Source organism: Lucilia sericata, unplaced genomic scaffold (assembly GCF_015586225.1).
Source record: "Lucilia sericata isolate MDLA Ls3-8-SP2 unplaced genomic scaffold, ASM1558622v1 Contig002072F_arrow, whole genome shotgun sequence".
Lineage (NCBI taxonomy): Eukaryota > Metazoa > Arthropoda > Insecta > Diptera > Calliphoridae > Lucilia > Lucilia sericata.
The window spans coordinates 908-72,996 of record NW_023995925.1 but is presented as its reverse complement, the minus strand read 5'-3'; the positions used below and the strand labels follow the sequence as shown (position 1 = coordinate 72,996).

The 72,089-nt window shown below is 32.6% G+C and overlaps 1 protein-coding gene across 1 annotated transcript; it reads right to left on the bottom strand.

Moving 5' to 3' along the window:
• Positions 1-45,829: 45,829 nt before the first annotated feature.
• On the bottom strand, positions 45,830-67,474 carry LOC119613340 (mucin-12; the record flags this gene model as incomplete). Its single annotated transcript, XM_037969358.1, is given in 7 exon segments — positions 45,830-46,974; positions 46,977-47,819; positions 47,822-49,091; positions 49,155-49,317; positions 49,379-49,616; positions 49,675-49,990; positions 67,445-67,474. Coding segments are annotated over 7 exon segments (3,747 nt in total), but the record flags the coding sequence as incomplete, so codon positions are not given.
• Between the last annotated feature and the right edge of the window lie 4,615 nt (positions 67,475-72,089).

Below are 72,089 nucleotides of genomic sequence, written 5' to 3'. Positions count from 1 at the left end.
ACTAGAACGAACTAGAACAGAACTAGAACAGAACTAGAACAGAACTAGAACAGAACTAGAACAGAACTAGAACAGAACTAGAACAGAACTAGAACAGAACTAGAACAGATAGAACAGAACTAGAACAGAACTAGAACAGAACTAGAACAGAACTAGAACAGAACTAGAACAGAACTAGAACAGAACTAGAACAGAACTAGAACAGAACTAGAAAGAACTAAACAGAACTAGAACAGAACTAGAACAGAACTAGAACAGAACTAGAACAGAACTAACAGAACTAGAACAGAACTAGAACAGAACTAGAACAGAACTAGAACAGAACTAGAACAGAACTAGAACAGAACTAGAACAGAACTAGAACAGAACTAAACAGAATAGAACAAACTAGAACAGAACTAGAACAGAACTAGAACAGAACTAGAACAGAACTAGAACAGAACTAGAACAGAACTAGAACAGAACTAGAACAGAACTAGAACAGAACTAGAACAGAACTAGAACAAACTAGAACAGAACTAGAAACTAGAACAGAACTAGAACAGAACTGAACAGAACTAGAACAAACTAGAACAAACTAGAACAGAACTAGAACAGAACTAGAACAGAACTAGAACAGAACTAGAACAGAACTAGAACAGAACTAGAACAGAACTAGAACAGAACTAGAACAACTAGAACAGAACTAGAACAACTAGAACAGAACTAGAACAGAACTAGAACAGAACTAGAACAGAACTAGAACAGAACAGAACTAGAACAGAACTAGAACAGAACTAGAACAGAACTATAACAGAACTAGAACAGAACTAGAACAGAACTAGAACTAGAACAGAACTAGAACAGAACTAGAACAGAACTAGAACAGAACTAGAACAGAACTAGAACAGAACTAGAACAGAACTAGAACAGAACTAGAACAGAACTAGAACAGAACTAGAACAGAACAGAACAGAACTAGAACAGAACTAGAACAGAACTAGAACAGAACTAGAACAGAACTAGACAGAACTAGAACAGAACTAGAACAGAACTAGAACAGAACTAGAACAGAACTAGAACAGAACTAGAACAGAACTAGAACAGAACTAGAACAGAACTAGAACAGAACTAGAACAGAACTAGAACAGAACTAGAACAGAACTAGAACAGAACTAGAACAGAACTAGAACAGAACTAGAACAGAACTAGAACAGAACTAGAACAGAACTAGAACAGAACTAGAACAGAACTAGAACAGAACTAGAACAGAACTAGAACAGAACTAGAACAGAACTAGAACAAACAGAACACTAGAACAGAACTAGAACAGAACTAGAACAGAACTAGAACAGAACTAGAACAGAACTAGAACAGAACTAGAACAGAACTAGACACAGAACTAGAACAGAACTAGAACAGAACTAGACAACTAGACAGAACTTAGAACAGAAACTAGAACAGAACTAGAAACAGAACTAGAACAGAACTAGAACAGAACTAGAACACGAACTAGAACAGAAACTAGAACAGAACTAGACAGAACTAGAAAACAGAAACTAGAACAGAACTAGAACAGAACTAGAACAGACTAGAACAGAACTAGAACAGAACTAGAACAGACTAGAACAGAACATAGTAGAACCGAACTAGAAACAGAACTAGAACAGAACTAGAACAAACTAGAACAGAACTAGAACAGAACTAGAACAGAACTAGGAACAGAACTAGAACAGAACTAGAACGACAGAACAGAACTAGACACACTAGAACAGAACTAGAACAGCACTAGAACAGAACTAGAACAGAACTAGAACAGAACTAGAACAGAACTAGAACAGAACTAGAACAGAACTAGAACAGAACTAGGAACAGAACTAGAACAGAACTAGAACAGAACTAGAACAGAACTAGAACAGAACTAGAACAGAACTAGAACAGAACTAGAACGACTAAACATAACTAGAACAGAACTAGAACAGAACTAGAACAGAACTAGAACAGAACTAGAACAGAACTAGAACAGAACTAGAACAGAACTAGAACAGAAGATTTAAAATATTTTTAAAAAATATAAAATTTTATAATAATAACAAAATTTAATTTATTCCCACAATTAAATTTAGACAAATTATTCCAAACAATATAAACAAATTGTGGTTAATATTGCAAGAACAATACAACAGCTGTCATCATTTATACAACTATAGCATTATTTGCAGCCTTATATTAGGCAATAAAATTTTTAAATATTTATTACCCAAAAATATGCACCAAAACTCGATATGCTTACATACATACTATGTATAAATATATACTCAAAGCATTAATTTTCAACATTTTCAATTAATGTTGTTGCATTTTTATTGCTGTCAATTGAATATTTAATTGTTATTAAATACGCAACAAAATTATGTTTATTTTACAATATTTATGCATCATTTTTCAGTTGTTTGTGTTTTAACCACTTCTCGTAATTTATTACAATTTCCCAAACATAAAGAGCTGCGTTTAAAAACATAATTGTGTAAATGCATAAATTTTTGCAAATATACCAGAGTATATAAGTTTAATTTAAATTTTTTTCCTTTTGTATGTGAAATTGTTTATTTTGACATTTAACAACTGCAGAGGGAAACAATTAAAAAGTTATAATTTATAAAAATACAACAAATACAAGTAATCGACATAAATTAACAAGTATATTTTAGAATGAACTTTTTAAAATGGAAGCCAAGAGAGATTTTCTGGGTTTATAATATAATAAAGTTTATGTTTATGAAGAAATTATTTTGAAATAAAAGTTATTATTATTTGTTTATTGTTAGCACATTTTAAAACCACAATATAAATTTAATAAAGGGAAACTTTGTATATAAAAAATGTGGATTTTTTAAAAACTTTAGATAACATTTTATTGTAAAAATGTTAAAGTTTTGAAAGTCTTAAGAAATACTTGTTTCCGAAAATTTCCTTTTTCTATAGAAAATTTTCCGAAAATTTCCTTTTTCCATAGAAAATTTTCCGAAAATTTCCTTTTTCCATAGAAATTTTTCCAAAATTTCCTTTTTCCATAGAATTTTTCCAAAAATTTCCTTTTTCTATAGAAATTTTTTCCGAAAATTTCCTTTTTCTATAGAAATTTTTCCGAAAATTTCCTTTTTCTATAGAAATTTTTCCGAAAATTTCCTTTTTCTATAGAAATTTTTTCCGAAAATTTCCTTTCTATAAAAAATTTTCCGAAAGTTTCCTTTCTATAGAAAATTTTCCGAAATTTTCCTTTTTTATAGAAAATTTTTCGAAAAATTTTCTTTTCTATAGAAAATTTTCCGAAAATTTCCTTTTTCTATAGAAATTTCCGAAAATTTCCACTTCTTTTCCTTTTCTATAGAAAATTTTCCGAAAATTTAATTTTCGTTAAAAATTTTCCGAAAATCTCCTTTTAGGTAGAAAAAATTTCCGAAAATTTCCTTTTTGTAGAAAAATTTCCGAAAATTTCCTTTTCTGTAGAAAAATTTTCGAAAATTTCCTTTTCTAATAGAAAATTTTCCGAAAATTTCCTTTTCTATACAAAATTTTCCGAAAATTTCTTTTTTCTACAGAGAATTTTCCGAAAATTTCTTTTTTCTATATAAAATTTTCCGAAAATTTCTTTTTTCTAAAGAAAATTTTCCGAAAATTTCCTTTTCTATAGAAAATTTTCCTATAGAAAATTTCCTTTTTTCTATAGAAAATTTTCCTATAGAAAATTTCCTTTTTCTATAGAAAATTTTCCTATAGAAAATTTCCTTTTTCTATAGAAAATTTTCCGAAAAAGATATAGAAAATTTTCAGAAAATTTCCTTTTCTATAGATAATTTTCCAAAAATTTCCATTTTCTATAGAAAATTTTCCGAAAATTTCCTTTTCTGTTGAAAATTTCCCGAAAATTTTCTTTTTTGTAGAAAATTTTCTTTCTTGTAGAAAATTTTCTTTTTTGTAGAAAATTTTCCGAAAATCATTCAGTCTGTCAATCTGTCTACCTATCTGTCTGTATGTATATCTGTCTCTCTATCTCCTTATATGTCTATCTGTCTGTCTGCTTGTTTGTATTTCTGTGTGCCTATATATCTGTAAATCTGTCAGTCTGTCGGTCTGTCAGTCTGTCAGTCTGTCAATCTGTCAATCTGTCAGTCTGTCGGTCTGTCGGTCTGTCGGTCTGTCAGTCTGTCATTCTGTCAGTCTGTCTGTCTAAATGTATGTTATTTTGCAAAATAAGTTTTCTGTCTTAAAATTGTATTAATTATATCAGAAATAAGCTCAATATAAGTAAATTATCTGGTGTAGGGTATCATATGGTCTCATATGTTTAACTATACTTTCTTACTCATTTCTAAAAGTATTTAATTATTTAATTTTTAAAACTAGAAAACACTTTGCATATATAAACATTTTAAAAATAATTCAAAGCCTAAAATTAAAACAATTTATATGTTATCAAAAACCATAGCCTACTTTTAGACAAAAGCATATTTTAATTATTACTAAATTATTCATTAGTTTTAATAGGATTTTTAAATACTTTTTTTTGAAAAAATATTTCAGTAATTTTTTTTAATGATTAAATGGTTTAAAACCTACAGGAATATTGTATATGTAAAGGAATTAAAATGTAAACAGAACAGTATTAGGGGACTATGTGATTTAAAGCAGCTATTAAATATCTCAATAATTTCAACAACAAATTATATTATTTTTTAGGCAGCAGCTTACTGACATTTACTTAAATACATATACATTTAAATAAATTCTTATATAACTGAAATAAATTAATGTATAAAAAAACCTTCACCAGCTTTTTTTTCTCAATTTATAGTCATTGTCAAACGAAATAAACCAAAACTATTTAATTGAAATTAATTAATTTTAACCAATTGCTGATAATTGTGAAAAGTGTCCATTTACAATATTATATAAGCAATTTATTATTATTTTCCAACAATTTCAAACATAAAAAACAACTATAATTACATACAAACCAATTCAACAAACATTAAACAATTATAGCCCACCAATTGAATGCGAACAGAAGTTCAAAGCAAGAAACATTATGGAAAAGAATTAAAGAGTGGAGGGGGGGGAGGGGGAATATTTATACAACAACATTAATAAGTAAATAAATTACAAATAATAATAATGATAAAAATATTGATAATAATAATTTGTGGTTCAACATAATCGTCACAATGTGTGGCTTATTTGTTGCATAAATAATATTTTTATGCCTTATATTGTGGCATTTTATACAAAAAAAAAAACAGCCGGCTGATGAGCCAGAGTTTAAACAAAAATAATTTTATAAAACTTATAAATAAAAAACTATATTCAGCATTTATGGGTATTTCATTGTTTTTGTTTATATTGCTATAGTTATTTTAAAACATTGCCTTGCATTTAAATAATATGTGTGATTTTTTTATTTATTAAGTTTTTATATTTTGCAAAATTCGTGCTTGTCACAAGCTGCACATAAACTGTAAAACATTCTCGTTTGTTTTTTGTTAACTTGCAGTTTTTTTTACAATTTCGAGGCAAAATTTTTTGACAGGCAATTTGAAATGGAATTGATTTATTAACTGGCAAATATTACAATAAGAATTTGTTAATAACGAACAAAGGAGAAAAGAGAAAGTTTTAGGACTCTAGTCATAGTCTAGTCATAGTCTAGTCATAGTCTAGTCATAGTCTAGTCATAGTCTAGTCATAGTCTAGTCATAGTTAGTCATAGTCTAGTCCTAGTCAAGTCTAGTCCTAGTCTAGTCATAGTCTAGTCAAGTCTAGTCATAGTCTAGTCATAGTCTAGTCATAGTCTAGTCATAGTCATAGTCATAGTCTGTCATAGTCTAGTCATAGTCTAGTCATAGTCTAGTCATAGTCTAGTCCATAGTCTAGTCATAGTCTAGTCATAGTCTAGTCATAGTCTAGTCATAGTCTAGTCCTAGTCTAGTCATAGTCAGTCAAGTCTGAGTCATAGTCTAGTCATAGTCTAGTCATAGTCTAGTCATAGTCTAGTCATAGTCTAGTCATAGTCTAGGTCATAGTCTGTATGTCTAGTATGTAAGTCATAGTCTAGTCCTAGTCTAGTCATAGTCTAGTTCATAGTCTAGTCATAGTCTAGTCATAGTCTAGTCATAGTCTATCATTCTAGTCATAGTCTAGTCATAGTCTAGTCATAGTCTAGTCTAGTCTAGTCATAGTCTAGTCATCTCTAGTCATAGTCTAGTCATAGTCTAGTCATAGTCTAGTCATAGTCTAGTCATAGTCTAGTCATAGTCTAGTCATAGTCTAGTCTAGTCTAGTCATAGTCTAGTCATAGTCTAGTCATAGTCTAGTCATAGTCTAGTCATAGTCTAGTCATAGTCTATCATAGTCTAGTCATAGTCTAGTCATAGTCTAGTCATAGTCTAGTCATAGTCTAGTCATAGTCTAGTCATAGTCTAGTCATAGTCTAGTCATGTCTAGTCATAGTCTCATAGTCTAGTCATAGTCTAGTCTAGTCTAGTCATAGTCTAGTCTAGTCTAGTCATAGTCTAGTCATAGTCTAGTCATAGTCTAGTCATAGTCTAGTCTAGTCTAGTCATAGTCTAGTCTATCTAGTCATAGTCTAGTCATAGTCTAGTCATAGTCTAGTCATAGTCTAGTCATAGTCTAGTCATAGTCTAGTCATAGTCTAGTCATAGTCTAGGTCATAGTCTAGTCATAGTCTAGTCATAGTCTAGTCATAGTCTAGTCATAGTCTAGTCATAGTCTAGTCTAGTCAGCATAGTCTAGTCATAGTCTAGTCATAGTCTAGTCATAGTCTAGGTCATAGTCTAGTCATAGTCTAGTCATAGTCTAGTCATAGTCCTAGTCATAGTCTAGTCATAGTCTAGTCATAGTCTAGTCCATAGTCTAGTCCATAGTCTAGTCATAGTCTATCATAGTCTAGTCTAGTCTAGTCATAGTCCTAGTCATAGTCTAGTCCTAGTCTAGTCCTAGTCTAGTCCTAGTCTAGTCCTAGTCTAGTCCTAGTCTAGTCCTAGTCTAAGTCCTAGTCTAGTCCCTAGTCTAGTCTAGTCTAGTCTAGTCTAGTCTAGTCCTAGTCTAGTCCTAGTCTAGTCCTAGTCTAGTCCTAGTCTAGTCCTAGTCTAGTCCTAGTCTAGTCCTAGTCTAGTCTAGTCTAGTCTAGTCTAGTCCTAGTCTAGTTCTAGTCTAGTCCTAGTCTAGTCTAGTCTAGTCTAGTCTAGTCCTAGTCTAGTCCTAGTCTAGTCCTAGTCTAGTCCTAGTCTAGTCCTAGTCTAGTCCTAGTCTAGTCCTAGTCTAGTCCTAGTCTAGTCCTAGTCTAGTCCTAGTCTAGTCCTAGTCTAGTCCTAGTCTAGTCCTAGTCTAGTCCTAGTCTAGTCCTTAGTCTAGTCCTAGTCTAGTCCTAGTCTAGTCCTAGTCTAGTCCTAGTCTAGTCATAGTCTAGTCATAGTCTAGTAATAGTCTACTGAATGAATATATTAAGTTAACTATTATAAGTATTGTTTACACAGTAACAGTTCTTACTCATTTCGAAGTATACTTTTAGACTTTCATAAACACCTAACACAATCTCACAAAAAAACACATAAATCTCAATAATTTTATTACTTTTAATACTTTTATTTAAAACATAAGATATGTAACCAATACAAGAGAAATCTATACCTAAATAAACTATTCATTAAATAAATCTTTTGTTTAAAAAAAAATTAAGTAAATATTTTGCTAAAAGACACAAACTTAAATGAAAGAATTTTCAAATTCTTTGCAAGACTTAATCAAAAAACAATAGAATAAAGATAATGAATTTATATAAAAACTACAACAACAACAAAAGATTTAACAACAAAAACTCAAAATTAACAATAATAAATGTTAAGAAAATAATACAACACATGTACATATGTATGTATATATGTAAACCGTTATATGTAAACCCTACTTTTAGTGTTATGTATAAAGAATGTTAACAAAGCATATGCTAAGGAGTCAATTAAAATTACATCTTAAAATTTAAAGCTTTTATTTGATAAAAATAATATTTTTATTCTTATTTAGATAAAGCCGAGTACTAAATCCCTAAAAATGGATTTCAGTGTTTTCTTTGTTTTTGTAATTAAGAAAACTTTATTTGTCAGAGAATTTGCAAACAAGATAACATGGTATGTACTGTTTTTTTGTTATGTAAAGGGCAGCTAAAGTACTATATATCGGGATAAATATATTCGGTATATAACGACGCCTATAATAACTTTAGACTAGGATATGACTAGACTAGACTATGGCTAGCAGCTATGACTAGACTATGACTAGACTATGACTAGACTATGACTAGACTATGACTAGACTATGACTAGACTATGACTAGACTATGACTAGACGATGACTAGACTATGGACTAGACTTGACTGGACTATGGACTACTATGACTAGACTATGACTAGATATGGGACTAGACTATGACTAGAACTATGACTATGACTATGACCTAGACTACTGACTCTAGGACTATTGACTAGACTCTATGACTAGGACTATGACTCGACTATGACTAGACTATGAATAGCCTATGACTAGACTATGACTAGACTAGATGACTAGACCTATGACTAGACTATGACTAGACTATGACTAGACTATGACTAGACTATGACTAGACTATGACTAGACTATGACTAGACTATGACTAGACTATGACTAGACTATGACTAGACTATGACTAGACTATGACTAGACTATGACTAGACTATGACTAGACTATGACTAGACTATGACTAGACTATGACTAGACTATGACTAGACTATGACTAGACTATGACTAGACTATGACTAGACTATGACTAGACTATGACTAGACTATGACTAGACTATGACTAGACTATGACTAGACTAGACTGACTAGACTAGACTATGACTAGACTATGACTAGACTATGACTAGACTATGACTAGACTATGACTAGACTATGACTAGACTATGACTAGACTATGACTAGACTATGACTAGACTATGACTAGACTATGACTAGACTATGACTAGACTATGACTAGACTATGACTATACTATGACTAGACTATGACTAGACTATGACTAGACTATGACTAGACTATGACTAGACTATGACTAGACTATGACTAGACTATGACTAGACTATGACTAGACTATGACTAGACTATGACTAGACTATGACTAGACTATGACTAGACTATGACTAGACTATGACTAGACTAGACTATACTAGACTAGACTGACTAGACTATGACTAGACTATGACTAGACTATGACTAGACTATGACTAGACTATGACTAGACTATGACTAGACTATGACTAGACTATGACTAGACTATGACTAGACTATGACTAGACTATGACTAGACTATGACTAGACTATGACTAGACTATATGCCTAGACTATGACTAGACTATGACTAGACTATGACTACTATGACTAGACTATGACTAGACTATGACTAGACTATGACTAGACTATGACTAGACTATGACTAGACTATACTAGACTATGACTACTAGACTATGACTAGACTATGACTAGACTATGACTATACTATGACTAGACTATGACTAGACTATGACTAGACTATGACTAGACTATGACTAGACTATGACTAGACTATGACTAGACTATGACTAGACTATGACTAGACTATGACTAGACTATGACTAGACTATGACTAGACTATGACTAGTGACTGACTATGACCTAGACTATGACTAGGACTATGACTAGACCATATCGATGATATAAGAAAATTATATATTCTGATCTATTAGCATAGTTCCTCATCAAGTCTTCTTAACCTAATGTAGTATATCTTAATACTAACATACAATTTATATAGTATTGTTTAAGCTTTGAACATTGCTCTTACTTTGCATAATAATAAAACTAAAAACAAAATACTACATTGACTATTGTTATTTAATGTAATACAAATACTTTTGTTGTTACTATTTTATTGTTGTAGCTACTACACAGTCTTAACGTTGTTAGTTATAAACAAGAAAACTTTCTAACTAGTTACAGCTCCCACTCCTGAGTTAAGGCACAAGTAACTAAAGTAAAACTATAAAAGTCAAGTGGCTATTTTTAGCACTCAAACCATACAAACGTATATATAAACACACATACATACATCACAATATGCCACGCAACATTTTACTTAGGATTTAGTATAAAAATACAACAAAGATTACATAAAATTTACACATGTGTGTGCAAAATACAATGCACTAAGTTACAGGAGGTAAAACTGAAAAGTTATTTATAGAAAAATAATAAAAAATTAGAAATTTTATTTTATAAAAATAATGTTAAAAAAGAGGACATTTCTTATAACAATTACATTAAGGAGACTTTTTTACACTAACCTCGTATCTGTGTAGTTCTGTTTCTCTGCCTCTCTGTTGTTACTTCAGTTTATTCCTACCAGCAGTATTTTTGTTATGTTTACAGCTTCAGTCATCAGTTTTAGTTTTACATGTTTTGAAGAGTAAGTAAAAACTTGTTAGAAAGTTTTCATATTTTATACACATACGATATTTATGCAAAAGAAACCAACAAAATTATAAATAACTTTCTCCTATTCGGCAAATGAGAAGTAGAAAAACAAAGCAACTACAGTATTCATGTGAAAATTATTTTTTTCCTTAAGTTAAAACCTCATAAAACAATGACTGACTGGCTTAGCATTGTTAAATTCTTGTTATTGTTAAATATTTTCTTTTACCAACATTTTGAAACTTTAAACAAGTTATGCTTTTGCCCAAAAGTGGTAATTAAATTTATGTTATAAAAAAATTTACTTACTAACCAAACTTGAAAGTTTGTAAAGTGTACGCAGAAGACAAAGTTATGATCGCAATAGCTGTGGGTCAAAATGGAATATTAAAGGTAGCAGCTTAGGGCTGCGGAGTAGGATGTACCCAAAAAACTACGTTAAAGAAATATTTTGGTTCACTTCATCATTTGCATAGATTTTAGCGTATACTTAATATTTAATAAGTGATAATTATATACATCACTCATACGCAACGTTAAAAAACTTAAGCATAATCTCATACGTAATTTTACATTTTGTGAGAAATTTGTTTCACTCATTTACTAAAAAACTTGAAGGTAGACTATAGGCTAGATTATTGTGTGGATTATAGACTAGACTATGGACGAGACTATCGACTAGACTTTAGACTGTACTCTAGACTAGTGTAAAGACTAGGCAATATACTAGACAATAGACTTGACTATAGATTTGGCTATATATTGTACTATAGACTAGACTATGTACTAAACTATAGACTAGACTATAGACTAGACTATAGACTAGGCTATAGACTAGACTATAGACTAGACTATAGACTAGGCTATAGACTAGACTATAGACTAAACTATAGACTAGACTATAGAATAGATTATATACTAAACTATAGGGTAAGCTATAGATGAGACTATAGACTAGGCTATAGACTAGACTATAGACTAGACTATAGAATAGACTATAGACTAGACTATAGACTAGTCTATAGACTCGACTATAGACTCGACTATAGACTAGACTATAGACTAGACTACAGGCTAGACTATAGACTAGACTATAGACTAGACTATAGACCAGACTATAGACTAGGCTATAGACTAGACTATAGACTAGGCTATAGACTAGACTATAGACTAGACTACAGGCTAGACTATAGACTAGACTACAGACTTGACTAAAAACAAACTAACTAACTAACTAACTAACTAACTAACTAACTAACTAACTAACTAACTAACTAACTAACTAACTAACTAACTAACTAACTAACTAACTAACTACTAACTAACTACTAACTAACTAACTAACTAACTAACTAACTAACTAACTAACTAACTAACTAACTAACTAACTAACTAACTAACTAACTAACTAACTAACTAACTAACTAACTAACTAACTAACTAACTAACTAACTAACTAACTAACACTAACTAACTAACTAACTAACTAACTAACTAACTAACTAACTAACTACTAACTAACTAACTAACTAACTAACTAACTACTAACTAACTAACTAACTAACTAACTAACTAACTAACTAACTACTAACTAACTAACTAACTAACTACTAACTAACTAACTAACTAACTAACTACTACTAACTAACTAACTAACTAACTAACTAACTAACTAACTAACTAACTAACTAACTAACTAACTAACTAACTAACTAACTAACTAACTAACTAACTAACTAACTACCTAACTAACTAACTAACTAACTAACTAACTAACTAACTAACTAACTAACTAACTAACTACTAACTAACTAACTAACTAACTAACTAACTAACTAACTAACTACTAACTAACTAACTAACTAACTAACTAACTAACTAACTAACTAACTAACTAACTAACTAACTAACTAACTAACTAACTAACTAACTAACTAACTAACTAACTAACTAACTAACTAACTAACTAACTAACTAACTAACTAACTAACTAACTAACTAACTAACTAACTAACTACTAACTAACTAACTAACTAACTAACTAACTAACTAACTAACTACTACTAACTAACTAACTAACTAACTAACTAACTACTCACTAACTAACTAACTAACTAACTAAGCTAACGAACTAACTAACTAACTAACTAACTCGAACTAATTCTAACTAACTACTAACTACTAACTAACTAACTAACTAAATAAGCTAACTAACTATCATGTTCATTTAATTATTTGCAATGAATTTGAGCGGTATACTTAATAACTATTTGGCAATGATTTGAGGGGCGTATACTTAATATAAACTAACGCATGATGTTTTATACATCACATCATACGCACCGTTAGCAAACAACTTCAAGGCATCTTACAAGAAGTAATTTTATATTTTGTCAGTATTTTAAAACTAAAACTGAAGACCTAGTATATACACTAGATTATATTAGTCTTCACTATAGACTAAGACTAGGCTGGACTATAGACTAGAATATAGATTATCATAATACTATGCTTCGATTAGACTAAAACTGCTTACCATATTATAAGTAAAATATTATTTTTTTTTAAATTTTTCTTATGCAATCAATTACTAAAAACGAAAACTAACTACCTTTCATTGCAATATAAATTAAATTTTTAATTAAAATTTAAATTCTTTACATTTCTTTCAAACATCAAAAATTTATATTTTTCTCTATTACAATTTCTCTAAAACCAGAAAAAAATATAAATTACTAAAAACTAAATTGTATTTTATATCCAAACCTCTTCTATGACTGACGTTAACATGAATATTAAAAGTCAAATGTAAAGGAAAAGTACTTGTTATGAATACATGAAGGTTTGTTTGTAGAGTTGTTTTTTCCAACTATTTACTTTATATCTGAATATTCATTGATGAATCAATTAACACAAAAAATACATGAAAGTGCCAATATCAGCAATATTTTACTTTGTTGCTCTATAAAGTGCTCTAAAATTAGAAACTGGTAGTAGTAGCTCGCAAACATATACAAATCTTTAACATGAAGTCAATGGTCAATGAAAATCTGTATAAAATGTGAAACATTCTGTGCCAGTAGAAGAAGGAATAGTTTGCACTACTTAGTCTTAGTAAAGACTGACTGAGAGAATAAAAGGAAGAGAAAAGTAAAAAAGGAAATAAAGAAAATTTAAATTTTTAATTGCCAGTCAATTGCATGTTTATTAAGAGTTTAACTATCCTGTATACTCCTCTTGCCAGAAGTTTTCTATAGAGCAAGGACAACAAGAAAACAAATAACAAAAATAAAATAAATCCTGTTGTTACCATTTTGTACTAAAAGATCTGCCTGTTTCAAGTATTCAAATGTCAGCATTTTTTTATATTTGTCATATTATGCTCATTCCACACACACATACAGACAATAAATATATTTTTTATTTATTTGTCGGTCGGCCCGTCCGTCTGTCTGTCTGTTCAATACATTTTATATTATTTTTTATTTCCTTTCCAAACAGAAAAGTGGGAAAAACTCATACATTTTCAATACACAAAAACAAGCTGGAGTTGTGAAATGTGCTCGGCAGGCTTTATTATATGTGAGTCGTTTTCCTATTGTTTAATATTATTCTTTTGTAGTTATTGTTATTTTCATTTCTCTCTTCTCTTTCGGTCTCTTTTTCTATACAAAAAAAGTGTCAACAAATGTATTGACCAACAAATGAAGTATACAAATAAATGTACGATTCCCTATACTACACACATAGCAATGCCTTTGTATTGGTATTTTATTCTTGTTACAGCATAATAACGAGACAGTTTTAACAATTTTCCTTTGGGACATAAAAGACAACAAATAATACTGTCTGTTACACTTCGAAATAAAAGTAATATTTTGCAGCAAACATGACAAGAAGAAATCCAAATGGAAAAGAAAAAAAAAAATAATAATAAAAATATGTTTTGTCAATTTCTCTAGTTTTTGTGTTTTTAATTTGGAAAGTTTGAAGCACTTGCACTTTGGGAACGATTTAATGAATTTCAGAATTTCATTGATTGAAGAATTGATTGTGTATAAATTACAAAAGAAAGGAAAAAGTAGCAGAAAAGCAATATGTATATTGTCAGTTATTTGCAATAAAGTAAAAGTTCTGAAAAGTAAAGGCTCAGAACAAACAAACACAAATATTGACAGGATTTACATAAGAGTAAATAAAAAACACAAACTCTTTAAATCGATTCCTAAAAAGTATTCTAGTCTATAGTCTACTCTATATCTATAGTCTAATCTATAGACTACTATATAACCTGGTCTATAGTGTAGTCTGTAGTCTAGCCTCTAGTCTAGTCTGTAGTCTAGTCTGTAGTATAGTCTGAATTCTAGTCTGTGGCCTAGTCTATAGCCTGTAGTCTAGCCTGCAGTCTAGACTATAGTCTAGCCTGTAGTCTAGTCTATAGGCTAGTCTATAGTCTAGTCTATAGTCTAGTCTATAGTCTAGTCTACAGTCTAGTCTATAGTCTAGTCTATAGTCTAGTCTATTGGCTAGTCTATAGGCTAGTCTGTAGTCTAGTCTATAGTCTAGTCTATAGTCTAGTCTGTAGGCTAGTCTTAGGCTAGTCTGTAGGCTAGTCTATAGGCTAGTCTATAGCCTAGTATATAGGCTAGTCTATAGTCTAGTCTATAATATAGTCTAGTCTATAGTATAGTCTAGTCTATAGTCCACTCTATAGTCTAGTCTATAGTCTAGTCTATAGTCCAGTTTATAGTCTAGTCTATAGTCTAGTCTATAGTCCAGTTTATAGTCTAGTCTATAGTCTAGTCTATAGTCTAGTCTATAGTCTAGTCTATAGTCTAGTCTAGTCTAGTCTATAGTCTAGTCTATAGTCTAGTCTATAGTCTAGTCTATAGTCTAGTCTAGTCTATAGTCTAGTCTATAGTCTAGTCTATAGTCTAGTCTATAGTCTAGTCTATAGTCTAGTCTATAGTCTAGTCTATAGTCTAGTCTAGTCTATAGTCTAGTCTATAGTCTAGTCTATAGTCTAGTCTATAGTCTATAGTCTAGTCTATAGTCTAGTCTATAGTCTAGTCTATAGTCTAGTCTATAGTCTAGTCTATAGTCTAGTCTATAGCCTAGTCTATAGTCTAGTCTATAGTCTAGTCTATAGTCTAGTCTATAGTCTAGTCTATAGTCTAGTCTATAGTCTAGTCTATAGTCTAGTCTATAGTCTAGTCTATAGTCTAGTCTATAGTCTAGTCTATAGTCTAGTCTATAGTCTAGTCTATAGTCTAGTCTATAGTCTAGTCTATAGTCTAGTCTATAGTCTAGTCTATAGTCTAGTCTATAGTCTAGTCTATAGTCTAGTCTATAGTCTAGTCTATAGTCTAGTCTATAGGCTAGTCTATAGTCTAGTCTATAGTCTAGTCTATAGTCTAGTCTACAGTCTAGTCTATAGTCTAGTCTATAGTCTAGTCTATTGGCTAGTCTATAGGCTAGTCTGTAGTCTAGTCTATAGTCTAGTCTATAGTCTAGTCTGTAGGCTAGTCTATAGGCTAGTCTGTAGGCTAGTCTATAGGCTAGTCTATAGCCTAGTATATAGGCTAGTCTATAGTCTAGTCTATAATATAGTCTAGTCTATAGTATAGTCTAGTCTATAGTCCACTCTATAGTCTAGTCTATAGTCTAGTCTATAGTCCAGTTTATAGTCTAGTCTATAGTCTAGTCATAGTCTAGTCTATAGTCTAGTCTATAGTCTAGTCTAGTCTAGTCTATAGTCTAGTCTATAGTCTAGTCTATAGTCTAGTCTATAGTCTAGTCTAGTCTATAGTCTAGTCTATAGTCTAGTCTATAGTCTAGTCTATAGTCTATAGTCTAGTCTATAGTCTAGTCTAGTCTATAGTCTAGTCTATAGTCTAGTCTATAGTCTATAGTCTAGTCTATAGTCTAGTCTATAGTCTAGTCTATAGTCTAGTCTATAGTCTAGTCTATAGTCTAGTCTATAGTCTAGTCTATAGTCTAGTCTATAGTCTAGTCTATAGTCTAGTCTATAGCCTAGTCTATAGTCTAGTCTATAGTCTAGTCTATAGTCTAGTCTATAGTCTAGTCTATAGTCTAGTCTATAGTCTAGTCTATAGTCTAGTCTATAGTCTAGTCTATAGTCTAGTCTATAGTCTAGTCTATAGTCTAGTCTATAGTCTAGTCTATAGTCTAGTCTATGTCTAGTCTATAGTCTAGTCTATAGTCTAGTCTATAGTCTAGTCTATAGTCTAGTCTATAGTCTAGTCTATAGTCTAGTCTATAGTCTAGTCTATAGTCTAGTCTATAGTCTAGTCTATAGTCTAGTCTATAGTCTAGTCTATAGTCTAGTCTATAGTCTAGTCTATAGTCTAGTCTATAGTCTAGTCTATAGTCTAGTCTATAGTCTAGTCTATAGTCTAGTCTATAGTCTAGTCTATAGTCTAGTCTAAGTCTAGTCTATAGTCTAGTCTATAGTCTAGTCTATAGTCTAGTCTATAGTCTAGTCTATAGTCTAGTCTATAGTCTAGTCTATAGTCTAGTCTATAGTCTAGTCTATAGTCTAGTCTATAGTCTAGTCTATAGTCTAGTCTATAGTCTAGTCTATAGTCTAGTCTATAGTCTAGTCTATAGTCTAGTCTATAGTCTAGTCTATAGTCTAGTCTATATCTAGTCTATAGTCTAGTCTATAGTCTAGTCTATAGTCTAGTCTATAGTCTAGTCTATAGTCTAGTATAGTCTAGTCTATAGTCTAGTCTATCTAGTCTATAGTCTAGTCTATAGTCTAGTCTATAGTCTAGTCTATAGTCTAGTCTATAGTCTAGTCTATAGTCTAGTCTATAGTCTAGTCTATAGTCTAGTCTATAGTCTAGTCTATAGTCTAGTCTATAGTCTAGTCTATAGTCTAGTCTATAGTCTAGTCTATAGTCTAGTCTATAGTCTAGTCTATAGTCTAGTCTATAGTCTAGTCTATAGTCTAGTCTATAGTCTAGTCTATAGTCTAGTCTATAGTCTAGTCTATAGTCTAGTCTATAGTCTAGTCTATAGTCTAGTCTATAGTCTAGTCTATAGTCTAGTCTATAGTCTAGTCTATAGTCTAGTCTATAGTCTAGTCTATAGTCTATTCTATAGTCTAGTCTATAGTCTAGCCTATAGTCTAGCCTATAGTCCAGTCTATAGTCTAGTCTATAGTCTAGTCTATAGTCTAGTCTATAGTCTAGTCTATAGTCTAGTCCATAGTCTAGTCCATAGTCTAGTCTATAGTCTAGTCTATAGTCTAGTCTATAGTCTAGTCTATAGTCTAGTCTATAGTCTAGTCTATAGCCTAGTCTATAGTCTAGTCTATAGTCTAGTCTATAGTCTAGTCTATAGTCTAGTCTATAGTCTAGTCTATAGCCCAGTTTATAGCCTAATCTATAGCCTAGTCTATAGTCTAGTCTATATTCTATTCTATAGTCTAGTCTATAGTCTAGTCTATAGTCAAGTCTATAGTCTAGTCTATAGTCTAGTCTATAGCCCAGTCTATAGCCTAGTCTATAGCCCAGTTTATAGCCTAGTCTATAGCCTAGTCTATAGTCTAGTCTATGGTCTAGTCTATAGTCTAGTGTATGGTCTAGTCTATAGTCTAGTCTATGGTCTAGTCTATAGTCTAGTCTATAGTCTAGTCTATAGTCTAGTCTATAGTCTAGTCTATAGTCTAGTCTATAGTCTAGTCTATAGTCTAGTCTATAGTCTAGTCTATAGTCTAGTCTATAGTCTAGTCTATAGTCTAGTCTATAGTCTAGTCTATAGTCTAGTCTATAGTCTAGTCTATAGTCTAGTCTATAGTCTAGTCTATAGTCTAGTCTATAGTCTAATCTATAGTCTAGTCTATAGTCTGGTCTATAGTCTAGTCTATAGTCTAGTCTATAGTCTAGTCTATAGTCTAGTCTATAGTCTAGTCTATAGTCTAGTCTATAGTCTAGTCTATAGTCTAGTCTATAGTCTGGTCTATAGTCTAGTCTATAGTCTAGTCTATAGTCTAGTCTATAGTCTAGTCTATAGTCTAGTCTATAGTCTAGTCTATAGTCTAGTCTATAGTCTAGTATATAGTCTAGTATATAGTCTAGTCTATAGTCTAGTCTATAGTCTAGTCTATAGTCTAGTCTATAGTCTAGTCTATAGTCTAGTCTATAGTCTATAGTCTAGTATAGTCTATAGTCTAGTCTATAGTCTAGTCTATAGTCTAGTCTATAGTCTAGTCTATAGTCTAGTCTATAGTCTTGTCTATAGTCTAGTCTATAGTCTAGTCTATAGTCTAGTCTATAGTCTAGTCTATAGTCTAGTCTATAGTCTAGTCTATAGTCTAGTATAGTCTAGTCTAGTCTATAGTCTAGTCTAGTCTATAGTCTAGTCTAGTCTATAGTCTAGTCTAGTCTATAGTCTAGTCTATAGTCTAGTCTATAGTCTAGTCTATAGTAGTCTATAGTCTAGTCTATAGTCTAGTCTATAGTCTAGTCTATAGTCTAGTCTATAGTCTAGTCTATAGTCTAGTCTATAGTCTAGTCGTCTGTAGTCTAGTCTATAGTCTAGTCTATAGTCTAGTCTATAGTCTAGTCTATAGTCTAGTCTATAGTCTAGTCTATAGTCTAGTCTATAGTCTAGTCTATAGTCTAGTCTATAGTCTAGTCTATAGTCTAGTCTATAGTCTAGTCTATAGTCTAGTCTATAGTCTAGTATAGTCTATAGTCTAGTCTATAGTCTAGTCTAGTCTATAGTCTAGTCTATAGTCTAGTCTATAGTCTAGTCTATAGTCTAGTCTATAGTCTAGTCTATAGTCTAGTCTATAGTCTAGTCTATAGTCTAGTCTACATTCTAGTCTATAGTCTAGTCTATAGTCTAGTCTATAGTCTAGTCTATAGTCTAGTCTATAGTCTAGTCTATAGTCTAGTCTATAGTCTAGTCTATAGTCTAGTCTATAGTCTAGTCTATAGTCTAGTCTATAGTCTAGTCTATAGACACATACAGTAGGTAGTCGTATTTTAGTCACATTCGACTTTTCTTGGTATCACCCAAAATTTATCTAACTGTACTTCTGTGTTTCTCCTTCTCTCTCTTTTCGCCAAAACGATTTATATTCTTTGATTTTGAAACACTCATTGCCTCTTAACGATTGCATACATATACTCCAAAGTAAAACGTTTTTAAAAGTGGTACATAATTTTTGGAAATCGGCACAACCACAAACGAAAAAAACAAACAACACACAAAAACCGGGAATAGGTTTCTAAACAAGCATTTACAAATGCCTTAAATTGCATTCGATTAGAGCCAAAGTAACGTTAGAAATGAATTGGAGGAAAATTTTTCCAAACAAAAGTTATAGCAAAAAAAAAACAATGATCAAACGAAAACTACTAACTAGACTTTATAAAACACTACTTGAATCTGGAAAATAAAAACAAGTAAACCCATACAACTAGAAACATGAAAAAACTGGTCAACAAACTCTAAACACACACCCGCTGAAAGTTGAAAAAAAAAACAGAAAATCCTGCAACTAACCGAAAAAACGGAGGCGGTTGTTGAAACAACATAAATTCTATGGTAAAACAGCTGAAAATGTACATACAATTTGTTAGGAGTTAGATGGATTTTTTTCAGTTCCATTTGTGTAGGCAAATGTTTTTTTTTTTTTTTTTTTTGAAAATTCTATTCATTCAGTAACATTTCACTCTTACTGACCTCAAACTTTCAGACCAGTCAGTTCTGGAGTCATGTTTTATTGGCTTTGTTAACTGTGTATGTGAGCATTTCTTGTTTTAAAGCCATGTATGTATGTTGAGTTTGTAAAAAAGCTAACATATATATGTGTTCAAATGTGTTGTGGAAACAAATATGGCAGTTAAAAATATTGAAATTGTCTGAAGGGATTAAACTGAAAGCTTCAAGCTAAAATGGAGATATTTTAGATTAAATTGAATATATAAATGTTTTGGGAATTATTTGCTGACACTTCGAATTAAACTGAAATCTTTCCCTAGAACTTAAGTTAAGAATTAAATTAAATTAAATTTTCTTGTGATTTTCAACTATGACTAGAGTATCATTAGACTATGAATATACTAGGACAATACTATGACTAGACTATGACTAGACTATGACTAGACTATGACTAGACTATGACTAGACTATGACTAGACTATGACTAGACTATGACTAGACTATGACTAGACTATGACTAGACTATGACTAGACTATGACTAGACTATGACTAGACTATGACTAGACTATGACTAGACTATGACTAGACTATGACTAGACTATGACTAGACTATGACTAGACTATGACTAGACTATGACTAGACTATGACTAGACTATGACTAGACTATGACTAGACTATGACTAGACTATGACTAGACTATGACTAGACTATGACTAGACTATGACTAGACTATGACTAGACTATGACTAGACTATGACTAGACTATGACTAGACTATGACTAGACTATGACTAGACTATGACTAGACTATGAATAGACTATGACTAGACTATGACTAGACTATGACTAGACTATGACTAGACTATGACTAGACTATGACTAGACTATGACTAGACTAGACTAGACTATGACTAGACTAGACTAGACTATGACTAGACTATAACTAGACTATGACTAGACTATGACTAGACTATGACTAGACTATGACTAGACTATGACTAGACTATGACTAGACTATGACTAGACTATGACTAGACTATGACTAGACTATGACTAGACTATGACTAGACTATGACTAGACTATGACTAGACTATGACTAGACTATGACTAGACTATGACTAGACTATGACTAGACTATGACTAGACTATGACTAGACTATGACTAGACTATGACTAGACTATGACTAGACTATGACTAGACTATGACTAGACTATGACTAGACTATGACTAGACTATGACTAGACTATGACTAGACTATGACTAGACTATGACTAGACTATGACTAGACTATGACTAGACTATGACTAGACTATGACTAGACTATGACTAGACTATGACTAGACTATGACTAGACTATGACTAGACTATGACTAGACTATGACTAGACTATGACTAGACTATGACTAGACTATGACTAGACTATGACTAGACTATGACTAGACTATGACTAGACTATGACTAGAGATGACTAGACTATGACTAGACTATAGACTAGACTATAGACTAGACTATAGACTAGACTATAGACTAGACTATAGACTAGACTATAGACTAGACTATAGACTAGACTATAGACTAGACTATAGACTAGACTATAGACTAGACTATAGACTAGACTATAGACTAGACTATAGACTAGACTATAGACTAGACTATAGACTAGACTATAGACTAGACTATAGACTAGACTATAGACTAGACTATAGACTAGACTATAGACTAGACTATAGACTAGACTATAGACTAGACTATAGACTAGACTATAGACTAGACTATAGACTAGACTATAGACTAGACTATAGACTAGACTAGACTAGACTATAGACTAGACTATAGACTAGACTATAGACTAGACTATAGACTAGACTATAGACTTGACTATAGACTAGACTATAGACTAGACTATAGACTAGACTATAGACTAGACTATAGAACTATAGACTAGACTATAGACTAGACTATAGACTAGACTATAGACTAGACTATAGACTAGACTATAGACTAGACTATAGACTAGACTATAGACTAGACTATAGACTATAGACTAGACTATAGACTAGACTATAGACTAGACTATAGACTATATAGACTAGACTATAGACTAGACTATATACTGGACTATATACTAGACTATAGACTAGACTATAGACTAGACTATAGACTAGACTATAGACTAGACTATAGACTAGACTATAGACTAGACTATAGACTAGACTATAGCGTAGACTATAGACTAGACTATGGACCATTATAGACTAGACTATGGACCTTAAAGACTAGACTATAGACTAGATAGACTAGACTATGGACCTGATAGACTAGACTATCGACCTGATATACCAGACTATGGACTTGATAGACTAGACTATGGACTAAACTATGGACTAGACTATAGACAAGATTATCGAATAGGCTATAGACTAGACTATAGACTAGACTATAGACTAGACTATAGACTAGACTATAGACTAGACTATAGACTAGACTATAGACTAGACTATAGACTAAACTACAGACTAGACTATAGACTAGTTTACATACTAGACTATAGACTAAACTATACACTAGACTATAGACTAGTCTATAGAATTCGCTTGATTTTCAAGAAATAAATTTACGAATAAGTACAGTTGCGCTCTCAGTTTCACAAAACGAAAAAAAAATAATAAATAAAAATAATAAAACAAAAACTTCAATTTATATTGAAATTGCCACAATATCCCCAAACGCGTATAAAAATTGTTGTAGACCAACACTTTCAACATTTAGACTAAACACTTATACTCACACTTACAAACATACAAGCTCGGCTATAGTACACACATATGTATATGCTTACTTGCTGATGGCAGTTTGTTAAAAAAACAAAAACAAACACATTGAAGTGGAACTTGGAAAAAAGCGTTAAATCCACCAGGCATACGAAATCGGTTTAGTTGAGTAGTTGTAAAATTTCTGGCAATATATCAATATGTTTAGATGAACGAAACACCACTCATGCAACACGTATTTGTAGTTAGCTTAGTAAAAATATTGGAATTGGAACCTGTATAGTAGTTTTTTACAACAGCTTTGTATTTATACGCTGGCACATACACATATGCATGCAGACAAGGACTCAACACACACAAATAAACAGTTTTATGAGAGAGAGTACATATACATATTTATTTAAAATTGTTTGTGGGTGTATGTACGTATGTATATGTTTGAGAGTGTTACATTTCATTTCATGGTGAAATGTGGCAGTAGTGTTGGTGGTTTTGCTAAAAAATACTTTAGTTTTTTATTATTTTCTATGTGTTTTTTTATATTGATCTTCTAGTTTTTCCATATTGGTGACAGGGGGATTTCAAATCAATGCTAGGTTGATTTCATTTTTTTATTAGATTTTATATAGTTTTTTTCCTGCAAGTTGAAAGTATTATTGGTTATGGGGTACCAAGCAAATTGATATTTTGTGTTGTATTTTCCATTTCCGTTTGTTGTAACAACAAAAATATATAAATTACTTTCTTTAGTTTGGGTTTTTGCTGCAAGTATCCCTAAGGTTATTGTTTAATTACAAAAAAAGGAGTCATGTTTGATAAAAAGGTAATGGACACAATGTTATAAACATAAAGCTTGTATTTGGGGGTAAAATGTTAAATTAAATTGAAATGTAAATTTAATATTCAACATTCAAAATCAACCTATCAGCGAAAACTGCTTTAAAGTTTCAATCTCTGTTCTTGGTTTAAATTGCCAGCAAAACAATTAACCATATTTCCTTTTCCCGCAATTCCTTTATTACCCTCATATATGTGTTGTTACGACCCAAAAGTACATTAAAACATAGATATTTTTAGATCATTTGTTATTTGTCAATTTAGGCCTTATTTTAAAATATGCTTTTAATTTCCAATTATTGATAAATTAATGCTGTTTTATTCAAATTAATTTCACCCTTATTAATGGAAAATATATATATACAATTTAACAACAAAACCTTCTGATTTACAATAATTTTTTTATACACCAAAAATTTCGAAAATAAAGAACAAATGGTTCAGAATGTATTCTTAAGTTCAACAAAGGTTCATTGACATTGATCATATTTTATCACTTAATTGAATACGGAAACATATTTTAAGACAATAACAATATTTTAAGAGAATAAAATGAACAGAACTAGAACAGAACTAGAACAGAACTAGAACAGAACTAGAACAGAACTAGAACAGAACTAGAACAGAACTAGAACAGAACTAGAACAGAACTAGAACAGAACTAGAACAGAACTAGAACAGAAACTAGAACAGAACTAGAACAGAACTAGAACAGAACAGAACTAGAACAGAACTAGAACAGAACTAGAACAGAACTAGAACAGAACTAGAACAGAACTAGAACAGAACTAGAACAGAACTAGAACAGAACTAGAACAGAACTAGAACAGAACTAGAACAGAACTAGAACAGAACTAGAACAGAACTAGAACAGAACTAGAACAGAACTAGAACAGAACTAGAACAGAACTAGAACAGAACTAGAACAGAACTAGAACAGAACTAGAACAGAACTAGAACAGAACTAGAACAGAACTAGAACAGAACTAGAACAGAACTAGAACAGAACTAGAACAGAACTAGAACAGAACTAGAACAGAACTAGAACAGAACTAGAACAGAACTAGAATAGAACTAGAACAGAACTAGAATAGAACTAGAACAGAACTAGAACAGAACTAGAACAGAACTAGAACAGAACTAGAACAGAACTAGAACAGAACTAGAACAGAACTAGAACAGAACTAGAACAGAACTAGAACAGAACTAGAACAGAACTAGAACAGAACTAGAACAGAACTAGAACAGAACTAGAACAGAACTAGAACAGAACTAGAACAGAACTAGAACAGAACTAGAACAGAACTAGAACAGAACTAGAACAGAACTAGAACAGAACTAGAACAGAACAGAAACTGAACAGAACTAGAACAGAACTAGAACAGAACTAGAACAGAACTAGAACAGAACTAGAACAGAACTAGAACAGAACTAGAACAGAACTAGAACAGAACTAGAACAACTAGAACAGAACTAAACTAGAACAGAAAGAACAGAACTAGAACAGAACTAGAACAGAACTAGAACAGAACTAGAACAGAACTAGAACAGAACTAGAACAGAACTAGAACAGAACTAGAACAGAACTAGAACAGAACTAGAACAGAACTAGAACAGAACTAGAACAGAACTAGAACAGAACTAGAACAGAACTAGAACAGAACTAGAACAGAACTAGAACAGAACTAGAACAGAACTAGAACAGAACTAGAACAGAACTAGAACAGAACTAGAACAGAACTAGAACAGAACTAGAACAAACTAGAACAGAACTAGAACAGAACTAGAACAGAACTAGAACAGAACTAGAACAGAACTAGAACAGAACTAGAACAGAACTAAACAGAACTAGAACAGAACTAGAACAGAACTAGAACAGAACTAGAACAGAACTAGAACAGAACTAGAACAGAACTAGAACAGAACTAGAACAGAACTAGAACAGAACTAGAACAGAACTAGAACAGAACTAGAACAGAACTAGAACAGAACTAGAACAGAACTAGAACAGAACTAGAACAGAACTAGAACAGAACTAGAACAGAACTAGAACAGAACTAGAACAGAACTAGAACAGAACTAGAACAGAACTAGAACAGAACTAGAACAGAACTAGAACAGAACTAGAACAGAACTAGAACAGAACTAGAACAGAACTAGAACAGAACTAGAACAGAACTAGAACAACTAGAACAGAACTAGAACAAAACTAAACAGAACTAGAACAGAACTAGAACAGAACTAGACAGAACTAGAACAGAACTAGACAGAACTAGAAAAGAAACAGAACAGAAACTCGAACAGAACTGAACAGAACTAGAACAGACTAGAACAGAACTAGAACAGAACTAGAAACAGAACTAGAACAGACTAGAACAGAACTACAAGAGAACTGAGCAGAACTAGAACAGAACTTAGAACAGAAACTAGACAGAACTAGAAAAAGAACTAGAAAAGAACTAGAACAGAAACGATAATCAGAACTTAGAACAGAACTAGAACAGAACTAGAAACGAACTAGAACAGAACTAGAACAGAACTAGAACAGAACTAGAAATCTAGACAGAACTAGAACTGAACTAGAACTAAACTAGAACAGAATTGAAAATTCTGTTATATATTTTCTCCACTGTTCATCTGTTTCTATTGGTATATAATTCTTTTAATGAAAATTAAATCTCCCTTCCTATTCATCAAAACAACAAGGGGTCTATAACATTGAAGGTTTCTTTTGTGTTCATTCTTTTCATTTAAGTTTCATTCCATTACTTTCTTCGTCATGTAAACTGACAAAATTAACACCATTTGAGACCGATACACAACACAAGTACGTACTTATGTTTGTTCAACAGCGCCCATAACATTCAAACCCACTTGCTGCTTACCATTCCACCACCATTACAACTTTGATTGATGCAAAAAGTTGTGCTCCAATAAAGAGAAAAGATTTTGTGTGCAATTAGTATCGTATATCGAATTTTAATTGAAAAAATCTGCACAGCACAGTAACCGAACGGCAAAGAAAAAGTGTTAATTTCTAGTGCAGGGGTGATAATATAGATAAAGGCTGTGCTATACATGCTTCGGTGTTCGTAAACAAACTGTAAAAAGGCCATCTGATGTTTGTCCCCGAAATAGAATGAGATTAAATACAACAAGTTTATGTATGTATATATGTATATAAAAATGTCCTGGAGTGTAAGGATATTTGGGAGTGTAAGAGAAAAAGTAATACAAGTCATTAGTAATAATTGTATGCACATGTGAAAACTCCTGCAGATGATGAGCATGTTGACGTTGATGGAACTTTTGGGTATTTGAATTTGTATTTTTATTAATGTCATAGAAGTACATTTAGAAAATGGAATTTTGTTTAAAATGTGTATGAGAGGGATCGATTTGAAATGTTTGTGATTAGGCAATGAATGTTGTATGTGGATTTGTTAATAGGATTTTGGCAAATTAATAAGTAAAAGGTTAAATGGGTAGCAACATTTGCAATTCTATGGAAAAAGTAATTAAAATATGTGTTACATTTTCAATAAAACCCCCAAAGTAAAACATTCTTTTCGTATAAATTTATCTTTGTAAATCATGTACAAATGCTCTAAATCTCCATTCCAAATTAACTAATCTTTAAATTAATGCTTTAGCAACGTGTTTAGGTTTATTTAAGAAAACTATTTCTAGCCTACCGGGCATAATAAATAAAATTATCTCAAAACTAGTTGTAACATGGGAGAAAAAATACCAAATTTTTTATTATATAAATAACATGGAAAACTATCAATATAAAATTGTTTTCGGCAATAAAGAAAAAATTTAGTTTAAACTATTTGCTTGTTATCAGTTTGGCCTAATTTTTATTATTATTTTTTAGTTACTTTTGGTTCAGCGCTTGTAATTATATTTAATGGCAGGACATGCAAACAAACCAATGGCCAAAAGAAAATTTAAAAAAAGATATAAAAAATAATAAAAACGAAAATTATAAAAGTTTGTTTACAAACAGCTTTTTTAAATTTTTTTTAACTTTATTTTTCACAGAAAACTTTTTCTTACTCTTACAACTTCTGTCCAACAAAACGATTTTTTCCCTTTTCCATCTTGTAATTATCTTTTGAATAATTAAAGTGTTATGAAAAAAAATAAGAGAGAGAAAACTAACAACTATAAAATCTTGTCATTTTAACGCGTAGTTTACTAAAGTGCCACGCTACACGTTTTTTATATGAGACAGTAAGTAAGGAAGATGAAAAAAACAGATGTTGGAGACCAAGAACAGCCAAGAAGTGATAGAAACATGTATTTATACATAAATATACATATCTATCAAATATATCATATATTTAAATTTAAAAAAAGCTCAAGATCATAATATAGTGCTATGTGGTTCAAAACGTATGATAAAGTTTATGAGAAATTTCTGTTCTTGCTAAATTCCAGTTCATTTCTGATTCAGTTCTAGTTCAGTTCTAGTTCAGTTCTAGTTCAGTTCTAGTTCAGTTCTAGTTCAGTTCTAGTTCAGTTCTAGTTCAGTTCTAGTTCAGTTCTAGTTCAGTTCTAGTTCAGTTCTAGTTCAGTTCTAGTTCAGTTCTAGTTCAGTTCTAGTTCAGTTAGTTCAGTTCTAGTTCAGTTCTAGTTCAGTCTAGTTCAGTTCTAGTTCAGTTCTAGTTCAGTTCTAGTTCAGTTTCTAGTCAGTTCTAGTTCAGTTCTAGTTCAGTTCTAGTTCAGTTCTAGTTCAGTTCTAGTTCAGTTCTAGTTCAGTTCTAGTTCAGTTCTAGTTCAGTTCTAGTTCAGTTCTAGTTCAGTTCTAGTGTCATTCTAGTCAGTTCTAGTTCAGGTCTAGTCAGTTCTAGTTCAGTTCTAGTTCAGTTCTAGTTCAGTTCTAGTTCAGTTCTATTTCAGTTCTAGTTCAGTTCTAGTTCAGTTCTAGTTCAGTTCTAGTTCAGTTCTAGTTCAGTTCTAGTTCAGTTTCTAGTTCAGTTCTAGTTCAGTTTAGTTCAGTTCTAGTTCAGTTCTAATTCAGTTCTAGTCAGTTCTAATTCGTTCTAAGTTCAGTTCTAGTTCAGTTCTAGTTCAGTTCTAGTTCAGTTCTAGTTCAGTTCTAGTTCCGTTCTAGTTCAGTTCTAGTTCAGTTCTAGTTCAGTTCTAGTCGTCTAGTTCTAGTTCAGTTCTAGTTCAGTTCTAGTTCAGTTCTAGTTCTAGTTCAGTTCTAGTTCAGTTCTAGTTCAGTTCTAGTTCTAGTTCAGTAGTTCAGTTCTAGTTCAGTTCTAGTTCAGTTCTAGTTTAGTTCTAGTTCAGTTCTAGTTCAGTTCTAGTTCAGTTCTAGTTCAGTTCTAGTTCAGTTCTAGTTCAGTTCTAGTTCAGTTCTAGGTCAGTTCTAGTGCAGTTCTAGTTCAGTTCTAGTTCAGTCTAGTTCAGTTCTAGTTCAGTTCTAGTTCAGTTCTAGTTCAGTTCTAGTTCAGTTCTAGTTCAGTTCTAGTTCAGTTCTAGTTCAGTTCTAGTCCTTTCCTTTTTAATAGATGACAGTCATAATTTCAACTAAAGCATAATATTTAAAGAGAAAACAAAAATTTATTTTTTAAACTTTTAGAGGGAATAATGTAATTACTCTTTAAGATCATTATTAAATATTTAACAATTTTTTCATATCAATTAATATTTACTTCCTGGTAAATTAAATTTTACCCAAAGAAACAATAATTTATACATCAGTTCTGCAATTCCCTGTGGAAATGTGTGAATTGTTTAACCGTGTTAAAACCACAATTACATTTAGACCCCCATATGAATTACATAAGTCATCCAAATGCATCTGTATGAGTATGTATCTTATAGTAGAATTCTGCATTTATTGTAAGAGTTTCAGTTACTCTACCACTACTGCCAGAAATTCTACTTTACTACTGCCATTCTGTGGTATCTTCCTTACAAATTATTATATTTCCTATACAACGACAATAACAACTTAAACAAATACCGTACGTAGAAGTCTAAGGAATCTCGCTCTCAACATTTTTGCAACAATTCCGAGTAACCAAAGTGCAAAACCACAAGTAGACCAACATATACATTGTATGTATGTAATAGTACAATATGATTATATGTAGGTGCATATGTATACATTATAATATACATGTGTATGCATATTGAATACTATGTAAACTATCATTTCTGCGTACCAAATGTCATGTAATTGTTTATAAAGCACTATGATGTTCAAGTAATACAGTCGACTACCAAGCAAAACTGCAGTGGAATGCAAAGTTTTGGGTTGGAGAACAAGCATTTCTTAAGAAGATATAACTAGACAAGACTATGACTAGACAAGACTATGACTATGACTAGACAAGACTATGACTAGACGATGACTAGACTATGACTACACTATGACTACACTATGACTAGACTATGACTACACTATGACTAGACTATGACTAGAATGACTAGACTATGACTAGACTATGACTAGACTATGACTAGACTATGACTAGACTATGACTAGACTATGACTAGACTATGACTAGACTATGACTAGACTATGACTAGACTATGACTAGACTATGACTAGACTATGACTAGACTATGACTAGACTATGACTAGACTATGACTAGACTATGACTAGACTATGACTAGACTATGACTAGACTATGACTAGACTATGACTAGACTATGACTAGACTATGACTAGACTATGACTAGACTATGACTAGACTATGACTAGACTATGACTAGACTATGACTAGACTATGACTAGACTATGACTAGACTATGACTAGACTATGACTAGACTATGACTAGACTATGACTAGACTATGACTAGACTATGACTAGACTATGACTAGACTATGACTAGACTATGACTAGACTATGACTAGACTATGACTAGACTATGACTAGACTATGACTAGACTATGACTAGAGTATGACTAGACTATGACTAGACTATGACTAGACTATGACTAGACTATGACTAGACTATGACTAGACTATGACTAGACTATGACTAGACTATGACTAGACTATGACTAGACTATGACTAGACTATGACTAGACTATGACTAGACTATGACTAGACTATGACTAGACTATGACTAGACTATGACTAGACTATGACTAGACTATGACTAGACTATGACTAGACTAGACTATGACTAGACTATGACTAGACTATGACTAGACTATGACTAGACTATGACTAGACTATGACTAGACTATGACTAGACTATGACTAGACTATGACTAGACTGACTAGACTATGACTAGACTATGACTAGACTATGACTAGACTATGACTAGACTATGACTAGACTATGACTAGACTATGACTAGACTATGACTAGACTATGACTAGACTATGACTAGAGTATGACTAGACTATGACTAGACTATGACTAGACTATGACTAGACTATGACTAGACTATGACTAGACTATGACTAGACTATGACTAGACTATGACTAGACTATGACTAGACTATGACTAGACTATGACTAGACTATGACTAGACTATGACTAGACTATGACTAGACTATGACTAGACTATGACTAGACTATGACTAGACTATGACTAGACTATGACTAGACTATGACTAGACTATGACTAGACTATGACTAGACTATGACTAGACTATGACTAGACTATGACTAGACTATGACTAGACTATGACTAGACTATGACTAGACTATGACTAGACTATGACTAGACTATGACTAGACTATGACTAGACTATGACTAGACTATGACTAGACTATGACTAGACTATGACTAGACTATGACTAGACTATGACTAGACTATGACTAGACTATGACTAGACTATGACTAGACTATGACTAGACTATGACTAGACTATGACTAGACTATGACTAGACTATGACTAGACTATGACTAGACTATGACTAGACTATGACTAGACTATGACTAGACTATGACTAGACTATGACTAGACTATGACTAGACTATGACTAGACTATGACTAGACTATGACTAGACTATGACTAGACTATGACTAGACTATGACTAGACTATGACTAGACTATGACTAGACTATGACTAGACTATGACTAGACTATGACTAGACTCTCTTCCAACAATTACCATTTATTTCAGAAGTGATCTTTTTCCCTTCACCACATTCATACAAAATGTTCCTCTATATCATTTATCCTTAGCAGAACTGATCCCCAAAGAAACTTGCTAGATATTATTTAAAATTTATTTTCCTGGAACAATTTTTCTGTTTCCATTTAACAATGTATTTTCTTTTAACATATAACTATTTTCCTAGCATATTATACTATTTCTTTTTTTTGTCGTTTAAGTAATAAATCATAGAATATTTAATGAGCTAAGGATATTTGTTGAAAAATAAATCTGTTAAATCTGTAGTCTCAAAATAGGGGGAAACTACGACTGTATAAATAAGAGTTATTTTTAATATACTTATTTTGTTCAAATAATAATGTTGAATCCTTAAACTAGGTCAGTAAACTGTAAGAGTTAAACAGCCTGTTTGTTATACTATATTAAATTATAATTATGTATTGTAGTTATGAATATATAGCAGATATTAATATAAAATCTTAATTTAGGTCACTGTATACATGCACATACACTATGGCATTGTGTTTATTTTGTTGCCTGTAAATATGCTATAAATTAAGTTAATTAATATTAATCAAACCATATTTTCCAGAGTTCTCAATTTAAATTTATGTATTTTATTTTTTTCTGGCACCTGCTGCTCTTTTCTTTATTAATCCTTGGACCATTTTTTCAAATTCTTCTTTTACTTACTGTTTCTTTTCTAGTTGCTTTGATATTTTTTGCCAGGTGTCTAGCAAGTTAATTAGTTGTTGCGACCCCTGGTGACACCTGTCTCATGAGTATTTCCACATTGTCAGTTTGTAGTTCCTGCTTCTTTTAATTTTCTTATTTTCTTTGTATACTTTTTGCCGTTGTTTTGAAATTTCTTGAAAAATGATAGTGTTTTTTATCTCTTGACTTTGCTGCAGCATTTCTTGGCAGTATTTTATTACCTTCTGCTGCTATAGTGTCAGTCAAAGACATTCTTTCAGATATGTTTTCAATACGAGTATTGTGGAAATTAAGTTGTAGGGCATTTTATTAGAGTCGATTTTTATACTATTTGTAGTTACTTGCGTTAGGTTCAATTCTAGTTCAGTTCTAGTTCAGTTCTAGTTCAGTTCTAGTTCAGTTCTAGTTCAGTTCTAGTTCAGTTCTAGTTCAGTTCTAGTTCAGTTCTAGTTCAGTTCTAGTTCAGTTCTAGTTCAGTTCTAGTTCAGTTCTAGTTCAGTTCTAGTTCAGTTCTAGTTCAGTTCTAGTTCAGTTCTAGTTCAGTTCTAGTTCAGTTCTAGTTCAGTTCTAGTTCAGTTCTAGTTCAGTTCTAGTTCAGTTCTAGTTAAGTTCTAGTTCTAGTTCAGTTCTAGTTCAGTTCTAGTTCAGTTCTAGTTCAGTTCTAGTTCAGTTCTAGTTCAGTTCTAGTTCAGTTCTAGTTCAGTTCTAGTTCAGTTCTAGTTCAGTTCTAGTTCAGTTCTAGTTCAGTTCTAGTTCAGTTCTAGTTCAGTTCTAGTTCAGTTCTAGTTCAATTCTAGTTCATCTAGTTCAGTTCTAGTTCAGTTCTAGTTCAGTTCTAGTTCAGTTCTAGTTCAGTTCTAGTTCAGTTCTAGTTCAGTTCTAGTTCAGTTCTAGTTCAGTTCTAGTTCAGTTCTAGTTCAGTTCTAGTTCAGTTCTAGTTCAGTTCTAGTTCAGTTCTAGTTCAGTTCTAGTTCAGTTCTAGTTCAGTTCTAGTTCAGTTCTAGTTCAGTTCTAGTTCAGTTCTAGTTCAGTTCTAGTTCAGTTCTAGTTCAGTTCTAGTTCAGTTCTAGTTCAGTTCTAGTTCAGTTCTAGTTCTTCTAGTTCAGTTCTAGTTCAGTTCTAGTTCAGTTCTAGTTCAGTTCTAGTTCAGTTCTAGTTCAGTTCTAGTTCAGTTCTAGTTCAATTCTAGTTCAGATCTAGTTCAGTTCTAGTTCAGTTCTAGTTCAGTTCTAGTTCAGTTCTAGTTCAGTTCTAGTTCAGTTCTAGTTCAGTTCTAGTTCAGTTCTAGTTCAGTTCTAGTTCAGTTCTAGTTCAGTTCTAGTTCAGTTCTAGTTCAGTTCTAGTTTAGTTCTAGTTCAGTTCTAGTTCAGTTCTAGTTCAGTTCTAGTTCAGTTCTAGTTCAGTTCTAGTTCAGTTCTAGTTCAGTTCTAGTTCAGTTCTAGTTCAGTTCTAGTTCAGTTCTAGTTCAGTTCTAGTTCAGTTCTAGTTCAGTTCTAGTTCAGTTCTAGTTCAGTTCTAGTTCAGTTCTAGTTCAGTTCTAGTTCAGTTCTAGTTCAGTTCTAGTTCAGTTCTAGTTCAGTTCTAGTTCAGTTCTAGTTCAGTTCTAGTTCAGTTCTAGTTCAGTTCTAGTTCAGTTCTAGTTCAGTTCTAGTTCAATAGCTAAATGCGTATTAGAGAAATCTTCAAAGCACAATATACGCATTACATTAGTATTTAGAAAATATAAATTACTTTTAAAATTGTTTCTCAATGATATTATGTGTATTTACAAAAACATACGTACGTCTTCAATTGAACTTTAGCATTGAAAAACTCAATCAATTTACTCCAATACATCTTATTCCTGCACACAAAGCAATACATACGTACATTTGTAAGTATAAAGTTCATATATAGTTTTCCATGAACTTAAGCATTATTGTAGTAGTTCAAATTATGAAACGACTGACATTGTATTCACTTATGATGTTCAGTATTATGCAAAATCTAGCTAATTAGTATGCTAATAAAAAACACATAGTCACAGACTAAAATACACAGAAATGCCAGACATTGAGGCAGACTGAAAACAATTGCTAAGAATATTCAAGTGTAAATTAAGCATAATTTAGAGACATAAACTTCTGAATATGGTGCAAACACAGAGAGTAAGACAAAGAAACTTGACAAAAACTTTACAAAAAAATAGGAAACAGCAGCAGAAAAACCCACAAAAAACAAAAACTCTGTCACGGAAATATGATATTGAAACTGCGGCATGAGGCAACAGCTGTTGCAGTAAAACTTGCAGACGGAATAGTAGTTTTAGCGGTAGCAGTTGTGGTATTAGTAGCTTAATCTATGCAAACATGTAGTTAACATGGCATATTTGCAACTACAACAAATGATTTGCATTGTCTTGTCTCTGCATGTTTATGCTGGGAAACGTGTGTTTAATTTTAAGGATCAGCCATCTTATTTGTAAAGGGTTTTATGTAAGTAAGTGTGTTAAGAGTTTTCATATATTTCATCACATGTTTGTATATTGGAATGTATGTGTGTGGTGTTTTCCAGTATGAAAGACGCTAATTAGGTGTAAACGTAGTTTAGTTTTATTATTTTTAAACACACAGGAAAGAGCTGTTAGTAAATAAGGCGAAAAGTTGCTTAATTTTTTGTTGTTAAACGTACAAAACCATTTTGTATTAAGTGCCAAGACACAATGAGTTAAAAGTTTTCGTTTTACTAATAAAAAAAAAACTATCAGTCAGTTTCTTTAATGTTTAAACAACTAAATGTCGAGACAACATTACCACTATCCTTGGCAGCAGAATAGCACACATTGTTGCTCTCAACGGGTCTTTATTTGGCTCATATGTGAAAAAGAGCTTAAGGTAAACATTTTTAAAAAACAGACATTTTCCTAGATGAAAATTTATCCTTTGATACATTTTCCAAATATCCTTTTAGGGCCCTAACAAAATCCTTCAAGTTTTCCCGAAAATCTTTCAACAGCTTTTTTGTTGAATATTTAAGCATAAGTAAGCACATGTACGTAATTGTCAAAAGAAAACCACAAATTGTAAATATAACTGCTGTAGACACATTAATTATGCAACGTTTAAAATGCTAACAAAGAAAGAACACAAAATCACACAAAAACTTTTAACTTTCGACAAGTAGACGTGTAAGTGTAGAAAAAAACATATTTGTGCAGTTGTAAGTCATATTTTCAAAGTGTTTAAGCAAAATATTTACTTAAGTATAATAGAATTTTATTGATTTTGAATAAATTACAGCAAAAAACAAATAAAGTTTGTTTGTTATTTGCGCAGTTTTGTGGCATGCGGTTTACTTAGCAAGTGTCATAAAAAATTAGTAAATGTGACGTATGAGTAATGGGAAATTTGCTGCAAAACAAATATGTTGAGTATGAGTGATATTTATTTTATTTCCTTAAATACAGAAAAATGTGAAACATAAATAAATACTGGGTTAAAGAAAAAAAACTATAAATGAACTAGAATTGAACTAGAACTGAACTAGCACTGAACTAGAACTGAACTAGAACTGAACTAGAACTGAACTAGAACCGAACTAGAACTGAACTAGAACTGAACTAGAACTGAACTAGAACTGAACTAGAACTAAACTGAACTAGAACTGAACTAGAACTGAACTAGAACTGAACTAGAACTGAACTAGAACTGAACTAGAACTGAACTAGAACTGAACTAGAACTGAACTAGAACTGAACTAGAACTGAACTAGAACTGAACTAGAACTGAACTAGAACTGACTAGAACTGAACTAGAACTGAACTAGAACTGAACTAGAACTGAACTAGAACTGAACTAGAACTGAACTAGAACTGAACTAGAACTGAACTAGAACTGAACTAGAACTGAACTAGAACTGAACTAGAAACTGAACTAGAACTGAACTAGAACTGAACTAGAACTGAACTAGAACTGAACTAGAACTGAACTAGAACTGAACTAGAACTGAACTAGAACTGAACTAGAACTGAACTAGAACTGAACTAGAACTGAACTAGAACTGAACTAGAACTGAACTAGAACTGAACTAGAACTGAACTAGAACTGAACTAGAACTGAACTAGAACTGAACTAGAACTGAACTAGAACTGAACTAGAACTGAACTAGAACTGAACTAGAACTGAACTAGAACTGAACTAGAACTGAACTAAACTGAACTAGAACTGAACTAGAACTGAACTAGAACTGAACTAGAACTGAACTAGAACTGAACTAGAAATGAACTAGAACTGAACTAGAACTGAACTAGAACTGAACTAGAACAGAACTAGAACAGAACTAGAACAGAACTAGAACTAGAACTGAACTAGAACTGACGAACTGAACTAGAACTGAACTAGAACTGAACTAGAACTGAACTAGAACTGAACTAGAACTGAACTAGAACTGAACTAGAACTGAACTAGAACTGAACTAGAACTGAACTAGAACTGAACTAGAACTGAACTAGAACTGAACTAGAACTGAACTAGAACTGAACTAGAACTAAACTAGAACTGAACTAGAACTGAACTAGAACTGAACTAGAACTGAACTAGAACTGAACTAGAACTGAACTAGAACTGAACTAGAACTGAACTACTGAACTGAACTAGAACTGAACTAGAACTGAACTAGAACTGAACTAGAACTGAACTAGAACTGAACTAGAACTGAACTAGAACTGAACTAGAACTGAACTAGAACTGAACTAGAACTGAACTAGAACTGAACTAGAACTGAACTAGAACTGAACTAGAACTGAACTAGAACTGAACTAGAACTGAACTAGAACTGAACTAGAACTGAACTAGAACTGAACTAGAACTGAACTAGAACTGAACTAGAACTGAACTAGAACTGAACTAGAACTGAACTAGAACTGAACTAGAACTGAACTAGAACTGAACTAGAACTGAACTAGAACTGAACTAGAACTAGAACTGAACTAGAACTGAACTAGAACTGAACTAGAACTGAACTAGAACTGAATTAAAACTGAATTAGAACTGAACTAGAACTGAACTAGAAACTGAACTAGAACTGAACTAGAACTAAACTAGAACTGAACTAGAACTGAACTAGAACTGAACTAGAACTGAACTAGAACTGAACTAGAACTGAACTAGAACTGAACTAGAACTGAACTAGAACTGAACTAGAACTGAACTAGAACTGAACTAGAACTGAACTAGAACTGAACTAGAACTGAACTAGAACTGAACTAGAACTGAACTAGAACTGAACTAGAACTGAACTAGAACTGAACTAGAACTGAACTAGAACTGAACTAGAACTGAACTAGAACTGAACTAGAACTGAACTAGAACTGAACTGGAACTGAACTAGAACTGAACTAGAACTATAACTGAACCAGAACTGAACTAGAACTGAACTAGAACTGAACTAGAACTGAACTAGAACTGAACTAGAACTGAACTAGAACTGAACTAGAACTAACTAGAACTGAACTAGAACTGAACTTAAAGAAACTGAACTAGAACTGAAACTGCAATGAACTAGGAAGACTAACTAGAACTAAACTAGACCTGAACTAGGAACTGAACTAAACCGAACTTAAACTGAACTAGTATAAAAATCTTGTTGCAAACCATTTAAATTTAAGTTATTTTTATAATGTTCATAATTTCTTATTAAGTCATAAAGAAGTGCCCGCTCGTAAGACCACAATGATCTGGGGTTAAGCAGTTTGATTTTATTATTTTGTCACATTCATTCACTATATACGCTCAACAGTGACACAATAACAACTAGTATTACTAACATTTCATGGCAGTTTTCGGTTGTTAAGACCATCTGTTACCCAGGACTTTCAATTTCTGCAGTCTTTTTTATTGCAATTTTTCGATTCTTTTATTTGTGTTGTGATATACTTACAATATGGACTTTTCTGCTATTTCGAATGTTCTTTTCTTTGTTTCCCAACATGCTGCAAACTAGTGTAACTGACATTATCTATGTGTGTGTGTATATATCAATGCATTACTTTGCAACCAAATAACAATCAACCACTACTACTATTAGGACATTAGAGCATGACAGTTAAGTGGCAATGTAGTGGTGTTACAAAATTGGTGTAAACTTGAATGCACTTTTTGCCATCATTTGATCATTGACAGCTAGTTAGCACTATCAAGAGTGTCAGGTGTTACCAATGGCATGTACAAATGACTCCTGAACAACATTATCAACTCCTTAGCTTGGGTCTTCTCTCTTCTTTTACAAATATCTACACACAAGTATAGAGAGATAGACGTACACACTAACACTACTGTATAGTAGTTTTTTTTTATTCCGTTGCTAGTAGTAATCAACATGATAGTTGTGCTATTTGTAGCTGTAGTTTTTTGTTCAGAGATAGTGTCAGTTAGTAAGTCGTATAGTAGTAGAAGGAATGAAAAGTTTATTTTATTTTGATTTAGATAAATTACTGAGAACATTATAAACTTTTTATTAGGGCAATGTCCTGCCGTTACAAACAAAAAGTATTTTATGGAAAATTTTCTGTTAATTTAGAATTTATCAAGATAAAACTAAAATTAGTTTTTTCCAAAATTTACAATCTATAGAGTGAAAATCTTTCAATTTTTTAAACCAAATTTCATTGTTTTTATGAATTTCTATAATTTTTTCACCCACTGTAAATGAAATATTTTAATAAAGTTTTTACTCTAATAAAAATTCTGTTTCTATTTTAATACAAAATTTTATGTTTTTACTTTATTTTACACAAATGAAAATCTACATTATATTAAAAAGTTTTATTATTTAAAAATAAAATTTTTGTAAAAAATACTTTAATAACAATTTTATATTTCTATTAATAAAAATATTTATTAATTAAAATTTTTCAAATTTTATTATTTTAAAATTATATTAAAAGTTAAAATATGTAAATATAAATATTTACTATTATATATTAGAGTAAATAAGTAATCAAGGTATTAGTATGTCTGTATATATTATGATACTATGTAAATGTTAATGTATATCTTATAAATTTGCATATAAAATAATACTTAAACTAACAAAAGTAATTTATATAAATGTAAGAAAGTCTACATACATATGTATGTAAAATTTTAGTAACTACTTATTGTAAAAATTTCTTATTATGTTTTAGTAAAATGAAATAGTAATTATTTTAAACATAAATAAGTAAATCTAAACATAATTTATTTTAATATTGAAAAGCATCAATATAAAAGCAAAACAGTAAAGCCTGGATATAAGAAATTAAATGTTAACAAAAAAATAGAAAAATAATCATATGTATCTTAAACTTAACTAACACTTTAAAAGAAAAAATTTAAAAATTTTAAATATTGCTTCAAAACTCTTCAAATATATTGCTTATATTTTAATGTAGATTTTCTAAAGTCGTGCAATTTCTTAACAATGTCATTCTGGTATTGTCATATTTGTTAGAAAATTTAGGGCAACACCAGAACAAGTTTGTGATTCTGAAGCATATTGTTAAAAGTTTTTAAACATAATTTATAAGAAAAGGGGAGAAAGAGAAAGGACAGTTAAAGAAATTAAGTTTTAAACAAATGAATTGGACAGTTTTGATAGCAATTCCCCTCTTAGAACTACAACTGAAGTAGAACTGAATTAGAACAGAACTAGAACAGAACTAGACAGAACTAGAACAGACTAGACAGAAAAACTAGACAGAACTAGAACAGAACTAGAACAGAACTAGAACAGAACTAGAACAGAACTAGCACAGAACTAGAACAGAACTAGAACAGAACTAGGAACAGAACTAGAACGAACTAGAACAGAACTAGAACAGAACTAGAACAGAACTAGAACAGAACTAGAACAGAACTAGAACAGAACTAGAACAGAACTAGAACAGAACTAGAACAGAACAGAAACAGACAGAACAAAACTAGAACAGAACTAGAACAGAACTAGAACAGAACTAGAACAGAACTAGAACAGAACTAGAAACAGAATAAACAGAACTAGAACAGAACTAGAAGAGAACTAGAACAGAACTAGAACAGAACTAGAAAAAACTGAACAGAACTAAAACAAACTAGAAACTAGAACAGAACTAGAACAGAACTAGAACTAGAACAGAACTAGAACAGAACTAGAACTAGAACTAGAACAGAAACGAACAGAAACTAGAACTAGAACTAGAACTAGAACTAGAACAGAACTAGAACAGAACTAGAACAGAACTAGAACAGAACTAGAACAGAACTAGAACAGAACTAGAACAGAACTAGAACAGAACTAGAACAGAAACTAGAACAGAACTAGAACAGAACTAGAACAGAACTAGAACAGAACTAGAACAGAACTAGAACAGAACTAGAACAGAACTAGAACAGAACTAGAACAGAACTAGAACAGAACTAGAACAGAACTAGAACAGAACTAGAACAGAACTAGAACAGAACTAGAACAGAACTAGAACAGAACTAGAACAGAACTAGAACAAACTAGAACAGAACTAGAACAGAACTAGAACAGAACTAGAACAGAACTAGAACAGAACTAGAACAGAACTAGAACAGAACTAGAACAGAACTAGAACAGAACTAGAACAGAACTAGAACAGAACTAGAACAGAACTAGAACAGAACTAGAACAGAACTAGAACAGAACTAGAACAGAACTAGAACAGAACTAGAACAGAACTAGAACAGAACTAGAACAGAACTAGAACAGAACTAGAACAGAACTAGAACAGAACTAGAACAGAACTAGAACAGAACTAGAACAGAACTAGAACAGAACTAGAACAGAACTAGAACAGAACTAGAACAGAACTAGAACAGAACTAGAACAGAACTAGAACAGAACTAGAACAGAAACTAGAACAGAACTAGAACAGAACTAGAACAGAACTAGAACAGAACTAGAACAGAACTAGAACAGAACTAGAACAGAACTAGAACAGAACTAGAACAGAACTAGAACAGAAACTAGAACAGAACTAGAACAGAACTAGAAGAGAACTAGAACAGAACTAGAACAGAACTAGAACAGAACTAGAACAGAACTAGAACAGAACTAGAACAAAACTAGAACAGAACTAGAACAGAACTAGAACAGAACTAGAACAGAACTAGAACAGAACTAGAACAGAACTAGAACAGAACTAGAACAGAACTAGAACAGAAACTAGAACAGAACTAGAACAGAACTAGAACAGAACTAGAACAGAACTAGAACAGAACTAGAAAAGAACTAGAACAGAACTAGAACAGAACTAGAACAGAACTAGAACAGAACTAGAACAGAACTAGAACAGAACTAGAACAGAACTAGAACAGAACTAGAACAGAACTAGAACAGAACTAGAACAGAACTAGAACAGAACTAGAACAGAACTAGAACAGAACTAGAACAGAACTAGAACAAACTAGAACAGAACTAGAACAGAACTAGAACAGAACTAGAACAGAACTAGAACAGAACTAGAACAGAACTAGAACAGAACTAGAACAGAACTAGAACAGAACTAGAACAGAACTAGAACAGAACTAGAACAGAACTAGAACAGAACTAGAACAGAACTAGAACAAAACCTAGCAGAACTAGAGCAGAACTAGAACAGAACTAGAACAAAACTAGAAGCAGAACTAGAACTGAACTAGAACAGAACTAGAAGAGAACTAGACCCTAGAACTAGAAACTAGAACTAGAACTAGAACAGAACTAGAACCGAACTAGAACAGAAACTTAGTAACGAACAGAACTAGAACAGAACTAGAACAGAACTAGAACAGAACTAGAACAGAACTAGAACAGAACTAGAACAGAACTAGAACAGAACTAGAACAGAACTAGAACAGAACTAGAACAGAACTAGAACAGAACTAGAACAGAACTAGAACAGAACTAGAACAGAACTAGAACAGAACTAGAACAGAACTAGAACAGAACTAGAACAGAACTAGAACAAACTAGAACAGAAACTAGAACAGAACTAGAACAGAACTAGAACAGAACTAGAACAGAACTAGAACAGAACTAGAACAGAACTAGAACAGAACTAGAACAGAACTAGAACAGAACTAGAACAGAACTAGAACGAACTGAACTAGAACAGAACTAGACAGAACTGAACTAGAACGAACTAGAACTGAACTAGAACAGAACTAGAACAGAACTAGAACAGAACTAGAACAGAACTAGAACAGAACAGACAGAACTAGAACAGAACTAGAACTAGAACAGAAAACTAGAACAGAACTAGAACAGAACTAGAACAGAACTAGAACAGAACTAGAACAGAACTAGAACAGAACTAGAACAGAACTAGAACAGAAACTAGAACAGAACTAGAACAGAACTAGAACAGAACTAGAACAGAACTAGAACAGAACTAGAACAGAACTAGAGCAGAACTAGAACTGAACTAGAGCAGAACTAGAACTGAACTAGAACAGAACTAGAACAGAACTAGAACAGAACTTAGAACTGAAAATGAACTAGAAATGAACTAGAACTGAGAACTGAACTAGAACTGAACTAGAACTGAACTAGAACTGAACTAGAACTGAACTAGAACTGAACTAGAACTGAACTAGAACTGAACTAGAACTGAACTAGAACTGAACTAGAACTGAACTAGAAACTGAACTAGAAACTGAACTAGAACTGAACTAGAAACTGAACTAGAACTGAACTAGAACTGAACTAGAACTGAACTAGAACTGAACTAGAACTGAACTAGAACTGAACTAGAACTGAACTAGAACTGAACTAGAACTGAACTAGAACTGAACTAGAACTGAACTAGAACTGACTAGAAATGAACTAGAACTGAACTAGAACTGAACTAGAACTGAACTAGAACTGAACTAGAATGAACTAGAACTGAACTAGAACTGAACTAGAACTGAACTAGAACTGAACTAGAACTGAACTAGAACTGAACTAGAACTGAACTAGAACTGAACTAGAACTGAACTAGAACTGAACCAGACGAACTAGACTGAACTAGAACTGAACTAGAACTGAACTAGAACTGAACTCGAACTGAACTAGAACTGAACTAGAACTGAACTAGAACTGAACTAGAACTGAACTAGAACTGAACTAGAATGAACTAGAACTGAATAGAACTGAACTAGAACTGAACTAGAACAGAACTAGAACAGAACTAGAACAGAATAGAACAGAACTAGAAAAACTAGAGCCGAACTAGAGCAGAACTAGAACAGAACTAGAACAAAACTAGAGCAGAACTAGAATGAACTAGAACAGAACTAGAACAGAACTAGAAGCGAACTAGAGACAGAACTAGAACAGAACTAGAACAGACTAGAACTCGAATAGACTAGAACAGAACTAGAACAGAACTAGAACAGAACTAGAACAGAACTAGAACAGAACTAGAACAGAACTAGAACAGACTAGAACAGAACTAGAACAGAACTAGAACAGAAACTAGAACAGAACTAAGAAAACAGAAACTAGAACAGAACTAGAACAGAACTAGAACAGAACTAGAACAGAACTAGAACAGAACTAGAACAAGAACTAGAACAGAACTAGAACAGAAACTAGAACAGAACTAGAACAGAACTAGAACAGAACTAGAACAGAACTAGAACCGAACTAGAACAGAACTAGACAGCACTAGAACAGAACTAGAACAGAACTAGAACAGAAACTAGAACAGAACTAGAACAGAACTAGAACAGACTAGAAACCGAACTAGAACAGAACTAGAACAGAACTAGAACAGAACTAGAACAGAACTAGAACAGAACTAGAACTAGAAACTAGAACTAGAACTAGAACTAGAACAGAACTAGAACCGAACTAGAACAGAACTAGAACAGAACTAGAAACAGAACTAGAACAGAACTAGAACAGAACTAGAACAGAACTAGAACAGAACTAGAACAGAACTAGAACAGAACTAGAACAGAACTAGAACAGAACTAGAACAGACCTAGAACAGAACTAGAACAGAACTAGAACCGAACTCGAACAGAACTAGACGCAGAACTAGAACAGAAACTAGCACAGAACTAGAAACAGAACTAGAACAGAACTAGAGCAGAACTAGAACTGAACTAGAACAGAACTAGAACAGAACTAGAACAGAACTAGAACTGAACTAGAACTGAACTAGAACTGAACTAGAACTGAACTAGAACTGAACTAGAACTGAACTAGAACTGAACTAGAACTGAACTAGAACTGAACTAGAACTGAACTAGAACTGAACTAGAACTGAACTAGAACTGAACTAGAACTGAACTAGAACTGAACTAGAACTGAACTAGAACTGAACTAGAACTGAACTAGAACTGAACTAGAACTGAACTAGAACTGAACTAGAACTGAACTAGAACTGAACTAGAACTGAACTAGAACTGAACTAGAACTGAACTAGAACTGAACTAGAACTGAACTAGAACTGAACTAGAACTGAACTAGAACTGAACTAGAACTGAACTAGAACTGAACTAGAACTGAACTAGAACTGAACTAGAACTGAACTAGAACTGAACTAGAACTGAACTAGAACTGAACTAGACTAGAACTGAACTAGAACTGAACTAGAACTGAACTAGAACTGAACTAGAACTGAACTAGAACTGAACTAGAACTGAACTAGAACTGAACTAGAACTGAACTAGAACTGAACTAGAACTGAACTAGAACTGAACTAGAACTGAACTAGAACTGAACTAGAACTGAAACTAGAACTGAACTAGAACTGACTAGACTGACTAGAACTGAACTAGAACTGAACTAGAACTGAACTAGAACTGAACTAGAACTGAACTAGAACTGAACTAGAACTGAACTAGAACTGAACTAGAACTACTGAACTAGAACTGAACTAGAACTGAACTAGAACTGAACTAGAACTGACTAGAACGACTAGAACTGAACTAGAACTGAACTAGAACTGAACTAGAACTGAACTAGAACTGAACTAGAACTGAACTAGAACTGAACTAGAACTGAACTAGAACTGAACTAGAACTGAACTAGAACTGAACTAGAACTGAACTAGAACTGAACTAGAACTGAACTAGAACTGAACTAGAACTGAACTAGAACTGAACTAGAACTGAACTAGAACTGAACTAGAACTGATCTAGAACTGAACTACATCTAAGCGGAGCTCTATGGATAGAATTGCTGCGTTTGTGTGTTAAATAAAAAAAACATTTTTCACCATAAAAAAAAGTTGAAAATGAACTTAAATAGGAAGAATTACTTAGATTTAATTTAATTTCTAAACATAATAATTCTCAGCACATTGTATTTCGGATAAACTTATAACTAATCTCGAATCAATAAATCACTTTTCATTAAACAAAAACACCCTGTCCTATTCCTACTACTCTTCAAGCTCTACTTTTTTCTCGACCTACTTATTTAAACCGTTACTTTTAGACCACCTCTTATAACCGCTTCGGGAGGAGGAAATCTTCTACTTTGATTGGCATTCTTTCTTCGTGTTATACCCGATCTTGTGGCAGAAGAATTCGTTTTACTCACTACAGCACCTGACTTTTTTCTCGCAGCTGTAGATGTTGAGGAGGATGATGAGGAAGACGACTGTACTGATACAGTTACAGCTGGAGAGCTGGCTGCTGAATCGGACTCAACTGATGAGGAAGATGTTGAGGAAGCTATGCTGGATAAAGTACTGGGTGAGTCAGAGTTACTTCTAGCCGATTCTGTGAAAGGTTTATAGGTCCTAATGCCCGAATTAGATCTGACGGGTAATAGGGTCACCAGTTTTGGTGTAGTTTCTGTGGTTGTTGAATCAGCAAATTGTGAGGATCTTAACATTTCTTCATATTTAGTGGGATCAATAACTTCAACTTCCGCCTCGCCCACTACAGGTATAGCGGCGCCCACGCCTTCGGCAGAGGAATCGTCAATAAAACTAGACATGGGTTTTATAAAAGGTTCTCTTCTTTCGAATACCAAGTCACCATAAGGTGTTGGAGTAGTGGAGGCTGTGGTTTTATCAGAAGAGTCCATTTTTGTGCTTGCGGTAGTAGCTCGAGTAGTGGTTGTGGTTCGGGGTGTTGTGGTAGCTCTAGTAGTTGTGGTGGTTGTAGGCCTTGACCTCATTTCATTATTTTGTGTTTGCTTTAGTTTGTTGTAGGAAAATGGTGGCACTTTGGTGGGTACACTGGGTGTTATGCCCAGTTTAGAGGCCAAAGTATCAAAGATTAGCGAGATATCTTGTATGTTAGTGGCATTATTGATTTTCGTCTTCAAATCGTTTAAAGTGAAATTCTCAGTTTTTCAACATCCTCTGAGACCCAGGCTTGCAAAGTGGTATTGAAAACTTTACGCATGTTGCCGGTGTGACCAGCTTGAGAGCCTGCCGAGTTGTTGACAAACTCCCATTTAGAATGTGAGGGGAAAAGATTGGAATCATCCAACATAGTGGGTGGTTTACTTTGAGAGGGTTTGATTTTATAATGTTTAGTCGTTGAGGTCATCGGAGGCCTAGTGGTAGTAGTCGTTTTGGCAGTGGTGCTGATGGTAGTGGTGCTTGTTACTCTAGAAGTATTACGATAACTTTCACTGCTGGATTTCTTTAAGTTTTGATTATTCAACTGGTTTCTTTGCAAGATTAATTCCTTAAGATTTAAGAAATTGGGTTTGCTGGTGGTGGAGGATGTGGACGTGCTTGTAGTTAAGGTAGGGCTAGAGATTACTTCCGCTGTACTGGACTCGGTGGACTCATCTGCCACAAATCTTAAGGTAGTATCACTCACATCCTCAACATCTTCTTTACTGCTGGTTTCTGTAGCACTTTCCTCTTCCTCTGGTTCTATTCTGGACTCCAAAGGTTGTTGCTTGTTTTTAGCTACCTCATCTTTAGGTAAATCCAAAAGATCCATAAAGAATTCGCCTATCTTATCTGCCAATTCCGAAGTGGCCGAAGATGTATCAATCGCATCTTCACTGTTGGGCTTTGGGGTAGATGATGCATCCTTCTCCGTGTTTTCCTGTTTGCTACTACTTTCCATTGAACTCACTGTACTCTCTGGCACCACGGTGGTATTTTCCTGTTTCTTGGCTATAACACCATCCCCCAAGTGTTCGAATTTCTCACTGTCAGCAGCCATGTCAAATGCCAGCGGTTCTTAGCCGCCAAACCCGGTTTCAAAGGTTTAAATGGTGGTATGACTACCTCATCGATTAAAGGCACTGGCAGAGGATGTGGCTGCACCGAGGCACCAGCTCCCAAACGTTCAATACCTTCAGAGCCGGGCATAAAAACGGGATTACCAAAACTATGATAAAACATTAATTCCTGGGAATTTTTCATATCCATAGTGGAATCGGGTTTCCTAAAGCCGGGACCATAGAAATTAGGTTTATAAGAATCCATAATAGGTTTTCCGGCATTGAAAGGTTCCAGCATCGGCACCGGAGGTCTGGGTTCCTCAGGCAAAAATGGTAATTCTATTTCATCTATACGTCGACGTGGTGGTTCCTCATTTATGACAGGACCCACTGGTGGCATTAAAGGTAAAGATGTAGACATGGTAGGCATTTGTAAAGTGGGTAGGGTTTTGGTGGGGAATGAAGGTGGTGGTCCAGGTAAGAATTCGGGCACTTCACGGTGTATAGGGCGCCAGGGTTGGGTGTCCAATACGGGCACGGAAGTGAACAGACTTTGATCTAATTGTGGCAAAGAGTGTGAGGGAGAGGAAGGTGAGGTATGTGTGGGATAATTTTGATGATTCATGGGTGGCACTGGAGGTAGACTGTGAGGAGTAGTAGTAGACGCTAAAGTGGTTGTTGTTGTAGGCTTTCTAGTAGTTGTTGTAGTCGTAGAAGGAGTTGTCGTGGTGGTGGCAGGTGTTGTAGTGGTAGTTGTGCTTGTGGTAGTAGTAGGCCTAGGTGTAGTGGTCGTTGTTGTGGTAGTTGTTCTCTTAGTAGTCGTAGTGGGTTTGGGCGTCGTTGTAGTGGTGGTGCTTGTCGTTGTAGTAGTTGTAGTCGTCGTTGAGGTTGTAGTGCCCCTAGTACTTGTAACAGTTTGTTGTTGTGGCACTATAGTTGTCAATTTCTCAATACCTGGCTTCTTGGGCTTTACTCTCAAAGCATAGGGAGTTACCGCCTTAGGCGCTAAAGTACCCATAGTGTGACCTCTAGTAGGAGTAGTTTTCTTTAGTGCAATATCAGCATCGGTTTTTGTTATCTCAAATGATCCTTCAAAGGATCCTTGTATAACGGGAGCATTTTCAACATCTACATCTGGTTCATCATCGGCTGAGTGGGGTTTGGACGGAGTACGTCCCTTGCTGGAACTGGAACTGGAAGAGGGTTTATTGATGAGTGCTGGTGGATTGCCGGTCTTTTTCATTAATCTCTTCTCCAGTTGAGTTTGACTGGTGGGCACCGTATGCTGGAATGGAAAAGGATTAGACTAGTCCTAAGTCTAGTTCATCAAAAGCTTTTAAATACTTACTGCATCTTTAAACAGTGATGCCGATTTAACCACTTGCTCATCCAAAATACGTTTAATTTCCACCGAATCTCCATCTATGCGCAAAGATCTATACAAAGACTTCACAGCGGTGGTTTCCAGAAAAATGGCTTCTTTTATAAATTCCTCAACATTATGAATATTTCTAGGATTAAAGATTATTTAGTCAACATAGTTGTATAAGAAAATCTATTTGAAAAACTTACTGCGGCAATTTTCGCACATCAAAAAATGTTCTAAAATTAACCTTGATCAAGGGACCCTCACCAAAGCCCCAAACATCCGTACGCAAAGGCTGTAAACCCTGATCCGTTAAAGCTCTTTCCACAAATCTTTTATAAAATTCAATTTTTTGTTTATACGAGGTGGTATGATTGTATTTCAAGCCGGTGGAAAATAGATCGCCCTTGGCTATACGAAAAGAGCCCTCAAAACCCAAAACAGCTGAAAATATAAAATAATTTAGCTTTTATTAAAAAAAAGTAAAAAAAATAAAACTCACGATCTTCCATATTGCCTTTAATGGAACTAAAATAGAAAGCCAAACCCGCTATTGATATGACCGCTAGTAAAACTATAAAAGCTGCTGTAGTCAAGATAATAGAAAAAGATCTAGTCTTTTGATAGTGAGCATGGGGTTTAGCCGAAAATGTAGAGGGAGCCAAATTGCGACCATCTCGCCATATACCCCAGGTATTGTAGCCATATTGATTATTTATACTGTGATCATTGCTGTAGGAGGGTTGATTGTTCATGTGATAGTAGGCACCCAATGTCGAACGTCTACCCAAAGTATTTTGATATGTATAATCATTGGACTGTAAATAGAATAGCAAGAGGGTTGTTAAGAAAATTATGTAATTAATCATAATTTGTTAGAAATATTTTTTTGTAATGATTATAAATCATTATTGTTGTTAACATTTATTTGTGTTATTTTATTAAGGCAAGTTAATGTTTTGAGCCATAAAAAAAGCCTATTAAGGTTTTATTAAACATTTTTTTGTTAAGTCATTTTTATTGTATAGCTAACATCACAGTGACCACCTTAACTTAAGCAATTAAGCAAAAAAAATAAATTTCCTGTTAAGGCTTATAAACAAATTAACCATTTGTAAGCGAAAGATACATAAAATTACTAGCAGAAGAAAAATATCAGTCTATGGTATAGTCTATAGTCTTGTCTAGTCTTTAGTCAAATCCATCGCCTACTCTATAGTCTAGTCAATAGTCTTTAGTCTAGACTATAGTATAGTTTAAGGAGTATAGTCTAGTCTATAGACTATAGTATAGTTTAAGGACTATAGTCTAGCCTACAGTCCAGTCTATAGTTTAGTTTATAGTCTAGTCTATAGTCCTGTCTATAGTCAAGTGCATAGTCTAGTCTTTAGACCATAGTCTAATCTATAGTACAGTCTATAGTCTAGTTTATAGTCTAGTCTATAGTCCTGTCTATAGTCAAGTGCATAGTCTAGTCTTTAGACCATAGTCTAATCTATAGTACAGTCTATAGTCTAGTTTATAGTCTAATCTATAGTCTAGTCTATAGTCTAGTCTATAGCCTAGTCTATAGTCTAGTCTATAGTCTAGTCTATAGTCTAGTCTATAGTCTAGTCTATAGTCTAGTCTATAGTATAGTCTATTGTCTAGTCTATTGTCTAGTCTATAGTCTAGTCTATAGTCTAGTCTATAGTCTAGTCTATAGTCTAGTCTATAGTCTAGTCTATAGTCTAGTCTATAGTCTAGTCTATAGTCTAGTCTAGTCTATAGTCTAGTCTATAGTCTAGTCTATAGTCTAGTCTATCTAGTCTAGTCTATAGTCTAGTCTATAGTCTAGTCTATAGTCTAGTCTATAGTCTAGTCTATAGTCTAGTCTATAGTCTAGTCTATAGTCTAGTCTATAGTCTAGTCTATAATCTAGTCTATAGTCTAGTCTATAGTCTAGTCTAAAGTCTAGTCTATAGTCTAGTCTATAGTCTAGTCTATAGTCTAGTCTATAGTCTAGTCTATAGTCTAGTCTATAGTCTAGTCTATAGTCTAGTCTATAGTCTAGTCTATAGTCTAGTCTATAGTCTAGTCTATAGTCTAGTCTATAGTCTAGTCTAGTCTATAGTCTAGTCTAGTCTATAGTCTAGTCTATAGTCTAGTCTATAGTCTGTTTTATAGACTAGTCTATAGTCTTGTCTTAGTCTAGTCTATAGTCTAGTCTATAGTCTAGTCTATAGTCTAGTCTATAGTCTAGTCTATAGTCTAGTCTATAGTCTAGTCTATAGTCTAGTCTATAGTCTAGTCTATAGTCTAGTCTATAGTCTAGTCTAGTCTAGTCTATAGTATAGTCTATAGTCTAGTCTATAGTATAGTCTATAGTCTAGTCTATAATCTAGTCTATAGTCTAGTCTATAGTCTAGTCTATAGTCTATTCTATAGTCTAGTCTATAGTCTAGTCTATAGTCTAGTCTATAGTCTAGTCTATAGTCTAGTCTATAGTCTAGTCTATAGTCTAGTCTATAGTCTAGTCTATAGTCTAGTCTATAGTCTAGTCTATAGTCTAGTCTATAGTCTAGTCTATAGTCTAGTCTATAGTCTATTCTATAGTCTAGTCTATAGTCTTGTCTATAGTCTAGTCTATAGTCTAGTCTATAGTCTAGTCTATAGTCTAGTCTATAGTCTAGTCTATAGTCTAGTCTATAGTCTAGTCTATAGTCTAGTCTAGTCTATGTATAGTCTATAGTCTAGTCTATAGTCTAGTCTATAGTCTAGTCTATAGTCTATTCTGTAGTCAATTCTATAGTCTAGTCTATAGTCTATTGCATAGTTCAGTTTATTCAGGTAGACATTTCAATGTCTGAGTTTTGGCCTCATTTACCCCCTTGTTCACTTTTGTGGGAAAAATTTCTTTAAATAACCTCTTTTCTAACTAAAATTCCTTAAACCTAAATTTGTTTATTCTGCTCTATCATGATGTTAATGATTTTTTATAATTATTTCCCATAAACGCAACTTTTCTATAATATTCATTTTATTATTTTTCTAATAGTATAACTCTTCTAATATATTTTCTCTAAGTAATTGAGAAAAAATGTTTGCTTCCTCTATGCTTTAAGGTAATTTAATATAACTATTAATAATATAATGATGACTTTAAGAGGGGAAGTATACCCACAGCAAAATACAAAGGAAATAAAACATAATTTTATGTTTACAATTTTCAACCAAAATTGTTTCTACTTAATTTTTCTTGAAAATTAAAATAAAATTTAATCAAATAAATTTCATCCAAATATTTACTGTCTCCCCACATAACCTGTCTGGTCTGTTCTCCTTCTGTCCATCTTTTCCCCTTTTATAGTATAAAGTTTATTTGTTGACTTAGTATTGTTTGTTTTTTGTGGAATTTCAACAACAAAACTAAGAATAATAGCAAATAGTAACAGCAACACTCACTGCTCCTTGTTTTTAATAACACTCCAGTTAGACGTAACTATAAAGGTACTAATGTTCATACACATACATACCTTAACTTTAAGCTTAATGTATGTGTTTACACTAATATGAGTCTGGAAGTACTATCCTTTAACTTACCAAGGAGACAAGACACGCCTTTGTTAGTTTTAGCTTTTGGTTTTTGACTGACTAGACAATATTTTCCTTTTCGTTTTGGGAATTTATGAATCATTATTAATATTATCTGTAAAAGGGTATGTTGTAAACTAATGGTCGGCACAAAGAGAACATACTTCCAACAATTTTATAATCTATCAGACATAAATTTATAGCTTTTGAAGGCTTAAACAATTAACGTAAAATATAGATGGAGCTAAGACAGAGGTAGTATTAAGGTTAATTTTAATTTAATTAATTTAATTTTTGACCCCTGAAGTTTCGTACGCCGCACACTATTATAAGCATATCTCTTTTACATTGTGCATTTGAATTCAGTATGTTTAAGAACAAGGTCTGTTGAAATTTTGATAACAAGTACTTGTTTGTGTTTCATATGTCAATAAGAATATGTTTTAATAATGTTGCTATAATTTTAGATTTCTCATATAGATATTAATGAAATATTTTGTTGATATTAGGCTGGATATTTTACACAAATTAATAATAAGAATTTCGACGGAAATGAGCAGACAAGAACAGAACAAAAACAGCACAAAAACGGAAACTAGACACAGAACTAAAAGAGAGATAAAACAGAACATAACTAAAAGAGAGCTAGGAGTGAGCTAGAACAGAACTAGAACAGAACAGAAAGACTAGAACAGAACTAGAACAGAACTAGAACAGAACTAGAAACTAGAACAGAACTAGAACAGAACTAGAACAGAACTAGAACAGAACTAGAACCAGAACTAGAACAGAACTAGAACAGAACTAGAACAGAACTAGAACAGAACTAGAACAGAACTAGAAACAGAACAGAACTTAGAACAGAACTAGAACAGAACTAGAACAGAACTAGAACAGAACTAGAACAGAACAGAACAGAACTAGAACAGAACTAGAACAGAACTAGAACGAACTAGAACAGAACTAGACGAACTAGAAAGAACTAGAACAGACACTAGAACAGAACTAGAACAGAATCTAGAACAGAACTAGAACAGAACTAGAACAGAACTAGAACAGAACTAGAACAGAACTAGAACAGATACTAGAACAGAACTAGAACAGAACTAGAACAGAACTAGAACAGAACTAGAACAGAACTAGAACAGAACTAGAACAGAACTAGAACAGAACTAGAACAGACTATAAGAACTAGAACAGAACTAGAACAGAACTAGAACAGAACTAGAACAGAACTAGAACAGAACTAGAACAGAACTAGAACAGAACTAGAACAGAACTAGAACAGAACTAGAACAGAACTAGAACAGAACTAGAACAGAACTAGAACAGAACTAGAACAGAACTAGAACAGAACTAGAACAGAACTAGAACAGAACTAGAACAGAACTAGAACAGAACTAGAACAGAACTAGAACAGAACTAGAACAGAACTAGAACAGAACTAGAACAGAACTAGAACAGAACTAGAACAGAACTAGAACAGAACTAAACAGAACTAGAACAGAACTAGAACAGAACTAGAACAGAACTAGAACATAACTAGAACAGAACTAGAACAGAACTAGAACAGAACTAGAACAGAACTAGAACGAACTAGAACAGAACTAGAACAGACTAGAACAGAACTAGAACAGAACTAGAACAGAACTAGAACAGAACTAGAACAACTAGAACTGAAATTCTAAGTAAACTAGAACTGAGCTGCTAACGAACTAGAACTTAACTACAACTGAGCCAGAAAAGAATTAACTAATGTTGTACATTTTGTTGAAAATACTCTTAGTAATTTCCTGGAATTTCTATTACAAATTTAACTTACATATTAATTAAGAAACATAGAATCTTCTAGTACATTTTGGTCTGTAGCACTTAAGTATGTTAAAAATGTTATGAAAATTCTTAAGATTTTTTAAAATAATACATAACTAAACCAAATAGTAGACTTCAAATTACATGGGGACTAATAACACTAAGTAAACAGGCAAATGTAAGAAATATATCGAAAGGGTTGCCAAGTAAACAAAACTTCTAATTTTGTTAAATAACTTTAAAAGTTTAAAGTTCAAACCTATGGTTGTCTGGCATGTGCTGGCAACTTTGTTGCCTTTCAAAATATAAAAATTTTGGCACTCGGTAACATTTCTATTCCCTTAACCAAAATAAAAGTTTACATCAGACAAATAGCTATACACACAGCTAGTCATACTTGGAGATCTTCATACTTAGAGATATTCATACCAAAGAATAGACAATAACGCAATTGCGTAAATCGTATAATGAAAATCTAGATGGTATTTATTACAAGAGTTCTGTGTTGAATTGAAAGAAAACATGTTACGAAAACAGCAAAAAAAAAATATATTAAATTTAACTAGATGTTAAAAACAAAAGAATAGAACAGATGGATGGATGGATGGTTGTACTGTGTTATAACATGGTTTGTTGTTTGGGTTTTATATGAATAGTTAGTTCGTTGGATGGATGGATGGATGGATGAAGTAGGTGCTCAAGCTTACACTTGATGCTCTAAAACCACAAAACTCTGAACGAGCATTCAGTCTATATTATTTGTTACTTTTTCTATTACTACAACTATAAATAAGAGAACTGTAACAATGACGAAGATGATAATGATGATGATGGTGACGACGACGTTTGTGATGATGTTTTAAAAGAACGAAGAAATATTATACAAATAAAATGAAAGACAGACAGACAGAAAAGTCTGACAGACAATCAGTTACTGTAACAAAGCATCAAAGTAAGAGCAATATAAATGAAAAGTATGTACGCTACTTTCGGTCAATTGAATTTTCCTACTCACTTAAATAAAACTTTTTGTTGTTCTTTGCTCAAACTAAAGTTATCGTGAACTTAAACAGAATTGAACTAGAGCCAAAATAGGACTAATTAAGAACTGAGCAAGATCTGTATTGCAACTGGACTACAACAGTTGTTAAGTACCTGAGCAATCAGGGGTATTAGACAGTAGCAGTCTATTGCCCCTCGTGACTAAAGTTTTTTTTTTATTCCTACAAACAAACAGAAAGACAATTAAATCGACAGACAGACTCAAACATAAATAAAATACGTTTCTGTAAACAAAAAAAAAAAAAAAACAAACAAATGGACACATTTTAGCTTGTGCTTGAAAACAGCAATAAAATTGAAAGAAAAAAAAACTATATACTGTCTAACTGACGAGTTATTGAGACAGTTCTTTAGATGGATGCGTATTCTATAGACTGTAAAAATAACAATAATAATAATAATAATAATAACAAAACCAACTACAGCTATACACAGACACAAACATTTACTCAAGCTCTAACAGCTCAGGTTCTAAACACCAAGTACCATTCCAGCTTCAACTATCCAGAATGTTAAAATATACGATAGCACTTTAAATATACTCTCGTATTTGTGTGAATATGTTTAGTAGTGTTTAAATTGTATGACAGGTTCATTGAACTAATGACAACTACAATACAGTCGTAAGTAAATGATACAAAAGCTTTGCATCTCTTAGATAAAAATGTGTATGAGTTGTTGGTGATAATGTTGATTATAACGATGTTTTTCGAATGATGATAATGTAGTAGAATGAAGAAAAAGTTAAGTTACGACAAGTGCGAATTCTATTTATAACATACGTGGAATGTCATGTAAAAGACCGAATAAAGCTAGAAATAGTTGTGAATAAAACAATAGCAAATTTCTAGTTCTGTTCTAGTTCTGTTCTGTTTTAGTTGTTCTAGTTTGTTCTAGTTCTGTTCTAGTTCTGTTCTAGTTCTGTTCTAGTTCTGTTCTAGTTCTATTCTAGTTCTGTTCTAGTTCTGTTCTAGTTCTGTTCTAGTTCTGTTCTAGTTCTGTTTAGTTCTGTTCTAGTTCTGTTCTAGTTCTGTTCTAGTTCTGTTCTAGTTCTGTTCTAGTTCTTTCTAGTTCTGTTTCTAGTTCTGTTCTAGTTCTGTTCTAGTTCTGTTCTAGTTCTGTTCTAGTTCTGTTCTAGTTCTGTTCTAGTTCTGTTCTAGTTCTGTTCTAGTTCTGTTCTAGTTCTGTTCTAGTTCTGTTCTAGTTCTGTTCTAGTTCTGTTCTAGTTCTAGTTATAGTTCTGTTCTAGTTCTGTTCTAGTTCTGTTTCTAGTTCTGTTCTAGTTTCTGTTCTAGTTCTGTTCTAGTTCTGTTCTAGTTTATTCTAGTTTTCTAGTTCTGTTCTAGTTCCTGTTCTAGTTCTGTTCTAGTTCTGTTCTAGTTCTGTTCTAGTTCTGTTCTAGTTCTGTTTCTAGTTCTGTTTCTAGTTCTGTTCTAGTTCTGTTCTAGTTCTGTTCTAGTTTCTGTTCTAGTTCTGTTCTAGTTCTGTTCTAGTTCTGTTCTAGTTCTGTTCTAGTTCTGTTCTAGTTCTGTTCTAGTTCTGTTCTAGTTCTGTTCTAGTTCTGTTCTAGTTCTATTCTAGTTCTGTTCTAGTTCTGTTTCTAGTTCTGTTCTAGTTCTGTTCTAGTTATGTTCTAGTTCGTTCGTAGTTCTGTTCTAGTTCTGTTCTAGTTCTGTTCTAGTTCTGTTCTAGTTCTGTTCTAGTTCTGTTCTAGTTTCTGTTCTAGTTCTGTTTCTAGTTTCTGTTCTAGTTCTGTTCTAGTTCTAGTTCTGTTCTAGTTCTGTTCTAGTTCTGTTCTAGTTCTGTTCTAGTTCTGTTCTAGTTCTGTTCTAGTTCTGTTCTAGTTCTGTTCTAGTTCTGTTCTAGTTCTGTTCTAGTGTCTAGTTCTGTTCTAGTTCTGTTCTAGTTCTGTTCTAGTTCTGTTCTAGTTCTGTTCTAGTTCTGTTCTAGTTCTGTTCTAGTTCTGTTCTAGTTCTGTTCTAGTTCTGTTCTAGTTCTGTTCTAGTTCTGTTCTAGTTCTGTTCTAGTTCTGTTCTAGTTCTGTTCTAGTTCTTTCTAGTTCTGTTCTAGTTCTGTTCTAGTTCTGTTCTAGTTCTGTTCTAGTTCTGTTCTAGTTCTATGCTAGTTCTATGCTAGTTCTATGCTAGTTCTGTTCTAGTTCTGTTCTAGTTCTGTTCTAGTTCTGTTCTAGTTCTGTTCTAGTTCTGTTCTAGTTCTGTTCTAGTTCTGTTCTAGTTCTGTTCTAATTCTGTTCTAGTTCTAGTTCTGTTCTAGTTCTGTTCTAGTTCTGTTCTAGTTCTGTTCTAGTTCTGTTCTAGTTCTGTTCTAGTTCTGTTCTAGTTCTGTCTAGTTCTGTTCTAGTTCTGTGTCTAGTTCTGTTCTAGTTCTGTTTCTAGTTCTGTTCTAGTTCTGTTCTAGTTCTGTTCTAGTTCTGTTCTAGTTCTGTTCTAGTTCTGTTCTAGTTTCTGTTCTAGTTCTGTTCTTCTAGTTCTGTTCTGTTCTAGTTCTGTTATAGTTCTGTTCTAGTTCTGTTCTAGTTCTGTTCTAGTTCTGTTCCAGTTCTGTTCTAGTTCTGTTCTGTTCTAGTCTGTTTTAGTTCTTTCTAGTTCTGTTCTAGTTCTGTTCTAGTTCTGTTCTAGTTCTGTTCTAGTTCTGTTCTAGTTCGGTTCTAGTTCTGTTCTAGTTCTGTTCTAGTTCTGTTCTAGTTCTGTTCTAGTTCTGTTTCTAGTTCTGTTCTAGTTCTTTCTAGTTCTGTTCTAGTTCGTTATGTTTGTCTAGTTCTGTTCTAGTTCTGTTCTAGTTCTGTTTCTAGAAATTAGAAACATTATAGCGGCTTCTCTCTCAATACATCTTCATCTTATTAATAAAATAAATCTGTATGCAATTCTGGTAGCCTCTTCTGTTTAATACTACTGTATTAGTAATAAGAGCGAGAGTAAAACTAATGTTTGTGTTAACGGGTACACGTGAACTGAGCAAAATATACCCTCATTTATTTCGAAAGTGTCCTAACTCTAAATTCCGGTTTATGAACAAAATGGTTAATGATATAAACATTATTGAAGGGTTCTAAGTGATTTAAGGCTTATATGCAATCTGTATATAAGTGAATAGCTAAGTATGTTTTTGTGGCAAAAACACCACATATACAAAACAAACTTAAATCAACACAACACAAAGTTAAGCCAAATTTCTGTGTGAAGAAAATATGCAACAGCAGCACAGGACCACTGAGCAGCAACATTAAAATTATCTAAACGACTGGAGGGGTTATAATCAAAGTTAGGCAAAACTCAAACATCTTATATAACTAAAGCCATAACGAAAATTAACCCTAAGTTAAAGTTCGTGATGATAGAGAAAAATAAGCTAAAATCAATATTCAAAGTTAAATTGGAGAATTGATCAATGGGTATTTTCTAAAATTCTTAGAAACTCTTAACAACTTTGATTTCCTTGTTTGTCCTTTTATACCATTATGGTTTAATTTTTCTACAAACTATATCAAACAGTACTCCAGCACTATACATACATCAAACCCTGGTTATCACAAACACACACATATGCAAACTAAATTTTAGCAACATTAATCTGTGGTATGTTGTGTTTGTAAAGTGCATACTGAAAATAAAATCATGATGATGTATACAAGGAGCAAACAAAAAACGAAATAAAGAAACAAAATTATATGAATCCACAAAAAAAGACCAACATCATATCCATCCATCTAGTCATCCATCCATCTACCGTCTGAGCATACGTTTGCTGTTGTGTAAAGTGCATCATTATGTCTTAAATATTATATTTGTATGAATAGTAGTATAACGTGGAATGAATACATACTTCTTTCATTCGTACTTCTAGACACTCGTCATAGTATTTTATATGAAAACCAGAGGAAAAAAACCCTGTTTTGTTTTTATTGTATTGTAATTTTTTGTTAAGATATACACTTACTAGCGTTCTTGTTGCTCCTTGGCAGCACAATACAATTTAAGTAATGTTGGTGTGTATTCATCTTCTTATTTAGTATCCACACAATCAGAATCATCGAGAGAGATGTGAATTGGTAATGTGTAGAGTTTGCAAAGTAAGTAAGAAGTAGTTATACAGGAAACAAATAATGAACGGTGGTAATGTGTAGGAATTGGTCGATATTTTAGGGAACTACTCTAGAACGGAACTAGAACAGAGATACAAAAGAACTAGAATAGAACTAGAACAGAACTAGAACAGAACTAACGAACTAGAACAGAACTAGAACGAACAGAACTAGAACAGAACTAAACAGAACTAGAACAGAACTAGAACAGAACTAGAAACAGAACTTAGAACAGAACTAGAACAGAACTAGAACAGAATTAAAACAGAATTAAACAGAACTAGAACAGACTAGAATAGAACTAGAACTAGAACAGAACTAGAACAGAACTAGAAAAGAAACTAGAATCAGAACTAGAACAACTAGAACAGAACTAGAAACAGAACTAGAACAGACTAGAACAGAACTAGAACGAACTAACAGACTACACAGAACTAGAACAGAACTAGAACAGAACTAGAACAGAACTAGAACAGACTAGAACCTAATAGAACAGAACTAGAACATAACGAGAACATAACTTAACAGAACTAGAACAGACTAGAACAGAACTAGAACAGAACTAGAACAGAACTAGAACAGAACTAGAAAGACTAGAACAGAACTAGAACAGAATAGAACAGAATTTACTAGAACAGGACACTAGAACAGAACTAGATACAGAAGCTAGAACAGAACTAGAACAGAACTAGAACAGAACTAGAACAGAACTAGAACAGAACTAGAACAGAACTAGAACAAGAACTAGAACAGAACTAGAACAGAACTAGAACAACTAGAACAGAACTAGAACAGAACTAGAACAGAACTAGAACAGAACTAGAACAAACTAGAACAGAACTAGAACAGAACTAGAACAGAACTAGAACAGAACTAGAACAGAACTAGAACAGAACTAGAACAGAACTAGAACAGAACTAGAACAGAACTAGAACAGAACTAGAACAGAACTAGAATAGAACTAGAACAGAACTAGAACAGAACTAGAACAGAACTAGAACAGACTAGAACAGAACTACAACAGAACTAGACAGAACTACAACAGAACTAGAACAGAACTAGAACAGAACTAGAACAGAACTAGAACAGAACTAGAACAGAACTAGAACAGAACTAGAACAGAACTAGAACAGAACTAGAACAGAACTAGAACAGAACTAGAACAGAACTAGAACAGAACTAGAACAGAACTAGAACAGAACTAGAACAGAACTAGAACAGAACTAGAACAGAACTAGAACAGAACTAGAACAGAACTAGAACAGAACTAGAACAGAACTAGAACAACTAGAACAGAACTAGAACAGAACTAGAACAAACTAGAACAGAACTAGAACAGAACAGAACAGAACTAGAACAGAACTAGAACAGAACTAGAACAGAACTAAACAGAACTAAAACAGAACTAGAACAGAACTAGAACAGAACTAGAACAGAACTAGAACAGAACTAGAACAGAACTAGAACAGAACTAGAACAGAACTAGAACAGAACTAGAATAGAACTAGAATAGAACTAGAATAGAACTAGAACAGAACTAGAACAGAACTAGAACAGAACTAGAACTAGAACAGAACTAGAACAGAAATAGAACAGAACTAGAACAGAACTAGAACAGAACTAGAACAGAACTAGAACAGAACTAGAACAGAACTAGAACAGAACTAGAACAGAACTAGAACAGAACTAGAACAGAACTAGAACAGAACTAGAACAGATTTAGAACAGAACTAGAACAGAACTAGAACAGAACTAGAACAGAACTAGAACAGAACTAGAACAGAACTAGAACAGAACTAGAACAGAACGAACAGAACTAGAACAGAACTAGAACAAACTAGAACAGAACTAGAACAGAACTAGAACAGAACTAGAACAGAACTAGAACAGAACTAGAACAGAACTAGAACAGAACTAGAACAGAACTAGAACAGAACTAGAACAAACTAGAACAGAACTAGAACAGAACTAGAACAGAACTAGAACGAACTAGAACAGAACTAGAACAGAACAGAACTAGAACTCAACAATAGCTCATATGTTCCATATCTTATCAAAGTTTCAACTTACTGCCATTACTTTCCATTTAAACCTCAAATCAACATCAAGAACTTATAAATTATAACAAAGTGTAAATTGTTTGATACGTACGTTTGCAAACTAATGGTTATTATTTTTCTTGTTTCCCTAATTCCCCCTCAATTTGCCTTTTATTCTTAATTCTAACATTTAGATGTAGTTTTGTGTTTTCTTCTAAATTACACTGCCGGGAGTTGCTTGCTAGTTGTGTGTAGTTCTGTCAGTGTATGATGAGTTTCTGGTATGTGATATGGATGCTAAAAATAAATACAAACTAATCGTAGCCCGGACTATATGTATAAGTCTGCTTCGAGCTGAAAGTTTAAATGTAAAGGAAATATTTTATATAAACGTTGAACATTTTGATTTTCTAACAACAATTACTGCAGGATGAGTATGTTAGTGTGTGAGCGTACATAGATATAAATGAAAGTGTTGCAAATTAAATGTAAAGCAACTACTTGCTACCTAAACTAAACAATTATCGGGTCATTTTAAATTTTAATTAAAAAATATTTGTGTTGGTGTGTTGGTTTAGGTTTTGAGAAAAATTAGGTGAATGTTGTTATTATTCATTTGTTGTAATTAAAATCTAAGGATATTCACCATTTTGTATGATAATTTGTTTTATAAACCTTTGATAAAAGTTTAGCAATAAAACCTAAACATTTTAGATCTGATCTATTGATTTTATTTTTTAAATACTTTCTTTTATATTTAATTTTCAAATAATCAGTTTGGTTTTGAGAAATAAAAACTTTTTAACAGGTATTATCTATTTAAAAGTTTTTTTTTTTTGTTTTCTTTCTTCCGCTCTTTTAAACAAAACGTATAATTTTCATTATAACTGTTAATTTTTATACCATTTGTTTAACAACAAAAAAAGTAAATTTAACATAATGTGAAATGTTTTTTGAACAAATAACAAACACACTTAAAAACTAACAATAACAAAAAAAACTATCTATATTAACAAAATGCTACAGTTTAGAAAGAAGCTATTCAGCTTCATTCATGCCCTGTTCACAAACACTTTGTTTAGGGTGTTTTTTTAGAAACTGTGATTAGTCAAAACGCATTATAATTTAATGTACTACAAGTACTAATAATAGTTTAAAATGGGAAAAGATAACAGCAACAACCAAAAAAGGTGAATGACTTAGCAGCCAGCTGAAAACAAAGAATAAGCTGAAATGCTCACAGCCAGAGCATAAAACCAGAAACACTAAAAGATCTAGCAAACAGCTGACACTACTCTTAAACAAAATGCTGTTTAAACTCTCTTACTCAACATAGTTTGGCTTTCTCCCTCTTTATTGCTCTCATTTATTATTGTTTACCTTCTAAACAAAGAGCAGCTACAGTTTTTCTATTTAATGACAGGTGATTGCTTACCTTACTCTTTGTCTTTTAAACACAAAACTCGTTTGTGAACTGCACGCATGCGCATTTTGTTTGTTTTCTTGCTTTGACTTTTTTTGAGAGATTTCTATCAGAGATTTTTTATTAATAATTTTAGGTTGTTGTTAAGGTTTAATATGCATAATTAATAATGTATTATATATGTTTTTTAAAACTAATGAATGTTATGCTGCTTAAACTTAAAGCTTCATTAACATAATTTCTAATAAGTGGGGGGAAGATTCTTAGAATTTAGGTTAAACAAGATATAAGTTAGTAATTAAAAAAGAAATGGAATAGGGTTTTAATGACAAAATAGATTACTTAATATTAATTATTGTTTTAAAATGTGAGATTTGAATTAATTATTGAAAAGAAGACCCACAGAGCTTCTCTAGAGAACGCCTGATAGAGAGTTATTGGGAGAAAGGGGATAGTTCAGTCTGCAACTAACTAACTAACTAACTAACTAACTACTAACTAACTAACTAACTAACTAACTAACTAACTAACTAACTAACTAACTACTAACTAACTAACTAACTAATACTAACTAACTAACTCTACTAAACTAACTAACTAACTAACTACTACTAACTAACTACTAACTAACTAACTAACTAACTACTAACTAACTACAACTAACTAACTAACTACTAACTAACTAACTAACCTAACTACTAACTAACTAACTAACTAACTAACTAACTACTAACTAACTAACTAACTAACTAACTACTAACTAACTAACTAACTAACTAACTAACTAACTAACTAACTAACTAACTAACTAACTAACGACTAACTAACTAACTAACTAACTAACTACCTAACTAACTAACTAACTACTAACTAACTAACTAACTAACTAACTAACTAACTAACTAACTAACTACCAACTAAACTAACTACTAACTAACTAACTAACTAACTAACTACTAACTAACTAACTAACTAACTAACTAACTAACTAACTAACTAACTAACTAACTAACTAACTAACTAACTAACTACTAACTAACTAACTAACTAACTAACTAACTAACCTAACTAACTAACTAACTAACTACTAACTAACTAACTACTCACTAACTAACTAACTAACTAACTAACTAACTAAACTAACTACTAACTAACTAACTACTAACTACTAACTAACTAACTAACTAACTAACTAACTAACTAACTAACTAACTAACTAACTAACTAACTACTAACTAACTTAACTAACTACTAACTAACTAAACAACTAACTAACTAACTACTAACTAACTAACTACTAACTAACTAACTAACTAACTACTAACTAACTAACTACTAACTAACTCTAACTAACTAACTAACTAACTAACTAACTAACTAACTAACTAACAACTAACTAACTAACTAACTACTAACTAACTAACTAACTAACTAACTAACTACTACTAACTTAACTAACTAACTAACTAACTAACTAACTAACACTAACTACTAACTAACTAACTAACTAACTAACTAACTAAATAACTACTAACTAACTAACTAACTAACTAACTAACTAACTAACTAAATACTAACTAACTAACTAACAAACTAACTAACTCTAGTCATAGTCTAGTCATAGTCTAGTCATAGTCTAGTCATAGTCTAGACATAGTCTAGTCATAGTCTAGTCATAGTCTAGTCATAGTCTAGTCATAGTCTAGTCATAGTCTAGTCATAGTCTAGTCATAGTCTAGTCATAGTCTAGTCATAGTCTAGTCATAGTCTAGTCATAGTCTAGTCATAGTCTAGTCATAGTCTAGTCATAGTCTAGTCATAGTCTAGTCATAGTCTAGTCATAGTCTAGTCATAGTCTAGTCATAGTCTAGTCATAGTCTAGTCATAGTCTAGTCATAGTCTAGTCATAGTCTAGTCATAGTCTAGTCATAGTCTAGTCATAGTCTAGTCATAGTCTAGTCATAGTCTAGTCATAGTCTAGTCATAGTCTAGTCATAGTCTAGTCATAGTCTAGTCATAGTCTATTCATAGTCTAGTCATAGTCTAGTCATAGTCTAGTCATAGTCTAGTCATAGTCTAGTCATAGTCTATTCATAGTCTAGTCATAGTCTAGTCATAGTCTAGTCATAGTCTAGTCATAGTCTAGTCATAGTCTAGTTATAGTCTAGTCATAGTCTAGTCATAGTCTAGTCATAGTCTAGTCATAGTCTAGTCATAGTCTAGTCATAGTCTAGTCATAGTCTAGTCATAGTCTAGTCATAGTCCAGTCATAGTCCAGTCATAGTCCAGTCATAGTCCAGTCTAGTCTAGTCATAGTCTAGTCATAGTCTAGTCATAGTCTAGTCATAGTCTAGTCATAGTCTAGTCATAGTCTAGTCATAGTCTAGTCATAGTCTAGTCATAGTCTAGTCATAGTCTAGTCATAGTCTAGTCATAGTCTAGTCATAGTCTAGTCATAGTCTAGTCATAGTCTAGTCATAGTCTAGTCATAGTCTAGTCATAGTCTAGTCATAGTCTAGTCATAGTCTAGTCATAGTCTAGTCATAGTCTAGTCATAGTCTAGTCATAGTCTAGTCATAGTCTAGTCATAGTCTAGTCATAGTCTAGTCATAGTCTAGTCATAGTCTAGTCATAGTCTAGTCATAGTCTAGTCATAGTCTAGTCATAGTCTAGTCATAGTCTAGTCATAGTCTAGTCATAGTCTAGTCATAGTCTAGTCATAGTCTAGTCATAGTCTAGTCATAGTCTAGTCATAGTCTAGTCATAGTCTAGTCATAGTCTAGTCATAGTCTAGTCATAGTCTAGTCTATCTAGTCATAGTCTAGTCATAGTCTAGTCATAGTCTAGTCATAGTCTAGTCATAGTCTAGTCATAGTCTAGTTATATAGCGTTTTCTTCATAAAAGTTTCTTCAAAAAATGATTTTCGTTAAAAAAGATTTTCTAACAAGAGTTTCGCAAAAGAAAAGTTTATCTTGAAAAAAGTTTTTTTACGAAAATGTCCATTTTTTCTCTCTATAACTATGTTCTAGTTCTTTGATTAAAGTGTTTCAGTTTCCATGCAACTGCAGCAGTTTCACATAACTTCTTCCATGTCGTATTTTCATAAATTTTTATTTGACAATTTAAATCTCTACGTTTTTTCCTCCCTCCTAAAAATCTCCTTCTTTACGGTGAATCTTTTTGTCATAAAAAATAGATATTGCTTTTGCGTGTTGTATCATTTCACGTTTCAATAATTTCATTTTATTCATATTTATTTCGTTTTTTTTTTTTTTTGCATTTTTTTGCCACTATTTCGCCTTCAATACTAGTGTTGGCATCTTTTATTTATACATAAATGTTATTTGTTGTTATTTTATCTACAAGTGTCATTTTGACAGTTATATTGTCATATGGATGTTGCGTGTCAAAAATTTTTATGCTCAGAGTTTATTAAAAAAGAATATATGGAGTACTGAACACTGAAATTACATGGAATACTCATGCATAAATATTTTTTTGAAAAAAAAATTGGAATGAAGGTAAAAAAGCTAAAAAAATTTATAATAAAAGCGACAAAACGAGAAGAGCATATAATAAAATTTTAAATAAACTTTGTTTTAAAAAATAATAGAAGTTAGCTTTTTTGTGTGTTTAAAAATAACCTTAATTCAAAAAACGCCTGCCGCTTATATTCTGTTTACATATTGACCTCAAACACCTTCTTTATTTGTTTGCCCTCAGGTGGCAATAAATTAAATTCTTATTGATTTATAAAATTTTATACTCAATATTGTCTTTAACTGCTTAAGCTCCCTCTTAAATTCAAATTTTCACTATTATTTTCAAATAAATTTTATCACTTCGTAAACTATTTTTAATAGTAGAAGCAAATGTCTGGAAAACAACATAAAAATAAAATTATATTAAAATATTTATTTGAATGCATTTAACGGAATATGGCAACAATTGCAAAAGATAAGAGAAGGAACCCTCTACTGGAGCTCCATATTTCATTTCGAAAAAGCTCTGTATTACTTAACTTCTCTATAGCAGCTTCCCCTTAAGAAATTGCCTGCATTTTTATCCTTCTGTTCCTTTTGGGAAACACAACAATAAAAAATCAAATAGTCATTTTGTATTTGAGCCCATCAATGCGTAAGTGTTCTTTTTTTCACAAACTTATTCTCTCTTTTTATTCATACATAAACGAACTATAAAGTCAAGCAACTACTATAAACTTATAAATTACAATATTGTAAAGTTTTCTTTAATACTTACATATTGTCTGTCTTCGTTTTGGATGTGTTGCTGTAAATGAAAGAATAGCAAAATAACTTACTACAAGTACATATAAAAGCTTACAACAAGAAACAGCAGAAGAAAAAAAATTAAACGTAAATCTACATGTAAACAACAAGGCTTTAACACTTAAGGCAACATTTAAGTCGTGGATGTAGATGCAATAATAAAAAATTATAGAAAAATAACTGCGAAACATTTAAATGTACAATGTTTCCAGAAGAAACTGAACTAAACTAGAACTGAACTAGAATTCAACTAGAAATGAACTAGAACTGAACTAGAACTAGAACTGAACTAGGACTAAACTAGGACTGAACTAGAACTGAACTAGAACTGAACTAGAACTGAACTAGAACTGAACTAGAACTGAACTAGAACTGAACTAGAACTGAACTAGAACTGAACTAGAACTAAACTAGAACTGAACTAGAAGTGAACTAGAACTGAACTAGAACTGAACTAGAACTGAACTAGAACTGAACTAGAACTGAACTAGAACTGAACTAGAACTGAACTAGAACTGAACTAGAACTAACTAGAACTGGACTAGAAGTGAACTAGAACTGAACTAGAACTGAACCAGAACTGAACTAGAACTGAACCAGAACTGAACTAGAACTGAACTAGAACTGAACTAGAACTGAACTAGAACTGAACTAGAACTGAACTAGAACTGAACTAGAACTGAACTAGAACTGAACTAGAACTGAACTAGAACTGAACTAGAACTGAACTAGAACTGAACTAGAACTGAACTAGAACTGAACTAGAACTGAACTAGAACTGAACTAGAACTGAACTAGAACTGAACTAGAACTGAACTAGAACTGAACTAGAACTGAACTAGAACTGAACTAGAACTGAACTAGAACTGAACTAGAACTGAACTAGAACTGAACTAGAACTGAACTAGAACTGAACTAGAACTGAACTAGAACTGAACTAGAACTGAACTAGAACTGAACTAGAACTGAACTAGAACTGAACTAGAACTGAACTAGAACTGAACTAGGACTAAACTAGGACTGAACTAGAACTGAACTAGAACTGAACTAGAACTGAACTAGAACTGAACTAGAACTGAACTAGAACTGAACTAGAACTGAACTAGAACTAAACTAGAACTGAACTAGAAGTGAACTAGAACTGAACTAGAACTGAACTAGAACTGAACCAGAACTGAACTAGAACTGAACCAGAACTGAACTAGAACTGAACTAGAACTGAACTGGAACTAAACTAGAACTGAACTAGAACTGAACTAGAACTGAACTAATACTGAACTAGAACTGAACTAGAACTGAACTAGAACTGAACTAGAACTGAACTAGAACTGAACTAGAACTGAACTAGAACTGAACTAGAACTGAACTAGAACTGAACTAGAACTGAACTAGAACTGAACTAGAACTGAACTAGAACTGAACTAGAACTGAACTAGAACTGAACTAGAACTGAACTAGAACTGAACTAGAACTGAACTAGAACTGAACTAGAACTGAACTAGAACTGAACTAGAACTGAACTAGAACTGAACAAGAACTGAACTAGAACTGAACTAGAACTGAACTAGAACTGAACTAGAACTGAACTAGAACTGAACTAGAACTGAACTAGAACTGAACTAGAACTGAACTAGAACTGAACTAGAACTGAACTAGAACTGAACTAGAACTGAACTAGAACTGAACTAGAACTGAACTAGAACTGAACTAGAACTGAACTAGAACTGAACTAGAACTGAACTAGAACTGAACTAGAACTGAACTGAACTGAACTAGAACTGAACTAGAACTGAACTGAACTAGAACTGAACTAGAACTAACTGAACTAACTAGAACTGAACTAGAACTGAACTAGAACTGAACTAGAACTGAACTAGAACTGAACTAGAACTGAACTAGAACTGAACTAGAACTGAACTAGAACTGAACTACTGAACTAGAACTGAACTAGAACTGAACTAGAACTGAACTAGAACTGAACTAGAACTGAACTAGAACTGAACTGAACTAGAACTGAACTAGAACTGAACTAGAACTGAACTAGAACTGAACTAGAACTGAACTAGAACTGAACTAGAACTGAACTAGAACTGAACTAGAACTGAACTAGAACTGAACTAGAACTGAACTAGAACTGAACTAGAACTGAACTAGAACTGAACTAGAACTGAACTAGAACTGAACTAGAACTGAACTAGAACTGAAACTAGAACTGAACTAGAACTGAACTAGAACTGAACTAGAACTGAACTAGAACTGAACTAGAACTGAACTAGAACTGAACTAGAACTGAACTAGAACTGAACTAGAACTGAACTAGAACTGAACTAGAACTGAACTAGAACTGAACTAGAACTGAACTAGAACTGAACTAGAACTGAACTAGAACTGAACTAGAACTGAACTAGAACTGAACTAGAAATGAACTAGAACTGAACTAGAAAGAAACTCTCTAGATAAACGTTTGTAAAGACTCTCTCTAGAGAAATCTTTCTAGAGAAACTTTTCTAAAGAAAACCCTCTTTAGATGCTTTTCTAAATAAAACTCTCTCAATAGAAATTATTCTAAAGAAAATCTCTCTAGAGAAACTTTTCTAAAGCAAACTCCCTCTAGAGAAGCTTTTCTAAAAAAACTCTCTCTATAGAAATATTTCTATAGAAAACTCTCTCTAGAAAAACTTTTCTAAAGCAAAATCTCTCCAGGAAAACTTTTTTAAAGAAGCTCTTCAAATGAAAAATTTTCTCAAGAGTAGGTTTCTATATAGCTAATTCGTTATCTTAAGTTTTGATCCAGAGATGCATCTCTGTAGCTACTCATCATTATTATCTTCTATCTGCAATCTCTACAAAAAAACCCTCTGCAGGGAGAACTTTCTAAAGAAAAGTGTCTTTCAACATCCCATTGGAAACAGTGCCGTTACTTAAGATTCTAACTGCGCGTTATTTTTAAAATCATTTTCCTATTTTTTTTCCTGTTTTGTTGTCTTTCTGTATTTAAATTTGTTTCTTCGGTAATTCCCTCTTCAATTTTATACGATTTTTTTGTAAAAGATGGCAGTGGGCAGTAAGAAATAAAACTGGACAGATTAAAAATTTTTGAGAAAATTTCAAACTATTAAGGCGATCTACATTTGTATATAAGTTTGAATTAGCAAATGTTCTCTATAATTTTTTGGCTCCTATTATAAAGGCTTAAGAAATTTGTATTGCTCTTGCAATTTTTTCCCTTTTAAAACCACCGTACTTAGCTTCTTAACAGTTTCTTTACTTCAGCTTTTTTTCTGTTATTATTTCCTTAAACTTAAGTGGTGCTACTGTCTATTTAAGTCTACTGTGATTTGCTGTCTGCTTTAGTTTAGTGTTTTAAATCCCTCTTTCCTCCCCTTACTCTAGTATACTCTCTGGTTTTATTTTATTATAATTCAATCTTCGAACTGTAAAAAGTAACAAAGTTTACGAAGACCCTTTTTAGAGTCTGTGCAGCAGCAGCAGCAGTCAACAAACTGTATTGTGGCAGTCAGTCGTCGATGTCTATCAAACAGCCCAAGTAACCCAAACCCTGTTGTAGTTAACCAGCCAGTCATTTGGCTGGTCTTTAGTCATTCATGTTTGCTGCTGCAGCCAGTAACTACTTTTTTAGAATATCTGTCCATCCGTCCTTCCGTTGCTTTAGTTAAATGTTGTTGCATTTAAGTTTCTTGTATGACAATCTCTCTATTATTATTTTATACTTTATTTAAATGCAAGTAGATGTTGCTTTTTTCTAGATTTTGTTTCTTCTTCTTTATTATTATTTTAATGTCTTCTTACGAATTAGATTTTTTTTTGCACATTATAGTACTATAGTAGTATGTATGCAGTTAGTAACTTGTTCGTTTTTTTTTTTTTTTTTTTTTGATCATTATTCAATATTATAATATTTACTCTTGTCTTTTGATTTTGCCATAGTGTTTTGCCAACTTGGTATTCTTTTTAACAGTTTACATAGAGCATGTTGCATGTAGCAAGCAGTTAGTTGTTGATTTTTATAAATTGTTTGTGGAAATTGTATGAAAAAAACATCAATTTTGATTTTCTACTTGTAGTATTTATAGAAGTAAGTAAGAATTTTCTTATCTTGTCAATGAAAATAATGATTGGTTAACAAGGAAATAGGAGGATATTTAAATAAAAGGAAACTTGTGTATTTAAGTTTAAAGATGAATGTTTTGTTGAATATAAGAAGTCGATATTTTTATTTATAAATAAAAACCAATAAAGAGACCTTTTATTAGAAAATTTAACTGACAAGAGCTTGAGCTTCCTTTGAAAGTTCTAGAACAGTTCTACTTCTGTTCTAGTTCTGTTTTAGTTCTGTTCTAGTTCTGTTCTAGTTCTGTTCTAGTTCTGTTCTAGTTCTGTTCTAGTTCTGTTCTAGTTCTGTTCTAGTTCTGTTCTAGTTCTGTTCTAGTTCTGTTCTAGTTCTGTTCTAGTTCTGTTCTAGTTCTGTTCTAGTTCTGTTCTAGTTCTGTTCTAGTTCTGTTCTAGTTCTGTTCTAGTTCTGTTCTAGTTCTGTTCTAGTTCTGTTCTAGTTCTGTTCTAGTTCTGTTCTAGTTCTGTTCTAGTTCTGTTCTAGT